General features: G+C 41.1%; 3 protein-coding genes across 4 annotated transcripts; 1 reads left to right on the top strand and 2 right to left on the bottom strand.

Annotated features, from left to right (window-relative positions):
- Window positions 1-13,552: 13,552 nt before the first annotated feature.
- Window positions 13,553-66,171, bottom strand: LOC311519762 (uncharacterized protein). Its single transcript, XM_084626640.1, has 6 exons — window positions 66,080-66,171; window positions 62,592-62,780; window positions 18,736-18,809; window positions 18,576-18,623; window positions 16,990-17,340; window positions 13,553-15,615 (listed from the first exon to the last, which is right to left on the bottom strand). The coding sequence occupies exons 2-6, from the start codon at window positions 62,641-62,643 to the stop codon at window positions 14,155-14,157; spliced, it is 1,986 nt and encodes a 661-aa protein (XP_084482766.1). The 5' UTR covers window positions 62,644-62,780; window positions 66,080-66,171; the 3' UTR covers window positions 13,553-14,154.
- LOC311519767 (uncharacterized protein) lies at window positions 26,093-31,380 on the bottom strand. 2 transcript variants are annotated; one of them, XM_084626665.1, is made up of 4 exons: window positions 30,357-31,380; window positions 29,528-29,605; window positions 28,575-28,662; window positions 26,093-27,522 (listed from the first exon to the last, which is right to left on the bottom strand). In XM_084626665.1, the coding sequence occupies exon 4, from the start codon at window positions 27,365-27,367 to the stop codon at window positions 26,747-26,749; it is 621 nt and encodes a 206-aa protein (XP_084482791.1). In that variant the 5' UTR covers window positions 27,368-27,522; window positions 28,575-28,662; window positions 29,528-29,605; window positions 30,357-31,380; the 3' UTR covers window positions 26,093-26,746. The 2 variants fall into 2 exon arrangements, with proteins under 2 accessions (XP_084482791.1, XP_084482792.1); XM_084626666.1 differs by lacking the exons at window positions 28,575-28,662; window positions 30,357-31,380 and having other exon boundaries at window positions 29,528-29,968.
- Window positions 64,192-71,817, top strand: SPARCL1 (SPARC like 1; the record flags this gene model as incomplete). Its single annotated transcript, XM_084627410.1, has 6 exons — window positions 64,192-64,312; window positions 64,457-64,557; window positions 66,102-66,260; window positions 68,385-68,533; window positions 69,146-69,294; window positions 71,789-71,817. The coding sequence occupies 6 exons, from the start codon at window positions 64,192-64,194 to the stop codon at window positions 71,815-71,817; spliced, it is 708 nt and encodes a 235-aa protein (XP_084483536.1).
- Window positions 71,818-72,089: the final 272 nt, after the last annotated feature.

The raw sequence follows: 72,089 nt of genomic DNA, 5'->3' as shown, positions 1-72,089 counted from the left end.
CAGAGCAAGGCAAAAAAAAAGTCCCTCCTATTCTTAACATCTCTTCTCAACCCCCCCTTCCCCCCAAGCATTTAGCAGAAACAAATACTAGACCACACACATGTCTGGGGGTGCACAGTTTTAGAAAGCAGGAAGACAGCATAGGCAGTGTAATAAAAGATGACAGGGCTCAGTACTGTGTTTTCTGGGCTCTTACAGGATACTTACACACACACACAACTTGGTAGGGGGATTACACTGAGTTACGCAGATAAACATAAATCAATGAAATGCACAGGATAAGCTCTTTGGGTTTGCAACCTCTCATTACTTTTTAGCTTAAAGGCACACTCACAAGTTAAAAATCCTGGAGCCTGATTCTCCTTGCGCTGACTCCATTTTTACACCAGTAGGATTTTGTTGATTTCCGTGGAATAACTCCTGATTTATACCAGTGTAAATGTGCAAAGAATCAGTGGTGATGAGCTCAATAGAGATGCCTAAAATAAATCAGTGGTTGCATGCAGTGTTGTCGTAGCTGTGTTGGTCCCAGGATATGAGAGAGACAAGGTAGGCGAGGTTATCTTTTTTTAGTGGACCAACTTCTGTAAGTGAAAGCTTGTCCCTTCCACCAACAGAAGTTGGTCCAATGCAAGATATTACCTCAGCTACCTTGTCTCTCTAAAATAAATCAGTATTTTTTAAAAAACAAATGCATTTACCTTTGTTATTAATAAAGCAGATAGTGAATTAAAATGACACCTTTCATGCTATTGGGTCTCCCCCCTCAGCTTAGGCAGTGAAAATAAACTGGTCAGTTTCACCTCTATTTCTGGTCAGGTTTCACTTTCTGGCTGTCATAGGTTTGCACAGTGCTGTAAGGATTGAGTTGCAAACATGTCAAAGGAGTGGTTATTTGTTTAAAGTAGCTTTCCCCATTAGAACTGACAAAAAAGTAATGGAACTATTTCTCTTGGTTTCGGCTTTTGTAAACTCTTGATTTTTTAAAACCAACCTCGACCAGCGTCCCTTTAAATTCCCAGATACTATTTCTGGCTAAATCACTGTATTCAGTTATATTTACCAAAATAAAAACCCACATGAAAAGTCAGAAAAATATTGAAAAATATATATGCATCCTGCATTCTGGCCTCAAGCATCAGGTACTATGTTTGCTAGATAAATTAATAACAAAATTAGTCCCGAAAGTTAACGGACAAACACAAACTTTTAACAAAAATAGAGCTGTCTGCAAATATTTCAAGCTGTTTTTCCCATATGTCAAATACTGTGGGCACAGATGTCCCCCCAATATTCGCTCAAGGGTGTGGATGTGGTGGCTTAGAGGAAATAACACCACGAAAACAAATCGATGGCCTCCCTCTAAAATTATTGAAGTGGTTTGTGATGAAGAACTTGATGCTATTGTTGCCTATTTAACATCTTTAAATCTGTTAACATGACACCCTCGTGACATAAGGGAATGGTGAAGAACTGAGTCCTTACTAATATGAGGGTAATGGCTGATGATAGGGTAGGGAAGTTGTCTTTACACCTGCACGTTTACATACCTAACAGCATAGAATACTGTTTAGGAAAGCATTCCTAAAAGCAATACCACTGCACTGAGGTTAAAGGGACAGAAATCCACATTCACCAGTGGACAGCTAGTGACCACTCTCCTATTGTGATGATCGGTGACTCATTAAGCAAAATCTCCGGTAATTTTTAGCCCCAGAAGCCAGACCTTGCAGAGTCCATTCGCAGCAGTTGGCAGCAAATCAGTCCCTGCAGATTCCCAGCCACCACACGCTAGGGATTATGGGGCAGGTTTTCAGGAGTTCAGCACCCAGAGCTCACATTGTGACACGGCCAGATTTACAGAAGAACTCAGTCTCCCAGTGTGCTGAGCTCATTTGGAAAATCTGCCCACTTGCTCCACTTCCTAAGTGGGTGCTGAGCTTTTTTGAAAAATCTAGCCCTGATTGTGAGTGCCAACCCGATGGGGCTTCATTTCCCCAGGACGTGGTACTCCAATCTGCAGTCAGCTCATCTTCCTTTGTCTGTCTCAGAAACTGGACTGAGCTTTATGGAGTGGGTGGGAATAGAGCAGAGCGGATCAAGCTGACCCCCAAGTTTCATACTTTGCAGCTTCTCATCTGACCCCTGTTGAATCAAAAGTTGCAAAGGCACAATCTGCCACTTCCGAACAGGAAAGACGGCCACTGTTTCAACCCCTCCATTTAATTAAAAATGTGCTGCTATCAAAAACAGCAGGCAGAAAAAACCCAACCCACTTAGGCAGTGCAAAGGCACAGAGGCTATGTCTGCGCTGTGATAGAACACCTGTAGCTGGCCTGGGTCAGCTGCCTTGGGCTCGTGAGGCTCAGGCTGAGAGGCTATACAATTGCAGTGTCGGCATTTGAGCTCAGGCTCCGTGTCCCAGAGCCCAGGCTCCAGCCCAAGCTTAAATGTTTACTCTGCAATTTTCTAGCTTTGCAGCCCGAGCCCCGCAAGCCCAAGTCAGCTAACACAGGCCAGCCGCGGGTATCTCATTGCAGGGTAGACATACTCTGAGTGGCCACAGCATGACAGAGCTGCACTACACTCATACAATTGTGTCTTCATTTAGGGCCATTTTCTGCCATTGATTATTCCTTTTTTGCTTAATGCAGAACTCCCACTGACATCAGTGGAAGTTGTTGTCTGCCTGGCCTGAGACAGTCCTGAGAATGAAATAGAAAATACATATTGCGAAGGAAATGCCTGAAATGTGTTATGAATATTATACACTCCATCTGACTGATTGTTATTGTGGTGTTGGCTATAGGGCTCCAAAGGCTTAATTCCAACAGCAGCTAACTGCTTATAGGCAGGAAAGCAGATGGTCACTTTAGATCATTCCATTTACCAATACTTAAAAAAGACAATGCAGGTGTCATTCCCTTTGAAGTTTGCCTCTGACCACACTGAGTTCAGCACCTGGACTTGGGGAGGGTGAAGCTCGGGAAACTAAAACTTTAGGGTGGCCAAGCTGAGCCCCAAAAAGCACTGCGGGGGAGAGAGAGAAGCAAAAACTGCTGCAAAGCAGGCCAAATTCCACTTCCCAGAGGTGGGGGTATCCAACGCCTACCTAAACTTTAGTTAAGACAAATATGCATGTAGACTGTTCATTGTGTTAAAAGCCCTTTTTGTTGTTATACTGGGATTCTGCTATTAAGATTAAATAATACTTTGTTTTGAAAAGGCTGGTTTGAGTTGCTTTATTCACCACTGGTCAAAGCTCCCAAAGAGAAGACTTGCAGATCCCAAAGCCAGTCAGGCCTGCTGAGTAATCACAATTGGTACAGAGGTAGCCCAGGACCCAGTCTAAGAGTGGGAAAATTCCACCTTGAGGGAAGATGCAGGGCCTGTCGCTCTGAAGACCAGAGAGAGAGGTCAAAAGTGCAGCTAGCATATCACTTCAATTATTAGAGAGCTTTATTAGCACTTATTTGTGATTTGTGCTTAAAGGGTCTGATTCAGTAAAGCACTGAAGTCCATGCTTAATGTAACAACAAGTGAGCAGGTGGGCTTCAGCTGCAGTTTTTCTGAGGGGAAGAACAGGGGGCTGCCTATTTTGGGCTTGATCCTGCAAACTTTACTTGGGTGAATAGTCCTACTGGAGACAATGGGGCTTTTTCTGTGGGCAAAGCTTACTCACGTGTTGTGTTGCCAACTCTCTCAACTTTATCATGAGTCTTGCAATGCTGGTGTTTTTCTTGAAGCCCCAACTGCTTGAATCAGGAGATTACATCAATATGAGACTCTCAGCTTTCATTTAAAATGAAAAAAGTATGGTAGTAGTAGTTTCTACTCCCTCATAACTGAGGCGAAAAGCTTGAAAACATGAAGTGAGTTCACCTTAAAAGCTCAGTAACAAGAAAGCAAAGTGAAAGAACCTCAGATTTTCTTTTAAAAATCATGATTTTTAAGCCATTCTTATTTTTGAGTTGCCTAAAGTGTGTGCAAGTCATGGATAGAGAATGAGGCTCTTGGTGAATATCTGTCAAGGGTTAGAGAGATTAGCAGAGCAACGAAGGAGGAAGATCTCTTTGTGTTTCATTTACAGCCTGGTCAGAAGTCTGCTCTTTTAGCAATATTAAAATAGAATTTAATAACACTAAAATAAATAGCAACTTTGGAAGAGCTTATTACACCTTCTTATAGTGGAGAGGAAAGAAGGTAGAGGGTGAAATAGTCTTGAATATTTCCTATATAAATAACTTCATTTTACTTTTTATTTACAGGGTGGGGAAATGGTCCATGGACATAGACTGAGGAGCGTCATGTGACAATAGTAAGAAATCATAAAAAGAGTCACTTTCTTCCAATACTGTACAAGCAGCTTTATTATAATAAGGAGAAGAGTGTTGCTCATGAAGGTCCTGTATCTTTTGCTGCTTCACTGTGGAGCTTCTGCCTAGATCTCTTTTTCAGGCCCTCCTGCCTGACTTCTTGCTGAAGATTTAAAGGCACAGTCAACATAACCTCACAAGGTGTAATAGGGAGAGTTTCTTTAAAAAAATTGAAATAAAGTTCTTTTTTTTTCAACTGCATTCCTGTGGTATTCCAAAAATATAGCTCTGAGTTACAGAAAATAAGAGAAAGTGACCATGTTTTTAAAAATAAAAAAAGTTCAAAAACCCTTTTCCTATTTTTATGATGACCACAAGCCTGTGCTATTATATAAGAAAAAAAACAGAGCCCCCAGTGGGGGAATGGGGCGTATGTGACAGTCTCGGTGTGTGCTAAATCAGTTTGAAAGTTACTCATCCCCATTTAATTTTATCTGGCCACATTCCTGGCTCCTAAAAATACAGTTCCCAGTTATGGTGGGGAGGGAGAAAGGTGACCAAGCGCTCAGTTTGAAAACTGGCATTTTGATTTGACCACAGTATTGTGGTACTTGGACCATATTTAGAACCCAGTGCACCAGAAAGGAGAGGAAAGTTTCCGGAGCTGCTTAGTCCTCTCCATTTCAGATGTAATCTGGAAAAAAAAAGTAAGACTGTCAGATGAGAGGCAAAGACACAGGTGGGAAAGCTGGTTACTGTGCGCCCTGCCATTTTGGTGTGGCTTCGTTACTGTGGTATAGTCACCTCAGACAGTCACTGCATCTCCTGCTCCAGTCCCTGAGATCAATATGCCACAGTAATAATGGTATTTAGCTCTTGGGGGGGAAAGAAAATCTTACATTTTTAAAGAGCAGGGTCCAATCCTGTTCCCATTGGAGTCCATGGAGCTTTTGCTATTGACCCTGTGTTGGTTATCCTGGATGGATTAAATTAATGGGTTCGTGATATCCATTAAAAAAAAAGCTGGTCAAAAAAAATTCAAAATTATTCAGTGGAAAAAAAGTGATCCACTCTTTTTTCGCAAAACCAGCATCCTACCTTCTGACCAGCTGTGGAGCTGATGGAACTTTGTTTCATTTCCACACAAAAAAGACCAAATTTTCTCAAAAAATGTTCTCATTATTCAGCTATCTGAAGTAAAAAATGTATAGTTTAATGGAATCACTGAAGTCTATCAAACTTCTGAAATGCTTTAACTATCTTGCCAAACTTGTTGTTTTCTGTAATTGTAATCATTACACAGTTACTTCCTCTTTGATTGAAACCTGCATCTGAAAATTGGTGCAAACCAAAGGGTTAATCTTTGATTCTTCTTCAGAGAAGAAGAAATGACATAGAATTGTGGTGAGCCATTTGCTTTGAAAGAGGTGGTGGCAGAGCTATTTTAATATTCCCAAATCTGAATACACTGCGGAGCAATTAAGCCCCCAGTCCCACAACGGGATCCAACTGGACGGTTGAGTTTAATTATTCTGCACAGCACAGGTGTTTGCCCAGAGAGGTCTGATTTGATTACGAGAGTGTGGCATATATTTGCTATCTGTAAATAAGGGGCCAAATCCTCGTTCAAGCAAACCATCAACTGCAGGTCCTGGTGGTGGTAAAGGGTGTTACCTGAAGAAAGACTAGTCAGGACTATAGGATTTGACCTACAGGACTTGAGTCTCCTCTCCCACTGGTGCAAATGAGCAGTAACTTTGTGGAAACCAATGGAGTTACACCAGTGTATATGAGAGGAGAACCAGGCCCAAAAGATGGACACTCCTTTAGATTTTGGGAGCAGTAGGAGAGAAATGACCTTTCTATCAAATTGCATGATCTCATTTGTAAAGCACATGGCTGAGCTGTTCTCACCTTTACCTCAGTCCTCCGGGATCGAGGAATCAGGGAGGTGTGAGGGTATAAAGAGTCCAGATTGATGTTTTATCCTTAGTGCCCCACAGTATCCAAATGTGTTTCTGTTCCCAAGATCCCTGGGACAGGTGTCATACAAAGCATACTTCTTATATCCCTTTGTAAACGTTCTTTTTTTTTTTACATTAATAGTTATAACTTGTCACATGACTATTGACACAGAGTGATCTGACTGGCTGCCACAGCCCTTTGCCAATGTCAAAGGATGGAAGTTTTTTTCAAATACAGTGCATGTCTTCACGAAGGACTTTTGTACTGGATTCTGCAAGCACTTACTGCCAGGTATGGACTACTTGGAGTAGTGCTGACTAGTCTGAGTAGTTCCCCTGAAGTCAAAAGTAGCTTTTAAGTAAGGAAATAAAAAGTAAACTGCAGTGGGACACTCCTAGCAATTAGTGCTATGCTAAGTAGTAATAAGGCTGGTAATAATAATAGCTTTTAAATATAATTTTTCATCAGTATATCTCAAAGTGCTTTCCTAAGAAGGTGAGTATCATTATCCCTACGTTACAGATGCAGCATTGTCCCCTTGGTTATCAAAAAAGAACAGTAGCACGGTGAGGTGTGTATTTTGCTACCATCCTGTAATCTTCTTGACAAAATCTTTAACAAATCTTTCCAACAATCATGGTAGGGTTCTTTTCAGCATTCCTTCAGTAGGTTTGCAAAAATGGCTATTCTCCTTCTTCTTCTCATTCTTCTGGATGAAATCATGTTGGTTTCATGAAATTGCTCACAAATTCATGAAGTGTGAAGGTTTCAAAAAGACAGCAGCACTTCAGTGGTTTTATTGAACTGTCTTTTTATGTCATGCATGAAACAGATAACGTTATTCTCAGAATTTAGGTGGATATGGATGAAAAAGAAGCATGACTTTAGCACAGTTCTCATTGTTAGGTATTCAGCATAGGCTCTGCTATCTTCAGTTGAAGGCTGCAGATCCTCAAAGCTGTATACTCGTGTATAAAAACAGATTGCAAGACATTGTGGAAATCCAAATAAAGCAGCAGTTCAGAGTTACATTAATGCTCTTTCAACAGTGTCTTGAAATAATTTATGGTGTACTTACCACTTTTCTTATTCAAAGCAATGTGCAAACAATCTATTTCCCATTGTACCCTGGAGAGGCAAATATTATCCCTGTTTTAGAGATGGGGAGGTTTGCCATTATTATCCCCATTTTAGATGGGAGACTGAGATTTAGGGCTTGATTCTGTTGTCACACTGATATAACTCCACTCACTTCAGTGGGAATTATTCCCTATCTACAAGTGTATAAATGAGAACAGAGTCAACTCCGGAGATTTTGTTTGATTTGCTTGGAGACACTATGCCCTAAAGGCAAAGGACTGGGAGTCAAGAGACTTGGGGTGAAACTCCCACTGAATTGAACAGAACCAGGATTCCACCCCAGGTTCTAGTCATGGTTCTGTTCTGAAACTAAATTGCTATGTGACTGTAGGCACGACACTTAGCCTCTCTGGTTCTCATTTTCTCCATGTATAAAATGAAGAAATTCTGTTTATCTATTTCCAAGGGCCATTGTAAGTCCTAGATAAATGATATTTGTAAGTGTTCTGTCCACTAAATCTCATTCTACCTTAGAGTTTTATACTGTCACCCATTACTGTATTATCTGGGCTCCTTGGAGGAATAGAGGGAAAAGATGAGGCAGAGGACAGAAACTTACTACTTTTTCTCAAACATCCAAGAATCCAGATACTTTGGGCCGGATTTTGGGTCCAGTTCATGAGTGCTGAGTGGTAGTTATGTATGTGTGTGTGTATGAAACAGTAGTTTTAAGCAACTTTCGCAATCCCCCAGTCGTATGGTTGCTTTGTGTCAGGTTGGGCATTTTAATTAGGAAACTGAATAGGTCCTGCATACCCTGTTGCTGATTTAGAATTCCTAGGAAGTTAGAATCATTTCTTTATTAAAGAAATTATTACATACATTTGGGAGGAATTCAGAATCTGATTCCTATGCCATTCCTTTCATTGTATTATTTTGCCCAGGCTTGTTGGAGGTGTTTACACAGTAGGCCTATAAACTCAATTCAGTGTGCTAGCAGGGGTTGCATCATTTGATCTGAACAGCAGTGCCACTTGCTGGGTAGCTGAGAAATCACAATGCAACTTCCTACACTGACATATTTCTAAACAACAATGCTAAAAAATGGGCTGCATTAAATGGTTTCACCAAATCAGTATTTTTTCACTTTTCAAGGTTTCGAAACGTTTTGTGGCTTTTAATACAGTTACGCAGCCTGTATCGTGAGCTAGATGCTTAATTACTTTCCACCACTTATCTATGAGTCTCTTTTGATTAGTTCGTAAATAAAAAGGCAGATCCTCTAAAACCAGAAGGTCAATTAAGAGCTTTTTCAGTTCTCGAGAGAGTATTTGAGTTCACATATTAAGTATCGGTTTTTTTGCTATAAATAGTTAAAATTTAATTAACTTCCTTTCTGGGTCTTTAATTTGTCGATCTATTCCAACTCCCCGCAGACATATCACTGGCTCCAGAGGAATTTAAATGCAATTGCATCAGCAGGCATCTGTGTAAGTACATCTATCCACTAATAATTCCACTTGCCAAAACATGAGTAAGTCAGGGTCTGTCTACTGTGCATCTAATACAAACTGCTAATGTTATGTATTTTGTTATAAAAAGAAGAACAAACAAACAGTCTGTATGCTAGGTAAAACAGCTAGGGCTAGAGTCACGAAGAAAGTTAGGCATGGTGACGTTCAATATCCCCATGATGCCTAACTTTTAGGCGCCTGGAAAATCATTGTGACTCACAGAGCCTAGGCTCCCTACACAATGAACAGGAAGAGATTGGTGCCTCAGAATGGGATACACAAAAGCCAGCACACTAAGCAGCTCCTATCCTAAGGTAGCCAATGGGATGTGTGCTAAGGCCCACCTCTCTTTTGGAGATCGGCACCTAAGGCCATAGAGGCACCTTCCTGTGCTTGGCCATCTCAGCTGCAATCCTTCCCTTTTGTGGGGCAGGGAAAGAGGACCACCTCCCTTGTAACTTTTACTAGTGGTTAGGCTACTCACATCAGATGGGTTCAAGTGCCTGAGGGGAGAAGGGTTTGAACAGGGAACTAGCCCCCCTCAGGTGAGTGCTCTAACCACTGGGCTATGGGATGTTCTGAGGGGAGGTGGCCCTCAGTCTCTCCTGGGGAAACTGTTCCACTGTGAATCACTAAGGAAAAAAATCATTGGCCCATAGAGAAAGCAGCCATGGGAATGTCTGTGTATAGCCTGGTGCTTAGAGCACTCACTTGGGAGGTAGGAGACCGAGCAGCCAGTCCCCCTGCACCAATGTATTTTTAAAATGATATATCCACAGTGGAACAGCTTTAACAGGAGAGACTGAGGGAACACCATTGCAGAATATCCCAGCACCCAGGGATTACAGTGCTCACCCAGATCCTAATTCAAATCCCTTTCCCCCTCAGGCAGAGGAGAATCTGAATGAGAGGGAGGGCCCCTCCTATCCCCGGTGAGCACCCTCACCTCTGGACTAAAAGTTATGAGGGAGGTCCACTGCCTCCCTTCCTCCTCTTCTCCTGGCTGTTTTGTGTAAGATCGCCTATAGGGGCCCAATCTGGTAGGTGAGCTTTGAGCACACTTACTAGACTCGGCCTGCAGGCAAGTTAGGCAGAGGAACATGCATCTTCCCCTAGTTCGTGCATCATTCTGGGGCTTAGGCATCTGGTGTGGGGCTGTAGTTCATTTACTCAGAGGCAGAAACTCAGGTTCCTAGGGAACATTTATTGACAAATTTTTGGGGTTCGGTGGCAGGTAAGTGGGGGTTTTGTTCATCCTCGTGGGGCCTGATTCTGGGATTTAAACACCTAAAGTAGCGGGTAGGTGCCTAAGTCCATTTGTGAATGTAGCCCACATGGTCTTACTTGCTGGTAGAAAAAAATAATTTATAAGGTAAAAGGCCTTAGCCATTGAGCTGATTAATCTCTTGTTGAAAGTCCTTATTCGTTGCTATGTTGCCATTTGGGGCTTCTTACATTAAGTTGTTCTAAGAAATTCATAAAGCCTAGGTATCACTTTAATGTTAGAACGCTGCGCTCCCCCTAGAAATCTTTCCAGCATGTTAGGGCCTGAACCAAAGTCAAAGGAAAGACTCCCATTAACTTCAGCAGGCCCCAGGTACATAGTCTACTGCATGAATTCCAACATTTACCAGGCATATGTTTGATTTGTGTATACCTAATCATTCCCCCGACTATTTTACATCACTTCCCCCTAGACATGGGACTTCCACTGACTTCAATAGAGCCAGGATTACACTTTCTATCTCTTTCTTTAAACAAACAAACAAACAAACAAAACCACATCTCAGTTTTTCAAACCTCCTCTGGATTAAATTGAAGACCTGAGAAGGAAAGACCAACATCCACACACAATGTGGAGATAAACAAAACACTCTTAGTATCAGAGGGGTAGCCGTGTTCGTCTGTATTGGTTAGTGTTCTCCATACACAGGCCCAAATACTCAGGGGATTCTGAAGCAAAGAATGTGCTTTCAATGATTCAAAGGCTATAGAACTTAGGGTTGTATCAAAACTACTCTTAAAATGTATTTTGCATTTATCAAATCACTAGATTCATAGAATCGATTTTTGAGCCATCCTACAGAATTCTATAATAGGGATATAATTCTCTATTACATTTTATGGGTGAAATCCTGCCTCCCGTGAAGTCAATAGCAAAACACCCATTGACTGAAGTGGAGCGTGAATTTCACACGGTATGGTGGTTTAAAAAGGTTATGCAAATTTTTTAACATTTGGTTAAATTCCATGGGACTTGTTCACAAAAGACTACATGGGGAAACCATTGATCTTTATACAGCACAAATCAGATCTCGCTGAGCTCTACACACAGTCCTGCACAGAGAAATGTTGGCACACGAGGGGCATGGCCAGTGGTTCTGTTGTTCAGTGGAGCTCCAATATTTCACACTTCCAAACTTTCCCCCATACATTCCGGTGACGTTTCTGTGAATTTTCAGTCTTTTCCAGAATTTGGCCCTTGTTGCTTAATCATTTTACATCAGGAGACAAAAGTAGTGGGAGAGGCATCCATAAAACTCTGTTTGTAGGCCAGTAACCCAGATTTCATACCCCAATTCAGCAAAGCACATCAGCACATGCTTGGTTTTAAGTATATGTATAGTCCCACTGATTTTAATGGGACTTCGCATGAGCTTAAAGTAAATTACATAGCAAAAATGCTCTGCTGAATCAGCAAATACTGATCCCATATCAAGGGGTCAGTACTCCACCAGTAATGTGAGGTCATTGTTAACAAAATAAGAGCTATTTTATTTGACATTGCCTTTTCATAATTCAAACTGCATTTGCAAATTGATTTGCGTTACTGGTCTGTAATTTTACAGCTTCTGACCTTAGATAATGTTTCACCGAGAGGTAAAATTCATGCAGTTTCATCTACTCGTATTTTACATAGATTCCTGGTTCCAGATCTCAAGCAGGATTGACTCAGGATTTCTCAGAACTGGAGCAATTACTGAATTTGAATTTCATGTAAGCACAATACATCATCTGCTCTGTGATCAACTCAGAGTCTTAAGTCTAATTACAAAAATTAACCCAGTTGATGTGCTTTCGTTTAGGAAATTTGTCCATCCTGCAGGTCCTTGTATTTAATTGCTTGCTGTGGATCAGCGTCATCAAGGCTGCTTAACGTTCCATGTTCTTTGGTACCACAACAAGTATTTGCAGGGGACCCCCCTCCCACAAACACTTGAACATGATGCTGGGATTGAACAAGAGCATTCCTTGCCCTTCATGAAGAATTTGATGTTGGGAGTACAGCTATGCCAACATAGGTTTAAAGCAAGTAGGGAGGGACTGCCCGAACCTGCCCTCAGCCAGGATGCTGCAGCTGGGGAGCAGCTCTAGAGTTAAGTTCCCAACATATTGGAGGTGGAAAAACTTCTCAGCCTCCTTGCCCTACTCCCTTCCACCATCACCAGCTCCAAGTCCAGCTCAGCCCACAATCCTCCTCCCATGCTACTCCCTGCAACCCCAGTACCAGCACCTAGATAGACTCCCATTCCAACTCCCCTCCAGCTTCAGCACCCTTGTTTGTTCTCCCTTCCCACCTCCTGCACCATCACTACAACCCAGGCGCATTCTCAACTCTCCTTTGTCTTGCTCATTAACCTCCCTTTCCCTTATCTCTCTCCGTTTTCTTCTTCCATCACCAATGTGTGGCCACGCTTCTGATTGCGCCCTTCCTCCCAGCTTCCCCATACCACCTTCCCTCCACTGCCCCAGCCTTCCGAACGCTCCTGTCGTCATCCTCTTCCTAACCACCACCAGAGGATTGGAGCAGGATCCAGAAGGGCTGTCACCTTCTGTGCACAGGTTCATCTTGTTACTAGCACGGCCATGTAGGTGCATGCCGAGAAAACTCCACATCCTCAGTCATGTTCAGAGTTCTGTCATGTTCAGAGTCCTCTGCGTCTTTCTACCGTCCAGTACTGGCAATAGGAGATTTCAGCCCTATGTGATTGCTAAGCTTTTAAATGATAATGATTGCATTCTGAACAGAGGGGGGTCAGTCAGGGTCAATGGTATGTGTATGTTTGTGCACCTCTGAACACGGGACTGTCCTTGGTTTGGTCTAGCATAGAGACAGCTTCACTCCCAGTGCATTTAGTGGAGGCTGCACTTCTGGGAATGGTAATAGAGCATCAGAGAAAGAGGATTAGCTGATGTTGCAATAATATTCCACCTAGGATCTCTTTTTGAAAGCGGCATTTTGAAGAGGGATGCTTCAAAATGCTGGCCTCCTGCTGCAAAATCAGCACAAGTACAGGGTTTGCATCTGATCTCATTGGTGTGAGAGCAAGTCAAAAATGACTCCACTGTCTTACACTGGTATAAAAACAGTGTGAGATCAGAATTAGGCACTATTTTTCCTTAAGTGGTTCATCCATCTGAGTTGGCCATGCTGCATATGTTAAAGTTACCAGTTAAGAAAACTCTTTGTTTCTGCTCACAGCAGTTAGACTCCAAATAATGTTTCATTTTAATATAACCTAATAGCGAAAACTCAAACCATGTGACTATTTAGTCTGGTGTTTTTAATATTAATTAGGGGAGTCAAATAGGATTATTGTTAACACTGAAATAGTGATGCCATCAATGCAAAAGGATACAACTACGTTTTCTGTGCATTTATTACAAAATATTACGTACGTCCCATACTGAAGTGATACTTCATACACTGTACGTGCAGTGACTAGCCGCTCTCCTTGTTATGTGCAGTAGTGGCAATTAATTTAAAGTGCATTTGGACTGTAGACAAATGAATTTAAAGAAGTTGTAGATGCAAATATTTGTGTAATAAATCTAAGCATCCATTCTCTCCTTAATGCTCAACCATCGCTCCTAACAATGTTCATGGACATAATGCAATGAATTATAGGAGAACATAAAGCTAGCACAGTGGTGGGTCTATCTTCCCTGAAAAATACATTTATTTTATTTGCAAACACTTCTCCTAACTAATATTTAGCTTTTCCCTTTTTTTTACTAATTCAGTTCTAGGATCATAAATCAGCTTCTCACTTAGATTTATCCTTTTCATATTTAAAGCATCATTTTTCATTTAATTTCACATTGGGCAAACACCAGCTGAAATAGTGAAATCCTACAAAATCATCATGCCCTTATTGTTCACAGAATATTTCTCAGAAGGAACTGCTGACCTTAATACTGTTTATAGGGTAAATAAATTAAAAGATTTTCCCCTCCCCCCCACAAGTCATATATAGTTTGGATTTTTAATGTATATTTTAATACCCATCCTGGCAGTCATTGTCATCATAATCACCAATGGGTTTGTTGTGATAAACATCAAGTACTAACTTTCTGCTTTCAATGTCCATGCTCCTTGATACACTATCATCTTCCTGGCTGCTTGATTGACTTGCAGTGTGCTCTCTGGATTCACTATCTTCCTCTTCATTCGATTCACTTTCACTGGTTTCTGCAGACTTGCTGTCTTGGCCTTGCTGCTCTTCAGAACTGATGTCCTCTTCATTCGAATCACTGGCATTGCTCTCTTCACTGCTACTGCTCTCTTCTGAAGCACTTCTGCTCTCAACCGATTTACTGTGAGATGGTCCATCCTTATCTTCTTCTGATTCCAAGTTGTCCTCTGATTTGCTATGGTCCCTCGTGTCTTCTGTGGATTCACTGTCACTTTCTGATGTATTGCTGTCATCCTCAGAGGAGTCTCTGTCTTCCTGACCTTCTTTAGATTTGCTACCGCTGTGTTCATCTGATTTGCTATCCACGTCTGTGGAGTTTTCCTCATTTTCTTCCTGGGATTCACTACTCTCTTCACTTGATTGACTGGAGACATCCTCCCTGGAGTGGCTGGTGACATTTTCCTTTGACTGGCTGGTGACATCCTCTCTGGAGTGGCTGGCAACGTGTTCTTCAGAACAACTGTTGTCTTCTGTGGACTTGCTGTCCTCTTTGGATTTACTGTCATTGTGCTCTGCGCTATCATCCTCTTCTGAAGTATCATCACCATTTCGGAACACATGGCTCTGGGAAGGTTTCTGTGATTTATTGGTGCTTTTCCGCTTGCCGTAGCGGTGCTCCCTACTGGTTTCTTGGCTGCTCTCTTTGGAATGAATGGCACCGTGAACCATGTTGGAATTGCCAGCTTCACTCTCAAAGAAGGATGGGTCATCGCCTTGCATTCCTTCATCATCAGAATCATCCCTCTCCTCTTGGCTACTGCAGGCACTGTCACTGTTGCCTCGATTTCCTTTGCTGGGGACATGCCTGCCACGACTGGCATCCTCCCCATGACCAAAGCCTCTGCTCTCGCTGCTGCTGCTGCTCTCGCTGTTGCTGCTGCTCTCGCTGCTGCTCTCGCTGCTGCTGCTGCTGCTGCTGCTGCTATCTTTTTTCCCCATAGCGGTAGCTCTATGGTCACCATCTAGATCTCCATCAGCAACTGCACTGTGCTCATCTGTTCCAGCAGGACGAACAGGGTATCGAGGGTCTGCCCCCTTAATTTCTTCCTCGTTATTTTCATCAAAGGTATCATCTCCGCTCTCATCTTCCTCATCTGTCAGATAATTTCTTTCCTCGTCCCCCTTGCTAGAGTCGAAGCCGTTGGATAGGTAAAGAAATCCATCATTTTCAATGTCACCATTGTCTTCTGATTCTCTGCTGTCCCTGGCGTGGTGATCTCCATGGTCACTGCGGTCAATAGCAAGAATCTCGTTTACATCCTCCTAGAGATGTGGCAAAGAGAAATCATTGTAAACACTTCCTTCCTGTATTTTACAAATGCGACTTGTTTACTAAATTGTGTAGGCCAAATACTACTATAATTTATACTCGTGCTACTGCATCAAAATTCGTAATGCTACATGGGTGTAACTGAGAGCAGAATTTGGCCCAGTATGCCTTAAAATGTATATCTAACAAATTAGATTTCAAACCACCAAATAAAATAATAATGTTACTTCAGTTAACATTTTAGGAGTCTTAAAAATAAGTCCCCCTAGAAATTGCTGCTCTACTAGGATTCAATTTAGATACTGTAAACAAGTAATCCACTCGTTTAAAATGTGTGTCCTCAATGGATTTATGGCAGGAGAGGGGTGAATTTTAGTTTATGGCATTACTTGGTTTGGGATGACATGGCTTCATCACACTCACTATAAATAGAGCATGATGTGATATAACATGGCTCAAGCCACAAAATTCTGATCCACCTTTTGAAGTTCTGGGTGTTTGGATACAGGGATTTGGTTTGTTCCATTTCTACATGTAATTGTATATGCCTTAATATAACTCCTAAAATATTCTACAGTAATGGTCCACAACACTAAAAGCAGTGATCTGGCCCATTGCACCATTCTGAAAAAAGCCAGAACTTCCACATGGACTCCATGGTGCTGTGCTCTTTGGAAAATCTTGACCAGTGTTGTTTTCAAATTTATAGTAATTGATTTCAGGCCCATTTGTGCAATAAAAAATGGGAGCTGCTGATATTGAGCTCTTTTGAAAATCTGACCCATGGATGAATATTGAGTTTTTGTGCTTTGGACCATAAAGATGTAAGAAAATAATGCTTCCCATATGTCCACAGGTCTGTTAGGTATCTGAACAACGTTTTTCATGTGAAGGACTATAATCTAGTGGTGAAAAAAAACGGGGGATAGGGCTTCATTTCAGATATAATTTTACACAATTGTATATTTTTGGTTATGTTTTTCCATGTAGTCAAATTTTGTCCTATAACAATTTTGCATATATGTGAATTTCAAATACATCCAATTTGTTTGTCTTTAATTGACACACTGCTCCCATTACAAAGCCAGAGGAGTGATACTCTATTTCCCATGCACTTACCCAAATCCAAATTTGTTCTCCAAAACTCAGCTCAGTTAGCACAATCCTCTGTCTCTTGAAAACAGAGCCTGATCTGATTACAGTGCTAATTTACAGTAAATTATCTGGGATGTGTTATGTTGTAGCCCTATGTTTACGGCAGATTGAATTAAGACTGCTAACCACTTTTTCTACTCAGTCAACTGGCAGAAGAAGAATGTTATCTGCTAGGAAACTGAGCCTTATACAGGAGAGCTATGTACACTTACCAGAGAGTTTTTCTCAGTTGATTGATCACCATGACTGTTTTCATCTACTTCTTCCACATCATCAAGGTCACCAGAATCCTCATGATCAGCCCAATTTTTACGATGAGCCTGCTGAATTCGGAAACTGTCATCCTCTTCATAGTCTTGAGTGCTCCTTGCATCGACATCATCTGGATGACTTTCAGAGCTCCTGCTAGAAACCACGGATGGGTCGTGGTTTTCTTCATCAGTGCCATCATGCTCATCAGCATTGGAGTCCTCTCCTCCAGTTTCTGCACTGCTTTTAGGACTGCTGTAAGCATCGCCAGCCCAATCTGCTTCCTCATTCAGACTTTCTTCGCTTGCTGTGTCCTGTACAAAAAGGCGAAATTAAGGTACTTTGATTAAGCAAATGTTATTGCGGTTTTACTGATGCCATGGTAAGGGCCACATTGTGTCCATTGGTGTAAAGTAAACTGCTTATTACCGTTTGGCTTTGGGTCAGGCAAGCAGTGTGAAGACTCTTAATTACCAGTTCCTCTGCACGGGTTTTATTTGTTTCTAATGAGAACCACAGCTTGCCTTATGCAAGAAACCCCAAACATTTGTTTATGCTTCATCTTGCGGTTTTTATTGAGTAAAAGAGATGGGTATATATATATGATGGCTCTGTCTTAGTAACAGCTCATGCATTTTGAAGTGCTCTGAATCTTTTTATACTCAAGTAATCTCAGTTTGAGTAAAATAAAAGGAGTGTTTTTATTATAGTTGCCATGGATGCAGCTGGCGTTTCAAATGAACTAATTGGGTTTTTTGTAAAGGGATCATTCAAAATTATATCCAGAAATTATTTGGTGTTGTCACTTAAATTTCATTGATAGAGATTTGCGAAACCCTGGGAGGCTTTTGGGCTCAGGGAAACCAAAACCACAAGTGGTTTGGAGTCTACCAGTTCCATTTTTTTAGAACCAACAAAGTATAAGCTTTCAGAGTCAGGAACAAATTATTTGTCCCCCACTGGGAAGATGGGACTTTCTTCTTTCCAGTGGTATAAAGTTCCCATTTCTAGCATTATGGGTTTGGGAGATACCAAACTTGAAAGCTGTGATACTATTACATTTAAAGAGTAGCTATTGGTCCATGGCTGAACCATGCCTGTCTCGTGCCTCGCGCCTCGCATTGTGGGAAGGTCAGGAAGAAATTCCATATTTGGTGGTGAAGGGCGAAACATTGCTCTGGCAGCATTCCTATTTTAAATGGCAGCTCTCTGAAGCTGTTCAGATCTTTGGATTGTTACAGTAAGTCTTGTGGGGATAGATTAGTGGGCAGCACGTAGTTGAGGTGGCCGAAAGCATGTAATGCAATTTATCACCTAGTTATCATCTCCACATATGGGGGTTTGGGGGATGTAGAAATGGCTGAAACCATTATGAATTAAAATGACCTTGAAAAATGGATATAACTCAAAGCCTAGAGGTGTAGCAGCTATTTTAATCTAGTAGTGTTTCGAGCGCTATTAACCAGAGACCAGTTCCGCTTTACAATACTGTTTCATAAGCTATTTGCTGAAATAGAGTCTTCTGAAAAACTCTTGATGGTCAACTTACCCCCCATTCTTCAGAGCTCTCAGAATGGGCATTTTGATGGCTGGGCACCTAAACACATTGAAAAGACAACTTATGAATGAACAGAAGTGGTACAGAAGGTCTTGGGTATGCTTAAAATGCTGAAACTAGGGATTTTAATGATTTTATAATAAGTACTTACAGGATGAGCACAGGATAAAGCCCAGAGAGAGATTACCAGGAGTACTGTCTTCATATTGATTATAGTGTCTGTAGCTGCAATGAAGTAGGAGTGTTACAAAAGAGTATTTTCACATGCTCTTAATTGAAATTCAGCATAATTGATTATAACGGCATATAAGATTTTCAAAAGCACCTAGTGATTTTGGATGCCTCGGGTTTTGGTGCCCAACCTGAGACACCTTAAAAGATCCTGATTTGGAAAGAGTGCTGAGCACATGCTCTTGTCTAGCGCCCAAAATCTCTAGTGGCTTTTGAAGCTGGGCCATGAAGATTAAGTTAAATTTCATGTTTTGGTTTGGAATAGGGGATACCTGGAGAAATGCAGATTTTTCTTGATTAAACTGTAATGACAGGGTGCAAAACAGTTTATGATTCGCTAGTTCCTTAATAAGAAAAGGAGTACTTGTGGCACCTTAGAGACTAACCAATTTATTTGAGCATAAGCTTTCGTGAGCTAGCTGTAGCTCAAATAAATTGGTTAGTCTCTACGGTGCCACAAGTACTCCTTTTCTTTTTGCGAATACAGACTAACACGGCTGTTACTCTGAAATCTAGTTCCTTAATGACTGTGTCACCCAGGGCTGCTTATCAACCTGTTAAAAAGTTTAGTACCACAGATCACGGTCACAGTACCGAATGTTGTCTATTGCTATTGGTACTTTGTTTTAATATTTACATTTTCATCCTAAATTAGTAGTGGAGAAAAATCACATGGAGCCTTGCACACAATCTGTCCATCCCAAACAAAATTCTGGAATAGGCTAACTGTGTACTGGGGGGCAAATTCAGTCTCACTGAATCAGTCTAATGCTTCACAAAGAACAGATTTTAGGAGTGGGTTTAAGTAATCTTTTTCTTTGAGAATTAAACCCTTTTGTGTAACATCAACCATAAACATTGCAATGGGTAAGTCAACACATTTTCGCTCTTTCAGACTAACAGGGGGCCTGATTCTGCCACCCCGACTCACACGAAGTAGCATCTAACTACACAATAATTGTGGAGCAAGGCGCGCTGCAACAAGGGTAAAGGTGGCAGAATCTGTTCCACAGTGTCTTTGTGCAAAAAGATATATCTGAGACTGAGTCTATTGCACGGGATACTCTAACACCATAGCCGTCTGTCACAAATTTGCTGCATTTCCGCCCCCCCCAGGCAAAGAAAATCAGAATTATAAGGCCTCACATATAAACATCTTTACTCACAGATTTATACACTGGGTAAATCAGATAAACATGTGACACAGAAACAAAAGATAAATGTGCTCTAGGAAGGAAACACTACATTATTTTACTTGCTTAAATAAGCGCACACAGATCTCAAAATGAGAGATGAGCTTTTGCTTTTTCCTTAGAAAACAATCTGCCCCCTACCCCTCCTCTCTCTCTTTCCCAGAGATGTTCTGTTGTGCTTTTCTATAAATCACAGCTCAAGAACTGTTAACATGTACATGCTGTTTCATTTTTCAGAATAAACCAAAGAAATTAAAATAGTTACTTCTGTATGCACGTCACACAGGCTTTCTTCAGGACTTCTTAGCTTTGGCAAGTCAGATGTCACAAAGGCATAGGACCAGTTAAATACCTGTATCGCCCTGTTGCTTTGGTAGCTGGAGCCTCCTCCACTAGTGCATGAATTTAAACTCTGCTGCAGATATGATGGCCAATCTGCACTCTCACAGGGTGAATGATGTCATAAGGTGTCACTGGGAATCCAGCACCCCCACACTTCCTTCAGCCTCCAGAGAGAGATTTTCCCTAAAAAAAGCTTTTTGCGGTTTCAAAATGACTAGCCTAGTTTTCATATAATGAAAGATCTTGCTAAGGCTTTATTTTCATTTCTAAATTTATGCCATTCACATACATACAGGGTTACGAGCACAAACAATTAGAGTGTCACCCACACACATGGCCAGATCCCGGTCATACTCAGGCAGGGGTTGTTTCCTGTTAATGTATATTTTCAGGTCATACAAGCAGACAGTTTGTACACTTATGCTCCAGGAATTGTATGTTTTTAACCACCTTGTGAGAACACGCTGAAAAGGATCAGGATGAAATCTCCTTGTTCCACAGGTGCTATCTTCACACAGTAAATCTGGAAATGGAGAGCCTGGTCCCACTTTTCTCAAACTCAGTGGGCATTCTCCCATCAGCCTCTGTTGATCAGGCCCTAGCTCTGTTTATGGAAAGGAAAAGCTAAATAGGACTTGAGCCAAATAGATGCATGTGCTAGAGGAAGCCATACAGCAGTTCGGGTGGTGAGGTTTTTCTTGCCTTCTTTTATCATCCTCTAGAGGTCTGAATTTGGGCTGGGAGCCAGGAATTCCTGAGTTCTAATCCTGGGTTGGACATAGACTTCATATATGACTTTTGTCAAGTCACCTAACCCTCTCTGTTTCAATTTCCCCATCATTAAAATGAGGATAATAATACCTATCTGCATTGCTGTGTTGTCATGAGGATTAAATACTTTGAAAAGCACTATGTATGTGTTACACATAATTAGTACTGTTATTTTATTAGTTTCTCATATATATGTAAATAATATATATAAATAGAGAGAGAAAATTTTAGGCAATGTTAGTAAATACCAAACACACATTCCCTTTGGTTCTTTACCCCGGTTTATTCCAAGGAAGTGGATTTAAGGTCTAACGGGAAAAGTAGTGATGTGTTGCGAGGGAGTCTCTTCAAATGCTGCCACCAAACTGAAGGGAAGGTTGGAATAGTTTCCATGTCCTCATTTGGACATTCCTAAGTCATCCCTGCTGGAGGTGACTTAGTTCTTCAGCTCATAAAAATATGCCTGAAGTGCAAATATTTTGCCTTTGAAATGGACCAGCTTCCACTAAATTGCAAGGGTTTTCTTAAGTGATGTCCTAATGAAGGGTAACTCCAGACTTCCCTAAAGAGTTCTTACCTTTCTCCCCAACTTCAGACTACACAACGCTGTGTTATGCTCTCACTGTACTCAGTAGACTAAATTCAACTCTCAGGTTTAACATCAATAGTCCAAAGTATCTCTGCTGACTTCAGCAGCTTTACTCTGGAGTTACACTGATGTAACCGAGAATGGAATTTGGCTTGGTTTCTTTTTCAGTAAAAAGTATAAACAATTCCAGCGAAGGGCACTTTACGAGTTTTCTTTGCCAAGTGGTGTCACTTCCCTCCTAAGTTATGAGAAGGCATTTTTGTTCAACTGGGTAAAGGAATGAGTAGATTTCTCCCATCCCTCAGTCCCTCTCTCTGTAACGCATTTCCCCAGGAGATGTCGTGTTTAGTACAGGCCATGCGGAAAGAAATGGTGGGAGTCCTTTGTTAAGACATTGGCCGCACATCACTGAGGGAAAGCACTTGAAATAATTTTTCCAGTCATTTAGCTGCATGTCTCTCAGAAGCTGCGTATCGTGAGGTAAGACCACAAAAAGTGTGGCAAATAAAAACAAACTGCAATTAGCACAATATCCTGCTCCTGTGGAAGTCAGTGGGAACAGGGTCAGAACCAAAGTAAATTTTGAGATTTATTTTCCTTGCTTTTCTGTTGTGTGTGGGCACACAAAACTCCACAGTTCAGTCATCTGCAATGAGTTTTCCAGTCTTGAATGGAAACTACTCTTTATAAAATATTACTATGGGGTGGAATTGTTCTTGCTAGGGAAAAAAGCATGGAAGGGGGCATTTACAATCCTCTTTGAACTGCCCTTCCATTTGTGCAATAATCCGTTTTTGGGAGGAACAGAGAATTGAGCCCTTAGTTTCCACAAAATTATAGTACAATGACAACACTACTGAAACAAGGAGACTGCAGAGTTCATGCCGTTTTTTTTAAAAAAAAGTGTATTCCTAATGCAGTAAAAGACACAGTTTTCAAAGCAGAAATATGGGGAAACTCACACTATCAGTAATTTGCCAAAAATGTAATGTAGTTGTAAATGTAATGTAGTTGTAAACAGTTGTAAATGTAATGTAGTTGTAAACAGAGAATTGAGCCCTTAGTTTCCACAAAATTATAGTACAATGACAACACTACTGAAACAAGGAGACTGCAGAGTTCATGCCGTTTTTTTTAAAAAAAGTGTATTCCTAATGCAGTAAAGACACAGTTTTCGAAGCAGAAATATGGGGAAACTCACACTGTCAGTAATTTGCCAAAAATGTAATGTAGTTGTAAATTGCATTGACTTTTGTGCAGCTTCCCCTCAGTGCTATGGAAACCCTGCTTTGGGTGCAGGAGTCTCTCTGAGTAAGCTGTCATACAACAGCTTTGGAGGGAGGGGATTTCTTCCAGTGTTTTACTCTTAGCTGGCCTAAGGCTGGACTTCAGAAATTCCTTATTTCTGGATTTTAATCCCACCTTTGGTACCATCATCCTTTGTCAAGTGGATGAGTCATTAAGGGTAACATTTTTAAATGGGGCTTTCAGTGACGCTTGGGCTCCTAAATGCATAAGGCCTGAAGCCACAAAGACCCAGATTTCAATGGCAGCTAGGAGCCTAAATACCTTTGAGCATCTGGGCCACAGTTACTTTAAAAAATGAGACTTGGGCGCTTTTGAAAATTTTATCCTAAATTGTGTCTGCTTCAATTTCCCCATCGCTAAAAGGAGTATATTTACCTACATCATGAAGTTTTCATGAGGATTAATAAATTAATGAATGTCAGATGTTTTGAACATAGGTGCTGAATAACTGTTAATTATGTGATTAGTCATTTATTATTCTCTGTTCATAGTCTTTAATTGTTGACACAAACATAGATATATTTGTGAATTTTAAAATAATGTTGTAAAACAAATCTTGTTTTCCCCTATAGTCTGGATCAAGACGCCTTCCCTTGTGGGCTCCCACTGCAGAGATACCCTACTTTCTTCTCAGTATGGGTACTGGGTCTTTGAATTAAGCAAAAAAATGTGTGTGTGTGTGTGTGTGTGTGTGTGTGTGTGTGTGTGTGTGTGTGTGTGTGTGTGTGTGTGTGTGTGTGTGTGTGTGTGTGTGTGTGTGTGTGTGTGTGAGAGAGAAATGGTGCATAATGAATTAGATACGTCTCAACACTGGGGTAAATTTACAATCATGATGTTTATACTCCAGTAGCACCTAAAGCCCTCACTCAAGATTGGGACTCAGGTACGTTAGGCACTGTACAAACACATAGCAAAAAACAGTACCTGTCCCCAAAACCTTGCAATCTAATAAGACAAGACAGACAAAGACTAGAAGAAACAGAGTCTCAAGCTCATACAGCTGGTCAGTGGCAGTACCAGGAATAAACCCTAGGTCTCCAGTAGCCTGTTGCCTAGACCAGTTTCTCTGGCTCCCTTTTCTCAAGTGTTAATTTTCGCCCCCATCATTTTCAGTTTTTATAACTCTCTCCATTGAATCTGCCCACAGCAGCCATTTAGCTTCATGGTCTCTTCTATTTCCTTGTGCTTTCTTTGATTCTCATCCCTTTTTTTACAGTGTGCCTTTAGTTTAATTCTCTTTGTACATTCCTTTTATAACTATCCTCTTCCCTTCATTTCTATTGCAGTTGTAATTCTCTTTCCTCTTTCCCTTTATTTCTCTCCTTTTTCGATTGTACATTCGGCTTTCCATTCTGTTAGCTCCATCTGGGTCTGATCCAAAGCCCAGTGAAGTCAATGGAAAGACTGGTGTTGACTTCCATAGGCACTGGGTCAAATCTTTTGTGTTTTTACTCCCTTCTTCCATAAATGGCTTTCTTCCTTTCTCGTTGATTTTTGTTTGTTTGTTTGTGGTTTCATTGTCTGTCACATCAATAACCTGGGATGTGCTTTCCTCTGAACTTCAAACAAAATTACACTCCTAGGCTTCACATCACAAAGGAATTGTGCCTTAAACAATTATAGTGTTGGTTTTTTAGGTTGAACCTGCATTTAACTCAAGCTCCAAACACCTGACGTTGTCTTCTGTCAAAATGTCACTGTCTGGGTAAGTGATAAACATGAGCATTGCACATCCTGATAATACTCCTTGCAGCCTTCCTTTTTATTCCGACAAACCCTGGATATCTTTATACCATGATTAGCTATAGGTATTATGGGCTCACATCAGCCATTGCCTACAGTTTGGCCTTGTGACTCATTCAGCACCATCAACTTCCACTGAGAGCAACAAGAGTTGAGTGTGGTTAGCACCTCATAGAATGGCCTGTAACTTTCATGTGAATGGGCTGCAGAGTAAATCATATATTAAAGATCCTCTTCTGGTCCCATTTAAGTCAATAACTACATTTTAATAGGAGCAGTAACAAACCCTAAATGCAGGACTCGTCAAAGGATGAGATGATCTTTCAAATAAATTTGGTCTGGATATTCCAAACCCCTCTAGTGTTGCATGAGGGTGCAGCAGGTGCTTTTGGGGAAGGCAGCCAAAATCCTGTCCACTGTATTCTCTGAATTAGTGTGGGACAGTAATAGCATTGAACTTAAGGGGACTACTTATGTTAAGGGCAGGGATAGTCTCTTCTGTGTTTGTACAGTGCCCAGCAGAATGGGGCAAAGGCAACCACTAGGTGAACTAGGCGGTCACCTAGGGCGCCAAGTGGTTGGAGGCGGCCAAAAGTGCACTCTGGGGAGGCAGTGGAGCGGTGGTGAGCTGGGGCAGGTGGGTGTGGGGAGGGCCGCCTGCAGCAAGTAATGGGGGGAGGCGGTGCACAGGAGAACCGCTCCTCGCCCCAGCTCACCTCTGCTCCGCCTCCTCCCCTAAACATGCCGCCCCACTCTGCTTCTCTCCCTCCCAGGCTTGCGCGCCGAACAGCTGATTGGCGCTGTAAGCCTGGGAGGCGGGAGAAGCGGCGGTGCGCTCGGGGAGGAGGCGGAGCAGAGGTGAGTTGGGGCGGGGAGTTGCCACACGCGGCTCCCCGGGCCGAGGGAGGGGGAGCGGGGAGCTGCCGCACGGCTCCCCAGGCCGAGGGGAGGGAGGGAGAGAGGGGGCGGTGGGGAGCTGCTGCAGGGGGTCACCTCAGGGCGGGGGGGGTGGGGGTGCAAGGTGGAAGTTTCGACTAGGGCGCAAAACATCCTTGCAGCAGCCCTGTATCTGGGCTCTGTAAATACATAGATCTTTACGTTTTAAGCTGGGCCTATGTGTTCTTAACTGCATTCTGAGGTGCCTAGTGCACTTTCAGGTGTTGTAAAATGATTCATATTAACAAGAAGAATTTTTGATTTTACTACAAACTTTCTATGCCATTCTTTTAACACTGCCAGTAAAACCAAGACTCCTTCCCAATAAGAAGGCAAATAGACTACATTTTAAAAAAATCTTTATTTTACAGATTACCTATTTCATCTTCTAAAAATACGATTTTGAAATGATTGGATTAAAAGAGAGGGAAAGTTACATACAACTGTCATTAAATGGAGAATGTGGGTTTACCAGCAGCATACAGGAATATCACATGGAAAGAGGGTGCGTGTGTGTGTGTGTGAGATCTATATATTAGCAATACACATGTTTAATAATAATGTTACCCACAATTTGTGGTTTGTCCTAGATTGAGGGACAACTTATAAATCTTCAAGTATTATAATTTACTGATACATTCTGATGCTAAATCATCCCACAGTTTCAAACACTCACTAGTTTTCATTTGAATGTGATGTACAATTTAATAAAATTATAGCAACTGAAAATGTTACTTTAACATATGCATTCAGTATTTATTTTCATTTATTGACTGGAATTGGACGGCACTGCGGGAATACATTTTTCCTCTAGCCTTGCTCTAAGGTTGCTTAGTATCTTTGATTACAGTTCAGATAATGTCTAGGTACTACTGGTGTTTTTGTTTAAGTCCTTTTTCCCTTCCCACCTACACAAATTCCATTTGCTCTAAATTAGTGTCAATGTCACTACGGATTTTCATTTCCCCAGTTCTAATCATCACTCGCTGAGTCCTTGCTATTACTGCCTTCACTTTGTGATTGGCTTTCGCTCTTACCGTCTTTGTCTTCTAACTTTGCGCTACCATCACTGTCATTTTCCTCAGATTGGCGGTCTGTTGGGAGTTCTGTATGGGGTGAATTGCCACTGTTGTCACCACTACTGTCATTACTATTAGGTGCACGCTCACTCCTATCGGACTTGCTGTCACCTTCACTGCCACCTGATTCACTGTCACTAGTGCTATCAGTGCTGTCTGATTTGCCATCACTGTCACTAGTGCGATCACAGTTGCTGCCTTCTGATTTGTTGTCACTACAGGTATCGCTCTCGTGTCACTACTGTCTGATTTGGGGTCATCGTCACTGCTGCTCTCGCTGTCACTCTCGCTGCGGTCATTGTCCCTGTCTGAATCCTCGGTATCGCTGAATGATGTGCTTTCATGGTCCTCGCCGCCTGATTCCTTGGACTCGCTGGTATCCTCTTGCTGGCCGCTGCACTTGATCTCACTGTCAGGGTTTGAATCATCATCCTTTCTCAGGACTGACAGAGCCATCAGATTCATTGCTGTCAGTGGGGCCATCCCCTTGTATGAGTTCGTTAGAATCATGCATTTCATCACGGTCTTCACTGCTGATGTTGCCAGACTTCTCATCGGTACCTCTGGGTTCACTCTGCTGGCTGTTTGCATTTGGATTGCCAGTCACATGATTAATTCCACCTTTAGCGCTGCCATTTCCACTTCCAGTGTCACCACCTTCACTTTACCATTCCATCACCAGTGTTGCCTCCATCCACAGTAACTTCATTCCTGTTGCTGTCATTGGTGCTTTCATTATCGGGCTCCTATATGATTGGAAATGAAAGAAAGGATAGATCGATCCCAGGAAATAATTATTTGTAAACACCTGTCAAAGAAATGCATTCTTCAAGGTAAAGGCTTAAATATGGTGAACAAGAAAATGAAAAATAGGCCTATCCCCTAAGCTCTATCAACAAGTCCAAGTCTAGCAAGCTGCCGCTGCCTCTTCATAGAGTGAATTTCCTCCAGGTCAGCTTTTCCATTTCCTTTTTAAGCATCATATTTTCAAACCTATATATTCAAATGGCGCCCTCAAACTTTCCACATCCATTTGTGGATCACAAACAGTCCTGTGGGCAGTAGCAGAAATGTTGCATATATTTACTCATTTGCCTACACATTGCAATTAGAGATCAACCCAAGCCAAAGACCCAGATCTGGCTGAGATTTTCAATGGGAAATTCAATAGGAGCTGTGCACCTGATTCCCTTAAGATCCTTTGAAAATCCCAGACTATGCTTAGGAAGTCTGATGGTAAATACCATTTTTTAATCTCTTGATCATAGCGACTAAAACACCTGTTATGTTACAGTGTAGACCCAAGATCTGGAGAAATGCAGAGACGACTTAAAGCCATCTATGCAAACCCCTCCTCAGCCATTGCTCCCAACTCTGGCACCATATTACAAAACGTAATCCAAAGCCCAGAAATCAGATATTAATTCGTTGTTATTTATTTATGTAGACTATGGGCATACCCAAAATGTGCTGGATGCTTTTGAAACAAAGAGAAAGATACAGTTCCTGCCCCAAAGAGCACATAGTCTAAATATGAATGGTGGGGGAAAGTCTTACAAGACTGAAGCAAAGTGATGAGTTTGTTGTTAGGCTCACCCATGCCTATTTAGGTGTTTGCTTTTTTAAAAGTTAAAGACACTAAATTCCTCTCTCCTGCCCTCCCACCATAATTCAGCCCTCTTGCCAGTCTCACACATCAGTTTTTCATTGCCAGTGTCCTTGCACTCCTCCCTCCATGAAAAGAAGTTCACGCCTGAGATTAGACAAATACAGCATCAATTTTTTTCCAAAAACACACCCTGTTGTGTCACTTCTAGCTTTTCTGGAGAATGCAAATACCCATGTATGTCAACAGCATCTCCGCCCTGGGTGTGGAGTTAAGCCACCTGTCAGATGAGAGACGAACAATTAACTACCGAAAATACCCATGACCACTGTTCCCTCTAAGCTGGGCGTGTGCGCGCACACACACAGATCCTAAACCCTGTGCACACGGCGAAACCGCACAACAATTTGCACAGCAGCACAATAATTGGCACACGGCCTGTCAAAAATTTGCACAGAAGACATTTTTGGGCACACGGCCTGTCAAAAATTAGAGGGAACGTTGCCCATGACTGGTATAGTCAGTCCTCCAAATTTCATCTGTAAAACAAGCAGTAGCAAATCACACTTCCGGGATTAAGGGCCAGGCCATCCTCTGTGTAGTCTTTTTCTACAGAGTGAAGCAGGAAACAATGTGGGGAACTTGTATAGTTTCCTTGGTCCACATTGCTCACCTACAATGCCACTTTTTAAAGTTATCTTTAGAGATGAGGTGAATCAAAACCTCAGATGCAGTCATCAAACCCATGGAAATTCAGAGAAGCATGGATGAGAGACCAAACACAAACCCAAAGTCTCAGCTCATGTCCTAGCTACTCTCCTCACAATCTACTTATTTGTGTGAGAGCACAAGGACTGCAAGTATGTCTGGCCCACGCACAGCCTGCAGTAGTGGCGGGGGTGGCTTTTGTACACTCCCCAAGAACTGAGCACTCACGTAACAGCCAAGCAGAATCTGGCTGTGATTGCAGGACGGAGCCCTGTGCTATATTTGGCTGCAGTGACCTTTCTAAAACTGTACAGGGGCTTTATTTCTTTCTTTGGCTTTCATCCGGTAGATCACTTTATAAAAATGGTGAGACGACATAAAGACTGGGTGGCATTTTCAAAGTGGGGAAGGAGGTAGGTAGGAGAATTGAAGCTTACGGGGAAGGCGGGGGGAATCGCATGGCTCGCTTGGTGTTCTCCAGCAATGCTGTCATTCTCCTTTTCACCTAGATGTATCTTTTAAAAAGAAGACAAAGGTTCTTATGTGAATCAAAGGGAATAAAAATAAAAGTGATCAATAAGAGGTAAAGAGGTAGTTTGTTTGATTTTCCAACTTTTGGGGCCAGATATAGAACCCTTACCTACAACAGCAACCAGTTACTTACTCAGACAGTCCCCTGTGGCTTCAGTGGGACTATTCATGGGAGTAATTGCTCACCAGTATGGGTAAGGGATTGATTATGTAGTCCCCACTAAGGAAGATTTTTAAGACTTAAGACTTAATGGAGTAGCCCAGGCTACTGCCAGACTGCAAAGAAGTATAATGATATTCTTCACCTTCTTTAGTGTTCTCAGTCTGGAACAATATAAATGGACTGGGAAGAAACAGATTATAAAATGAATCAGAAATCTGAACACATGTATCAAATGTAAATGCTATAAAATTAGTATACAATCAGAGGATGTATACACGCTTAAGACATGTACATCATATTATTGTATAAAGTATCTCTGGTCCTTAGTACAAATATGTGAATGCTCTTAAAGCAAATACCACACTAATCACTTTATTTTACAAGTTTTATAAGTAGATGCAAACAAACTGCACATTTTGTGGACCAGGTCCTCAATCAGCAACGCTCTGCTGGTGACAACAGACAACACTGATTTACATCAGCTGATGATCTGGCTGCTGTCTCTTTCACTTTCTCAATCACAGTCATTTCAGCCACCTATTTGCAAAACTCTGCAGTGATGGGCAGGAGACCTGGGTTTGATTTCTGGTGCAGATCCAATCCCAAAACCAGCATGGGCTGTTGATGCATAGCCTCTAATCTCTGAAATAATACAAAAATACAGGGTTCTTTCCTGAATAAACCTGTGTAGTCTTTATTCATGCAAGTACCCCTATGCAAGTTAATGGGAATGTTCACTGGAGAAAGGATTACCTACCTGTTGACTTCAATGAAACTATTCATCTTGCATGGTGCACAGGTCTTTGCAGGATGAGGTCCTAGATCCTTGTAACATAGTTATTGCATCCTCTCACTATAATGTTGTATAATCCCATCGCACACATGGGAGTCTGTTGTAAATTTAATCTGTTCAAAAGATGTGCAAAAAAATAACTCCATTCCACTCCTCTGTTATCAAATGCTTGACCATTTAATAAATGTGCCCAAACTCAGACGGGTTGGTTGGTATTCTACCTGATGGATTTTTGTTTTATGCTTTATGTTTATGGGAGCTGCGTAATTTATTTCATGAAGCCATAAACTACAATATTATCTGGAGAAGCTTAATTAAAAAAAGCAATGTGGCTGAACCTCAGGTATAAAACATGTGTTTGTTGACCAGTCTAGGGACTCAGCTGACTTGGGGTGGTATGTGTACCAACAATTACTGGACTACACAATGCTTGTGCTGGAAATTGTACTGTAGAGCATAAGCAAAGCATCTAAGACAAACAGCCTCCTTGCTTTTCTCTTGTTACTGTTTCATTTCTTCCAGACGAATATTTTCGCATTATCGGCCTTTTTCTTAACATGATCGGAACATTCCTGTCGACACTGGGGGACAATTACAACATCAGCCTGGCATTATTTCAATGCAAATTTGTAAATAGTCCTGTGCTGGCTCAAAACTGGGCCCAGATTTCACCATGGAGGTACATGCAACTTAGTTACTATTTTGATTAACCTAGTCTGAGTTTCAAGTTTGAAATAAAGCCAAGTGAGTTTTTCCTGGGTTTAAGTTTTCTCATGAAGATTTCACACCACTCTGGTTTGTAAAGCTCAGAAAAGTAGAGTGAGACAGAAGTCCAACTATTTAAACTGTAAAAGAACAGTAAGAAATGGAAAAGACATGGGCAAAATTAAGTGAGATCAATGCCTATTAGATTAGGGTTGCTAGTAAAGATAGAAATTTGGTTGTCTAGTGGAGGAGAGGGAAAGTCTATATGGGACATATGAATACTCTGTCATAAACAGAAATCTATATCCTTTTTGGTTTGTATATTATTATAATTAAGTTTTCATTTTGTTTAACTTTATGACTGCTGTGTGTAACTGGGAAGGAAGCAATACCACAACCTTCTTGAAAGCTTGAAAACCCCCCCACAAGATTATAGGATCTTAGAAAAATGTTTGGTACAAGCAGGGCTTAAGTTCTCACAGAGTATTTCATGGAGCCCCAGGCCTCTGCCCTGTGGGTTTGAAAATACTGTCTGGTGCTCCACTCCACACAGCTCCAGCTGAATTTAAGCCTGGGCTGCAAATATTCATTTAGGACGAAGTCCCGTATTAGATGTGTAGCTCAGCTGTTCTTTCAGCTGAGGCAAAGCTGTAATTCTTTTAGAAAAATATTTGTCATGTAAGGAGGGAGGAGAAAAGGTTGGGGTTGGTTTACAAAATTACCTTTCTGACATCTTCTCCCCACCAGGGGCAAAGAGGGAGTCTAGTCCAAAGGATAATGCAAAACTGATCATTATCTGTCTGGGAAAACAGTAGACTTCTGGGATGAGTTCACAAGTGAATCTATCTTTAAATATATAAACTAGAGTGTATTAAACATGAGAGAAAACTTTGTCCTGCAGGCCATTTGGGATTTTAGATATGACATAGCTCAACCACAATGAATCAAAGCTTTTGAGACTTTTTAATTCTTATTTTAGTCCTTTTTCTTTTTAAGAAATTGCTTATATAGAATGTCTGCTGTAGTTTTTCTCCAAGCTGCATTCTGTGATCCCAGTCCTGAGAAGAGATATGCACATGCTTAACTTTATCCACTGTGAGTAGTCCTGTTGACTTCAGTGAAACTATTCATCTTGCATGGTGCACAGGTCTTTGCAGGGTGAGGTCCTAGATCCTTGTAACATAGTTATTGCATCCTCTCACTATAATGTTGTGTAATCCCACCACACACATGGGAGTCTGTTGTAAATTTAATCTGTTCAAAAGATGTGCAAAAAAATAATTCCATTCCACTCCTCTGTTATCAAACACTTGACCATTTAATAAATGTGCCCAAACTCAGACAGGGTAGCTGGTATTCTACCTGATGGATTTTTGTTTTATGTTACATCTTGCTTTGTCACGTTGTTACCTTGCATGATAACCGCGGATTGCAATGTTGTCCTGCATAAAGCAATACAGTGGAACAAATCTTGCCTGCTGTTTTAATATGAGCAGCCTACCACTGAGTTTGAGGGATCATTCCTGTGAATAAAGTGAGCAGAATGAGACATAGGCTATCAGAAAACTACTCAAAGCCTAGTTTTATATTTAATATTTTATTTATGGGTTGATTTATAGAATTGGATACAAGTGTGTGTTTATGTCTGTTGTAAATGTCTCCTTAAGATGTTTCAACAATAGAGAGAGACTCCCATTGATTTCACTGGGCTTTAGATCAGCTGATTGTGGCTATGTTTCCATTCAGAGCTAGAGGTGTGAGTCCCAGCCCCCACAGACATCCTGGCACTCGCTCTCATCAAGCTAGAGGGCTAAAAATAGCAGCGCAGCTGGGGTATCGCGGCAGCACAGGCTAGCTGCCCCAGGTACAAACCCTCCCAGACCCCCTGCGGGTGGCTATCCCGTGCTGCTGCGCACTACTCCCCGGGCCACTGCAGCTACACTGCTGCTTTTAGTGCACTAGTGCAAAGACAGCTAGCAGGAATCGGTCTGCTCCCGCTGGGAATCACTCCCCTCGCTCCAAGCGGAGACGTAGCCTCAGAGGCAGTGGGTTTGTGTTAACTGAAATGCAGAATAAATGGTTGTAAGTTTCCCACTTCCTGAGCACCTGTATATTTTTCTCACTTAGCCACTGACCATATCTGCCAATTATTACCCACAATATTCTGGCCAGCTCTGAAGCCCATAACCTAAACAAAGTGGGGGAGTTCGATACTGGGAGACTTTTCTGTTGTTTCTTTACTCTCGCTCAGGACTAGAGCTAGTTAAAGTGTTAATTAAGAATAAGATGCATTATAGACCCATCCCACAAACACTTACATTTGTTTCCACGAGGAGACTCACTGAACAAAATGGGACTCCCCACCGACATAAAGTTAAGCACCTGTGTAAATGTTTGCAGAATCAGTCACAAACTGCTGACTTCAATTATTTGCTAATTACTTTTCATAGGTATGATGGGACATCACCAACTATTATTTCTGCATGGCTGAAACTCTTTGAACAAAAGCGAGACAAATAATGAGTGAATACCAGCTAATCTTATTAATGCACTAGTTCCCTCTTCTTACGTAGGGTAGCCATTTGCCAAGAAATTGTGCATTTGTGAATAGCAAGCAACAAGAGGCACCAACATGAAGAGCTCTTCTGTATTCAAATGATTGTTTGTGACCACTGTTTTGCAGTTTTCCAGCAGCTCTTTTAAAGTGTAATTCCCTTTTGAGTGTATCAGCCTTGTACAAGAATCTCTTCTGCTTCAGCTTTTACAATAACTTGGGAACCCAAACCATTGTAGGAAACTTTCCTAAGGGTCTCCACCACATGCACCTTTCAAACATTCCTAGGCCACTGAAAATACATTTTTTGCAGCCTTCCTCCTCCCTGTAGCAAATACCTCACACCTTTTCAAGCCAGGCACATTTATACTAAAGTCTGTGAATTACTGGAGCTGTCTTTGCTGTTCCTGCAAGTAATTATACAGTATGCTTTGTGGTCGTCTTTAAGGAAATTGCGCAAACACCACTTTCTGAAGCAAGACATCACTCAAGAGACAACAACGGGAAATTCCATATAAGGACTTCCTTCTCTAACCTGAAGTCCCCTGAAAAAGAACCCCAAAAATCAGAGAGCCAGAAAAACTTTGGAAGCTCTTAACAATATTGACCACTCTAAGATGTGCCTTTGCCCTAGCTACTTTGAACATATATCAAAGCCCAAATAGATTCAAGCACATCTATTGGGTTCCCTTTCAGGGAGGAAGGTGCAAGGCCTAATAGTTAGAGCATAAGGACTGAGTTGGGACTCTTGGGATCTACATTTGGCTCTGCTCAGTCACGGTGTGATCTTCATCATTCTGTCCCTCAGGTTTCTCCATCTGTAAGATAGGTTTAATAGCAATACCTGTCTCACAAGGGTGTTTCAGGCATAGTTAACATTTGTAAAATGCTTTGAGATCCTGAGATGAAAGGTGCTACACAAAAGGTAAATTATTATTATTACACTTGTATCTGACACTGTCAATTTTCATATCAAGATAATACACAGGGATGGAGGGAAAAAACTGTGTACAGGGAATTGTCAGGTACACTTTGCATAACTGAATCTCTTGGAAACCTCCATGTATAGCATCCAGATTTTGTTCTTTGAATGCAAATGTGAAAAGCTACATGCTTCCTGGGATCCTGGAAATACATGTGGTGCTTTTAGAACTGGTTGCATAAATAGAGTCACAGGGATCCAGGCATGGTTGCAAAATTAGGGCTGGGAGAGGAGCGCACAGTGTATCTATGCTACTTGGCCATAAGGAGTTATGTGAGAACATACACAGTGTTATAAAATGTATGCTGTGGGTTAGGCTGGAATGTACACAGCCAGCAACTAAAGCTGTGTGAAACTCGGTGGTTTGGATTCACAGGAATCATTTACCTCATTTTCATGGTTATGAATCTCCCCAGTTTTACAATGAGATTGGTCAGATTCAGTTTGTTAGTTTGGAACTGGGGGTCTGAGGCCAAGTCTCATCTGAAATATAAGATTAGGTTTGGGTTAACTGGTGCTGGAATCTCACAAGCTGTTCTTAAAGAGTTAGAACCAAAACACAAAAAGAAAAGGAGTACTTGTGGCACCTTAGAGACTAACCAATTTATTTGAGCATGAGCTTTCGTGAGCTACAGCTCACTTCATCGGATGCATGTATTCTTTTTGCGAATACAGACTAACACGGCTGTTACTCTGAAACCAAAACACAGAATCTCATCTGGGCTCCTGAGATTCCCACTTTCGTGAATGATGGAAATCTTGTGAAATGAGTTTTTCCCTCAAGAGATTTCCACCAGGAGAATACTCAGGAGAGCAGCCATTCTCTCCATATTTCAGTCATATCAAACTCATTACCTGAAAATAGACCCCTTCCAATTTTGGACTCAACCCACAATCAAAGCTCTCATATCTATATATGTGTTCCAATCCTAGAATTTAAATTCAGACCCTATCATCCTGCCCAACCCCTCATCCTATACACACAAAACTGAATAATTTGTGATTTTGGCCTGTCTGTATTTTCAGATTAGAATGAAGCCAAGAACTCAAAGCAAAACTCAGTTGAATCTGTCGAGTTTCACCTCTTAACACATTCAAACCACAGAGCCCTCATTGTGCATAATTTTAATCCAAATCATAAATTAGCCCAGGTGTCCTCAAAAAATGTGCAAGCATTCATGGAGTTTTCGACAAACCTCATCTCTAAATTTAGATCTGTTAGCAAAACCAAATAACAAGTGGGTGAGTTTTGTATGGCTTCTTATTTGGTTGCAGTTGTTGCACAGATCTACTGCTAACATGAAGGATTTAGCGAGATCCTGACTGTAAATGCACGTTTTGATGATAGGTTGGCTTTTCTAGGCAGCAGACCCTAAATATCTAATTTCCAGGAAAAGGAAGGTAGCAGTCATACCTTCCTGCAACGTGATGTCTTTATACTTTATTCTTTTTTGGCTCTTACTTCCTTCTAAAGTACACAGAAGCATAAAACTTTGCTTGCACAGGGAAAAGCTGTGTTTCCATCATATGGTTCTTTTTCCCACCACCACATTCCATAGTAAAACTATAATTTGACCCAAGTTCTTTCCTCTCCCTACAGCTATATTTGGGTTTTCAGCACTGAAAGAAAATCTGAAGTTACTACAAGTCATTTGGCACAGGACTAATAGGGATTTTTTAAAACAAATATTATTCTTTCATAACAACTTAGTAAAAGCCTATTAAAAAGACACAAGGTTTGTTTGAAGCAGGAAGGCCAAAGCAGCGGACTGAATTTCAGATAGCCCAGAAGATGACAGTGTTTTGAGGCCAAGTCCAGGGTACTCAACAATCCCAGGGATTTTGCTTACCCAACAATTTCCAAATTGGTGGGCGCTTCTATGGTGGTTGTTTGTTCTTGTTAGTTTCGGATGTATCCATCCAAGATATAATTTAATTTCCAAAATTATAAGCCACATGAACTTTTTATGGTTAAAATGTCTTAGGATGAAAATGGATTGGTGGCAGGGTGCGGGGGATGAAGGAACACGGACATCCAAATTTTTCCCTATTAAGTGGAAATGGCTCTCTTATTTTTAATTTCATAGGACTGTTTACCGATAATCTTCAAAATGTTGTGGGGTCTGTATAAAACTAATAGGTTTCAAAGCCCTTTTTTCTCCATTCATCTTTAAAATATAGTTTACCTCACAAGTACAATTCTCAGCATTAGCTCTGATGAGCATTTGAAGCAGAAAATCTCCAGGAAAAAAGTTGAAAAGCATAACAGAAATCAGTCTGCGTATGTGAAATAGGATGAAGGAAAAGCAGAGTAGAATAATGGAAAAGGCTAAAATACTCCAGAATTTATCAAAAAGCTCCTGTAATGAAGCTAAAATAGTGAAATGATCCGAATACAGAAAAAAATGTTAATGACTGCAAATCCTGTGCCTCAAAAACAAACACAAAACAAAACTTCAAATTTAGAGCCCTTTTATATCTGCATACTAAGGACATGAGAAGGTTACTCACCTTGTGCAGTAACTGAGGTTCTTCGAGATGGTTGTCCCTGGGGGTGCTCCACGGTAGGTGTCTTGGCGCCCTGCACTTCTAATTGGAGATGTGTAGTAGCAGTGCCCCGGTTGGCCGGGTACTAGCTGGGAAAGAACTAAAGCAATGAGGGCTCTGCTGTCGTTCCGACCGAAGCCAAAGGCGGTAGAGAAGGAACTGGGGGACGGTTGGCTGCGCACGTGGTGTAACCGCTCGGAGCGGTGCGAGATGGCTGCAGTGTATGCGTGGCCAACCGAGGCACTGCTACTACAAATCTCTGATTAGAAGCTCAGGGCGCCAAGACACCTGAAGTGGAGCACCCCCGGGGACACTCCTCAAAGAACAAAAAGCTACAGTCTGAAGCAGTCTTTACATTCTGTTGTCAATAATATCCTACCTACTGTACAAAAAAAGAGCTAAGAATAATTTAATTAAAGCTTCCTTCGCTTCCTAAAGGCCATGACTTTACTCATGTCTACACATCCTACATGATGATACTACATGATTGAAACATGCTAGATGGATGCAAATCCATGATGGTATTCTCAGTCATTATACATGTGTTAAAGGAGGTATTTTTGTGTGTCATTGTAATACTGTGTGAAATAGTTTTCTTAAATACATCTCTGTATGTTAGAGCATGACAACTCAAAAAAGTGAAATTCACCCCAGTGCACTGGGGTATAATGCTCTGTGAGCAATTTAAGCCTTTAATATGATGCTTGAAATGTGGCTCTGCTTTGAAAAGTGGCTCTGCAAAGATGGCATCATGTTGCTCCATATTCATTCTCTCCCCCATATTCAAATGGGCTCACTACATGTTTTTTAAACTGACAGCCCTTCATACTCTGTCTGCAATCTGAGTGTCACGCTGGATTCTTTCCTTCTCCTTCCCTCACCATTAATAAAGATTCTGCTAGCCAAATTAGGCCTTCAGCAAAGCCTCTACTACCCCATGGTCTTCAAAAAGTGCAGCCCTCCATGATCGTGTTCTTCTGCTCTGATCATTGCCTTAGTCATTTCTTTCTCCTTTCACCTTTCCTGTATCTCTCTCTCTCTCTGCTGTGTTCAGTTCTTTTCTCTTTCGCTCCCCTCTGAAATCAGTGTTCTGTTGCTAATCCAGACCCATCACTTTCCATCCCTTCCTATGAACTGTCTGTTGCTCTCATATGACTGTTCCAATAAAGTATCGTCGGCACACACTGCTGAGATACTGCCACGCTCTCCAGCCCCTGACCCCAGGCTCTTTACATCTTCACCATGCTCCATCCTTCCCTTAACAACAGGTTAGCCAGTTAGTTAAAGTGGAGGGAGGGAGGAATTGTCAGACTTGCTGTCAAATCTTAAATTTAAATTAGGAGATCTTGACTGATTCCTAGAACAGAGAAACATTGTGACAGTCTAAGGGGCAAGCTTAGGGCAGTCCAGACAGAGGAAGCCTTAGCTTAGCTAAACAACCCAAATCTTTGACTACATCTTAGTTTGGACCCAATCAGACACCGTCTGAGGTTTCAAAAAAAAACAAAACGCATCACCTCTTCTCCCACTTTGACATGCTTCTGCATTTCTGGAGGAGTTGGAAGGGGTAAGAGGCTTGGGAGAAGGACTCTAGCCACCCCATACCTTTCCGTGGGCAAGATCTTGTGACAGGGAGAGTGAGAAAACTACTGTGACGCTTTCTCCATCCTGTCTCTGTTGTTTCTGTGCCCGTCCACCCTGGGCCAGGAACATTCCTCAGTGGTTATTGGGCAGCTAACGGAGTTCGAGCTCATGCTGCTATACAACTCCTCTGCTCCAGGAGTCAGCAAGAGCCAAGAGGTCTATTCTGTGCCACCCCCACACAGCCCTTGTCAATGGAGCCAATGATAGAGGAAAACAGTTGAGTGAATATGAGCCCCTGCTTCTAGTTTTGCTAAGGGAGCAGAGGAGCTTCTGCTGCGATTCCTTTCCAGGCCATGAGAGAAGATGAAGGGTTATTGCCATGGGGGATGATGGCAATGATTGTACGGAAAGAATCCACTGCCACAACCACACACCCAAGTTCACAGGAGAGAAAGAATAGGATTTACTGCCCATGGTGTTGGCTGAAGGGTCTTGCACTGACGTCACAATGTGGAAGGCCTTGGGAGGAAAGCTTTGAGGAGAAGGAAGCAGGAACTGCTAGGAGTGAGCCCAGTCTAAAATATCAAGGCCACATAATATTTCAACTTATTTCTGCCCTTTGATTCAATTTAGGACTGGGAACAGAAATGCTAATACACTGCAATAAAGACTGATCAGACACAGAGCTGATCAGAACATTTTTGACTAAACATTTTTCCATTGAAAAATGCTCTTTCGTCAACACTACAATGTTTTGCAGAGACATATCGATTTCTGTGAAGTTTTTGACGAGACAATTTCTCCAGTCCTGGGTGGACTTTTTTTCTCTCAATGACCAGAAAGAGACATGGAAAAAAATAGACATTTCGATACAATTCCACTTGATAAACATGTTCACAAGGTTTGGTTTGGTTCCCTTGTGAACCAAAAACAAAACTTCAAAACTTCAAAAGTTACTGCAAAGCGGAATTATCAAGCTCCAGACAGCTCTAACCAGAAGCATGGGACTGGAAATCTGAGAAAAAAGCCTGTACTGGTAAGTTTTCAGTCTTGATTTGGTAGAAAAAGGAGTTTGGAAGATCTCTGGATAAGCAGCAACTGTTTTCTGAATCAGACTTCTGAACCTTTCAAATTCGGCCCATCAGTACCCCTAACTGGCTTGCAAGGAACCACCAGAGCTGTCATGCAAGGCAAAAGTCAGGATAACAGATGAAATTCAGACATCGCTGGACATAGCATTATGTTTGTCATGTCTCAGTGTGCTCCAACTCCTTCCTGTTTGTGTTTACTTGATTGTGTTTTTAAATAGAAATTTCATCCAAATTATTTTTGTTCTCCTAAGAAATTGAAATACTTTGGGCGTAAAATGCCTTCTAAAACTGTTCTCATTAGGTATTTCATAAGTCATATTTTTAAACCCACAGATTCATGAATGACAAGTATCATACCTCCCACACGAGTGCTCCCTCTCTGTCTTGAGAGAGAAGGTCATAAAAAGTCATATGAAACATGCTTCATAGAGGCAAAAAAATTAACAGGAGCTTGATGTTCAGGAGGCCTATTGTCTGCAACAACCCAAACAAACAAGATCCACATGCGGTATTCACTAATCTGTGGGAAAAGAAACAACTGTCCAAGCTCCAAGCACATGTGGCAGAGAAAAGAATGAGATGAAGAAAGAACATTAATATGTGTCCTGTAGAAGATAATCTGCAGCCTTCTAGGCCCTGCAAACCCCAAGTGGCCGACTTATCCAGGGAATGGTTGACTTCTGCAGAAAAGCAAAAAAGTCCCAAATGCTTCAGCTCCATTCCAGGGAGTTGTGGAGCTACTTGTGGGAGACAAGCACTCCTATAGATGCTTCTTCTGAGTCAGCACTGAAGTGATACAGAAACAGAGAGTTAGGGAGCACTGTACTGCTTGAAATACTTTAGGGTGAGATGGATAACAGAGGCCTCAACCACTTGCGATCATTGTGCTGTATGCAGTTATGGAATTGTAATAACCTGCTCCTGTGTATGGCACCTTCCAGATTCTAAGGAGTCTGCCTACTTGTAGCTATGAGGCACTCATTTATAGAGTGTAGTTTAAAGTTCAAGATGCAGCGTGTGATAGAAGAGACACATTTGCACAGTGCTCTCTCTCTCATGGAGACTTCAGTTCTCTCTCCTTTTTTGTCTCTCAATCTAAAATAAAAATCAATGAGACTGAAAATAGAGGGTTGCTGCTCTCAGGCATGAAAGAACAAACAATCGTTAAAACTTCAGTCAGCCTTTTCATATGAATCGGAATATTATAACGAGGGGCCTGGGGTAAAATTTTCAAAAGCTTGTAAATGGGACTTAGGCGCCTAAGTCCCAATGATTTTACCCCTGATAAATTCAAACCCAGTTCATTACATTCTACGCCCTGAGTACCCACTGCAGTTTCAGCTGGATGTGGTGTATTGAAAGCAGAATGCCAAGGCATATTGTGAAGGCCAAAAGTATAACTGGGTTCCAAAAAGAATTAGATACATTCACGAAGGATAGGTCCATCAGTGGCTCTTCGCCAAGATGGTCAGGGATGCAACCCCATGCTCTGGGTGTCCCTAAACTTCTGACTGCCAGAAAGTAGGCCTGGATAACAGAGGATGGATCACTTGTTAATTGCCCAGTTCTGTTCATTCCCTCTGAAGCATTTGGTACTGGGCACTGTCAAGACAGGATACTGGGCTAGAAGGACCACAGGTCTAACCTAGTATGGTTGTTCTTAATTTGGGCTTTAGTTCATTCATCAATTTGTTACCCTTATGAAGCATTTTGGGATCATTCAGGCCAAAAGTCCCTGGATAAAATGTTTGCTATTTTTGTATTAAAATTTAAAGAGTTAGTACAGGATTTTGCTTTCCCATCGCAGCTTACTACAAAATCCTTTTGTTTGGAATCCTGAGCAATGTGCTTTCATGAGCTGGCGCAACCCTGGGAAGGCTGACTGACACAGGTGTCTGTGGAGATGGAGGCATGTTATGTCTCATGAATCATCTTGTATCCTGTGCCTATTAAAGCTGAAGTTGTTTTGTCTCGTGGCAGACATGAGAGGTATTTAAAGTTTTATTCAAAGGGGTCTTGGTGAGTTTGTGGTTATATGAGATAAAAAAAAACAGCATCCTGTATGTTTGCAGCAAAAGAAGAAAAACAATTGATCCAACTGTTGAAAGATACTATAGTTAGAGCGTACAAAGCCTCCTTTTTATGCCATCATTGTGTATAGTTCTATAGTAATTACCAAATATTCCAAAGCTTTCAGTGGAACTTCTCCGAAACCATCATCCTGAGATCTGTGAAACACATTTTAGTACTGAGCGTTTATGAGTTATGGATCAACACTGGTTTCCTGTTTCTCTAGTTTCCAGGATCCATAACTATGTGATTATAAAGACTGTTATCCGTTGTATTCATCAAGTAGAGGTTTACTGGGGAAGATGTTTTCCAGTTACAATCACCTGTTTATAATATAATTTATAAAAATACTATGCCCTATAACATGACTTATACAAGGATGTCAGATCACTTTATGAACATTGAATTCAGCCTCACAATACCTTCTATAAGGTATGTAAAGATTATTATCCCCAATTTACTGATGGAGTAACAAAGGTACAGAGAGAAATTAAGTGACTTGACAAAAGTTACTTGAAGGATGTCTGTTGCAGAGCAACCCATCTATTTCAACTCCCAGTCCTGTGCTTTAATCTCCATGCCATCCACCCACTCATAATATGCCCTTTGCATATTGGATTGCATAATATCAATCAACAATAAATAATGATATGATGCCTGTGATGAAGTGTACTTTCACTTTAAGGGACTACCAGGTGCTCACAACCAGAACAATCTGGATGTAATCAAAGAGGCTCCCTGCTCTGTCTCGGGGCTGGCTTGTTGAAACAGAAACAGAAGCTGAGTCAGGCAGAGGCGGGTAAGAAGTTACCAAGGCTGCTGTGAGTGTGGGACACTTTCTCTCAGGCCCCAGGGGACTAGCCTGACTTGGCCCACAGAATTTATTAGACTTTAAGGGTTTGTCTATGTAAGGAAGTTAGTGAGCAGCAAGCTAGGGTGTGAATTTACCACACACAAGCTACTCCACACAAACTCCCAGCATGAACACACTTCCTGTGCACTTCAGCTTAGTTAACTTTCAAGCATACTAAACTAAACCACCTGAGGGCATTCTTAGGGCGGAGTAGTGTGTCCACACAGGGAGTTAGTGTGGAGTAGCTAGTGAGCTGAAAATTCACACCCTAGCTTGCTGCTCACTAATTCCCTCATGTAGACAAGCCCTTAGCTGGGACGCTCTAAACCAGCATCAACTATTCCTTCTCTGAGACTTTATTAAAGGGCATGTACTTATGTTAGTTTGTTTTTGACTTCCCTTTACTTGGATTATTTACTTTGCACTTTCTGAAAATGCTGCGTTTGGAAGGGGCAGGTCAGAGGATGGTTTAATTCCAAAGGCTAGCTACTATCTGTTTGGAATCAATCAGAATGACTTAAAACGACTTCCTACTTTGGCAAAACTCCTTCATAAACCCCAAAAAGACAGCATGCAGACCTTAATTTTTCCTACCAGGTGTGGCCCACCACTGTTACATAGAGAATATAGAGACTAAGGCACAGCTGATAAACAATACAAAACCTAGAATAAAACCTGCCCTAGATCAAGCTGTCTAACTCCCACTGACATCAATGGGAAATGCACAAACAAATCTGCGGCAGCGAGTGACTCTTACACTATGGTAGGGGTTTTCAAAAGCCCTCAGGATTGGCTTAACTCTGTTCCTATTGAAGTATAAGGCCAGAGCTGGGCCAGCACGGAGTGCCTAACTGTCATTCGTACCTTTCAAAGTCTTCCCCTATATCATCGGTGGGAGTGGTCTGATTTATGACAATAGATGGCCCGAAATAAATTCATCATTTATGTGGAATTATTGTTCTTTTTCTCAGAGGAGAGACTCATGATTGCAGAAGATGATGAAGATGGACCACATGGATTATCTTACATACATGCTGGTAACAGAATAAATTCAGCCAGTATCTGACTCTGTGATCCTTACTCTATGAAGCAGCGTATAGATTTAATGGAACTACATGAGAAATAACTAGTTGGTAAAATGTCATGTACTACTCAGGATGATTAAGGGTGACAGAATCTGGCCCTTAGTTTAGTCACTAGACAATAAAGATGTTTATTCTAGGTTATTAGTATGTATTATTTGTGTCACAGTAGTGCTTGGAGGCCCCAACTTAGACTCTGAGCCCTTTATTCTATATAGTCTATGCTCTGAAGAACTTGCAGTCTAAATACATAAGACAAGCAAAGGGCTTGTCTACACACAGTTTTTGCACTGATTTAACTAATACTGATCTTGTTAAATCAGTACAATTCCCTTGCTGTGGGTGCACTCATGTCAATTTTAAGTTGTTTATATCAGTTCAGTTTAAATTGATGTTTGCGTCCAGGATGGGGAGTTCCACCAATTTAACTGACCTGGTTTTAGAACCAGTTTAGCTATGTCAGTACTGTGTGGAGATCAGCTCAAGGGCAAGAAGGGAAACAGAGGCACAAAGAAATGAAGTGACTTGTCTGAGGTCACAGAGCAGGTCAGCAACAGATCCAGAAATCAAACTCAGATCTCTTGACTCCCAGTCCAGAGCCCTATAGACTAGACTGTGGTGCCCCCCAATGAATGAAAAATGAATAGATTAAGCTAAAGTGAAATATTTTTCTTTCTTTATGCCTGATTTTGCAATTAGACAAGCAGTAAGATTGACGGCTTGTAATCATTAAAGATACCAGGACACTTTTCACAAAAGTTGAGCTATTAACCAGTGTCTTGGCCAAATTCCCATTTGAGTATTGACATGCTTTTTACAGAAATCACCACTGTAGCTTCAATTAGATCTAGTATTTTTCTTTCCTTCCTGTCCTAAACTTTTTGTAAGTATCACTATTCATTGCTAACAGTGGTTGCAATTTCACCCTGCATGAAGCTGAATTTCCATGTTGGATGAAATGATTCCCATATGTAAATTGCAAAGTCCCCTTATGACCCATCAGGATGAAAAACACTGTATATGTTAAGCCTTACATTCACAAATATTGAAATGGAGCATCCGTATATAGTATACTTTCGACCCAATACTTTTAAACATCTACCACCACACACATGGGGACTGCTGCTGGATAACTTTCTGCTGTGGATCTTTTTTTCATTTGCCTGTCAGAAAACTGCTGACTTCCTGTCAGATGGGTGTGTTTGATAATTCTAAAGCCAGTGGGCCAAATTGAGAGATAGTGTAAATAATGCAACTCCACTAATGTTAATGACGTTGCTCATATTGCTTCTCTGAATTTGCCCCACTATTTACTCCTATTCATTAAAACAGATCAGTATATTAATTTTTCCATATTTTCAAGTTAGCTAGGGGTGGATACTGGGGGATTTTTATGAAATGAACCCAAACTAAAACCTGCACATTCCAGTACTTTGGAAAAATTTCAGATCTGGATCTGAATTTGTAGCTGGCTCCCATATCTATAATAATGTGACAAAGCGCTTTATCTTGGCACCTCTGAAACCTGGAAAGATTCAGATACAGATAAGAACTTTGCAGCTCTGATGTACCTCGATTCCCTCTTTTTTTGCTTTCTAAAGATCTGGTCAACAAAACAATAGCTACAGTCTATTAGTTAAGTCTGTCTGGCTGAAGTGCAAAAATAGCCATTCCTGAGTCTGAACTTTAAAATAGTTTCTCCCTAACAAGAGCAAAATGTTTCCAAGCTGTGAACAATGTTTATTTCTCTCTTTCGTTTTTTAATGTTTAATTTTGGCTTGAGTAGGCGACGTGGTCAAAAGCAACCCAGGCAAGTGAAGGAGCTCAGCTCATATAGCTGTACTTGGAAAGGTTACAAATGCATATAGAAGTTGTAGTTATATTCTGTATATCCATTAACTGTGTGATTCCTCATTCTAATCAGCAGAAATATACAAGCAGATTAATAAGACTTCTACCACTTTGTCAGTCTTTTCCTTCTAGTGGCCTGGCAGTGCATTGGTGCAAGTCTTATCTAGTTTTATTAGAAATGAGCCAAAGCCTGAACTCCAAAATTTTTATTTCTAGCCATGTCTGAAAACTGGAAATGAAAAAACCCCCACTTATTCAAGCATTTAATAAAGCATGATTAGTAAACAATCAAAGAAAAATAACATAGTTAATGCGAGTCAACATGGGATTATGGAAAATAAATCTTGTCAAACTAACAATGTCTTTTTTTCATGCAATTGCAGATTTGGTTGATAAAGGTAAAGGTGTTGATGTCTAGACTTCCATAAAGTATTTTAGCTGATGCTGCATGATGTTTTGATCAAAGAAACTAAAACAATACAAAGTCAACATGGCCCACATTAAGTAGATGAAAAACTGGCTCACTGATAGGTCTGAAAATGTGGTTATAAACACCGAGTGGGTGTGTTTCTAGTGATGTCTTCACCCTATGCTATTTAACACTTTTATCAATTACCTGAGTTATAGGGTGACTTGCCCCACTGGCTACAGAGTATTGGGGCTAAGCCAACTCTGATTACAAAATACACCCCACCAGAGAGGAATCAGGTAATTCCAGTACAAAAAAAAAAAAAAGCAGGAAGTTGCAGTGAAGGGGGGGAAGATTAGGAAACTGCTGTTATGCCTGTAGATAGTAGTAAGAAGGGTCCTCCAGGGCCCTAAGTCAACAGGGGAAAGGCAGCTGCTGAGAAAGCCTGAGGAGGGCAAACTCCAAGCAGGAAATGCTGAGAAACAGAAAGACAGTCCCTCAGGGAGGAGTGAATGTGCCCAGCTCAAACTGGGATGAGGACTGTGAGAGTTTGTGTTTTATATGAAAGACTTATTTTGAACTATGATGAGAGAGATTGAACTAGGCTTGGGATCGAGAGGGTCAGTATGTACAAGAGGACCCAATAAATTGGACCCCCAAGAGGGATGGTTTGAACTACCTTTGAACTGAATGAATGCCTGAAAAGTGACTGCTGGCCATGAGGAGGTGCTCAGTAAATGGCCACCCTGCTACAACTTGGAAGAAAACATAAAATCATTACTAATAAAGATGGCGGATGACCCAAAAAGATTGGGGGAGAGATCAATAATGAAGAGAACATGTCAATGGATCTGGATTGCTTGGTAAACTGGGCACAAGCCAATAATATGCATTCTAATATGCTCCTAAAGGTATACATCTAGGAACAAAGAAGGCAGGCCATATGTACAGGATGGTGATTATCATGAGAAGCAGTGGCTCTGAAAAAGATTGGAGATCATGGCGGATACTCATCTGAACATGAGTTCCCAGTGTGATGCTGTAGCCAAAAGGGTGGATGTAAAAACATGAGAATATCAAATAGGAGTGGAGAGGCTATATTACCTCGATTGGACACCAGAGCAACCATTACTGGGAAACGTGTGTCAATTGCTGGAGTTAGACAGTATCCAGATAAGACCCATCCAAATGACTAAAGGATTGGAGAATGTGCCTTATAGCGAAGGGCTCAAGGAGCTCAATTATTTAGTTTAACAAAGAGAAGTTTAAGGGATGACTTAAAAATCTACATGGGAAACAGAAAACTGATAATAGAGGGCTCTTCAATCTAGCAGACAGAGGTACAACAAGATTGGTTGGATGCTGAAACTAGACAAATTTAGACTAGACATTTTTATCAGTGAGGACAGTTAACTATTGGAACCACCTACTAAGGGCTGCAGTGGATTCTGCATCACTGGAAGTTTTTAAATCAAAATTGGATGTTTTTCCTGAATGATGCTCTGGTTCAAACAGGAATTAATCCGGGGGTGGAGGGAGGGGTGTTATGGCTTGGGGGATGCAGGAGGTCAGACTACATGATTGCAATGGTCCCGTCTGGCCCTATAATCTATGTATTTATGGAAATGAATTTCAGAACCATGAAAAAGTTTAGCTCCAAGTCACAGTAGAGTTGGGCTGAACTAAACCCTCGCATCTGAACACCTGCATCATACTAAAATTTGCATGTGATTAGTCTATATTTGCTGTAATTTATCTCAGATGCCAAGTTCTAAACAGCTGAATGAATAATTTGTAGCAAATAGTTTATATGAGTTCTCTTTCTCGGTTTGTAAAATTTTTTTAAGGAAATATCACTTTTTTCATTATTTGAAATTATTCACAGATTAACTTCTGCAAATAACTCGACTGGTCAATTATTCACACTGAGTTCATTGCCAGTATCTGAAATTTGGATTCAAGTGCTCTTTAATTTTAATTGGACACAGATCAAATTGTACATTTTGGTTCCCTAGTTTGGTAAATATAATTCTTAGAAACGGGATCCTTGTGCGAAAACTCACATTTATAAATTCAAATTCATTTCTGGTAATTTTCCCCAACACTTACTTAAAGGTCCACTGCTTCTGTGAAAGATCACAGGATCAAACCGCACGTTTTCCAGCTAGAATATATACTTCCTAATCTGCCTGCCCAAAACCTAGTGTTTCGTGTATTTCTCTCTTTTTGATTTGTGTTCTGTTGAAATTCATTTTGAGCAAGCTGTGTGAGACACCAGCTAGAGATGAGGTGGTGTCCAGGAGCAGTAGCTGATGGTGTAGCTTATTCGTATGTTGCCAATAAAGGCTAACCAGTTGGTTTACGTCTGCGCGCGTACACAATGTGACTCAGACATAATTCGCAGAGTGATCTGGGGGCGGGTTATATTAACATCCTATACTATTTATGCGGGTGTCTCCTCCAACCGACTGTGCACCTGCTATTTATTAAATACAGTTCCCTCTAAAAGAGTAAGTTCATCTAAAAGAATTAAGGCGCACTTGCTGAGTGAAGTACCTTGGCAATCAAATGCATTCTAGCTAGGTTTCAGACAAAGCACTTTTCCCAACAAGTTTTCCCTCTACCACAACCCCAGTTGTTTAAACACTTCGTTATTCCTTCAACATAATTAGTGCCAAGTGGTGGGAGTCAGCCATTGTGTATAATAAACCCAAATCACTGTCAGCTAAGAGCCCAGGGGGAGGTTTCTAAATGCATAAATAGGAGTTAGGGACCTAAATCTCATTGACTTTCAATGGGAGTTGGACTCTTAACAATGCTTTGACTATGAAAGTCTCCCCCTCAGCATTTTCTCCACAATACAATGTGTTTGTGAGTAGTATTTGTAGTATTTTAAAAAGCTCCCAAATCACTTAGGTGCTTTTGAAAATCCAACGCATCTTTATTAGATTATCCAAACATGTACACTGTATTATGGAGGTGTCCATTCCAATCAATGGTTAAGACTGGAGTGAGTGTTTGCAATTAAAGCCACATTAAAACATCTCTCTCATACTTTAATGATTAATGCCTATTTACCACACTAACTCTTCAGAGGACAATGGAGTTTTCCATTTATTTATTTTTGGTAAAGTATTTACTAATGTTTGCAAAGGAAGCTTTTGGAGAATTTCCTCTTGAAAGTCTCTCTCATTAATTCAGGTCCAAGTGGCTAAAGAACCACAAACGTCAAACTGCACACATAAGACATTCTCATAACTCCTCTGGGATAAGGTACATAAGTACACAACCACTCTTACTCCTTTCATGCCTCATAATGTAACTGAACTTTCCAAAGAGAAACTGACACAACTGGCCGGATGCACCAACTACTTCTGTTCTCCAGTGCTACCTCCCTGCCCACAATACATAGCCCATTACCTTAGACTGCATCCTTCTCTGACCCTCCCTCATCCTGGCCTACTCAAGCTAGGCAATTGTTTCTAAATAGGGAGGAGAGGGCAGGATTCTCCACTGCTGTCAGTAGGACCTGCTGAATGCTGAGCTCTTTTGAAAATCTTGCCCCAACTGTGGGTGCCGAGCAGTTGAAAATTTGGCCTCACCTTCATCCTCCACTCCTCAAGCTATCAGTAACTGGGACAGTTAACGAAGCTCTTACGGCGTACATTTACCTACACCTGTATATATACACTTCTACAGAAGCCTGATGGGCAAAGTCTGAAATAACGTCTACATACTCTTCCAGAATAATAATGACAGGGGTACCATGAGGGACTGAATGAGCATGAACACTGCCATCGCCATTAATGAACTAAGATTCACAAAGCCCCTGTGCTGTGAGGTAGATAACTACTAGCATCCTGATAGGGAAATAAGACACAGGAAGTTTATTAACACCTATGAAAAATTCCTATATAGGATTAATAGAAAAATATTAACTTTCCATAAGTTTTGAAGCATCATATAGAAATATATTTTATACTGTAGTATGAATTCAGAATTTATTTATTTATTTCAATTCAGTCTGGATTTAGCTGTTTTAAAAAAATTGTAAACTCTGTGTCGGACTCTGAGTCATAATCAAATGTGAGTAGGAGCGGGGTTGCAACAAACGTTGCAAGTTTCATTCATAAAACTGGAAGTGAATTTCTGGGGTGTGGCTGTCCGAGTGAACTGGCTCACTACCACCCCTTGTGTGTGCATGATCTGAATGAACATAGCAGTTCTATAAGTGCAAATGTACAGCTAACAATGGGGAAATGAATTTTTTTCTTCCATCTCAATTCTTCATCCCCCTCACAAATATCCCCTCATACTTTTCTGCCACAGACCACAATGAAATGAAAACACAATCTATTTAATCAACATTTCTGTTCCTTTTCTTGTTTTTCCTCTATTCTCAGTGCCTATATACTACTGTGAGATGTGTTTTAGCAATGCTTATGGACAGATTGGATTTTTCATTCCTCTGTTCCCTTCTTTTTCTTTCCTACCATCTACTATTTTGATTCGGTCCTATAATTTCCATACTGTTTCCTTTATTTTCTCTGTCCCACCTGTCTAGTTTCCTTGCTTCCTCCCATCTGCCCCCATCTCTCTTCTCTCACTGCAGCCTAACTGTCAGAATATGGTATTTATCAGCCAGCACTGAACTCCTCCACCCATTTTCCAAGACATGGCCAACTCTAAAGTCCAGTACCTTCAGGCTTCTTTCTGTCTTGGTGGACAGTCGCTGAGACAGTATGCATCTTCCTGTGTTGAACACAGACCTGCTACCACACCAAACATAATGTCATGTTGTCCTGGATCACTGCCATGCCCTGGGATTAGGGGATTGTTTAATTGTTAACATATTAAAGGAAAACAATAGTTTTGATGGGCATAGGATTAAGGACTTTGGATGAATTTCACCCCTGTGCACAGGGTTGGCACAAGACACATGCGCCATATAAGTCCCATTTCAGCCCCATTTTGAAAACTCATGCAAGACCCAAACACCACAAATCCTCGAAATAGAGCTGAAATGGGACTTATTTGGTGCACGGGCCCTGTGCACAGGGATGAATTTCACTCTTTGTGATTAATGTAGAACCTCAAAGTAATTCCAGGGTAAATTCTGACAGTTAAATGGGACACCAGTGCAGACAAAGGCGCTTTCGTTGTCCTGAGTTCATTAAAGACAGTTCACTCTAAACTGATTAAAATGCTATTATTTTCTCACAAACATGCATGTCAGCTCTATCCTCACTGGTCTCTGCTACCACCCTTTTCCCCAAAGAACCCAATTCATGATTTACCTCTTTGTATTCAAATCCCTGTGTAACATCACCCCTCGCTTTCAACAAGTGATCTCTGTTCTTCTGACAGGCACAAATGCCAGGGCACTAATCAGATGGGAGGAGCTGCTGAAGAAGAGCAGTGTGATTGTTACTCCTTTCATCCTCCACTCTTCCTCTACATGTGTGTCAAATGACCCATGTTCATACTGACATATGCATTATATATATGCCAACATGGTTCATTTAACATAATGTTTTGTTTTAAACCTGTTCTCCTCCTTCACAACAGCCCCTGAGAATGCGGCAGTCTGTGTTACCATTCCGAGCTCAAATCTGCTGAATTGGACCATTCACTTTTTCTTTTAAAATAGCGACATGGTACACCCTGGAGACTGACAGCCCATAGCCAAAGAATCTTTGTCCTTTTTTCAAAGGACCAGTTTTGGCCAAATGTGTCAGGGTTACCTCACCATGGAAACAAACTTCCCTCCAGCAACAAGAGATACGCAGAAAGCATGACTTCCATTCCATCCAAGTGCATTTCAGAAGCATGGAGCAGTAAACTAAGCTGTGCTCAAACTGCTTCTGCTGCAGGACTCACAGACAAGCTGTGGATATGCCAAAGACTTTGGCCAGCGTTTTTGTCACACTCTGAATTGTCCTGAATGACAACAGAGAGAATCCTTGGATGGATATCAATAAGTGCAGGAGGAGTTAGGAATTTATTGCTGAATGAGTAACACAATGATCCTGGTAAATGGGGGGTGAATTTCTTTAAAGAATTACTCTTCAAAACAACTGTAGGCACTGGATCTCTTCACTAGGATAAGAAAAAAGAAGATCTTGTCTCACCCTGTGAAGACCGCCCTAGCTGTCAGGCCAGGAGGAAAGGGCTTTGTGTATTAAGAGGCAAGCAGAAAAAGTGCATGTCAGATGAGGGAAGCTGCATTTGAAGCTCATGGAGTACAAGGAGTTGCACACCATGCCGATCGGAGAGGACTCTGAACTTGCTACGCTGAAGCTAAGGGATGGTCTTTTCTTACCTTGCTTCTGCTACCTTGCTGAAAAGGGAATATTTTTCAACAGAGCTGGTCAAATACTTCTGTAAATATTCATTAGACTTTTTAAATGAATTTGTTTTGACTGGTAATAGCTTACCTTAACTGATCACTCTCGTTATAGTGTGTATGGTAACACCCATTGTTTCATGTTCTGTGTATATAAAATCTCCCCACTGTATTTTCCACTGTATGCATCCCATGAAGTGCTTATGCTCAAATACATTTGTTAGTCTCTAAGGTGCCACAAGTACTCCTGTTGGTGGATACAGACTAACATGGCTGCTACTCTGAAACCTGTTTTGACTATGTTCACACCCTTTTTGTGTTTGCTTTCCCCAAGTATTCTAGCAATGAGTTTACTAACAGAACATTCACAGCAACAGTGGATTTTAAGAGAATATCAGAAACAAGACATAACCACAGGTATTTGCTCCGAAAACCTGATCCTCAGAGTTATGTACGTCCAATCATGGAACACAAATGCATCCTATGTTCTTGAATTTAAATTGATTCAGTCACCAATTCTATGGACGATACTGGAAATGAAGAACTTGGGCTTGATCCAAAACCCACTGAAGTCAATGGAAAGACTTTAATAAAGATGAAAGGCTGCATGCACCATTACCAACGCTTTGGCCAATCCAATCAACCTAAAAAAATCTGTTTAGAGACACACTCATGCCATGGTGCATCTAAAATCACCAAGTCTTATTTTCCTACATTCTGATAACAGATATTTCTACAGATTTCAACTTTCACATTTTTATAAACTAAAGAAATAAAAGTCCTTTTTATGAAAATTTGAACCGTACTCGGTTTCAGTGTAGTTCCATCAGCCGCAGCAGTATTACTGAACAGTGCCACTGATATAACTGAGTCTCGCATCTGGCCTTTTGTTAGTCAAGTGTCAGTCCAGGGTTACAGTCGAGATCCAAACAAAGTCAACAGAGTCAGACTGAAAATAAGACTTTTTTTTTTTTTAAAACGAGGGAGGGTAATTAAGTATTGGAACAGCTTGCCAGGGGTTGTGGTGGGTTGTTCATCACTGGCAATTTTAAAATCAAGATTGGATGTTTTACTAAAAGGTATTCTCTAATTAAACAGAAAAATGTTTCAGGGAAGTCCTATGGTCTGTGTTATACAGGTGGTCAGACTAGATGATCACAGTGGTTCCTTTTGGCCTTAGAATCTACAAACTGAGAGTTAATTGGCCAGATTCTTAGCTAGTGTACATGGGCATAGCTGGGTTAACTTCAATGGAATGACACCAATTCAACTGGGGATCTGGCCCAATACTGGAAAAATTGACATGATCATATCCATAGGAGTACATATGAGGGGAGTCTTGCCTTGTTCTATTGAAACTAATTGCACATGAGGATGAGTGTCCCCTGAGTACTGCAAAAATTTGTAACAAAAACTATTATGGTTCATTGCTGAAAAAAAAAATTCATGTAATTCACTGAATTCTCATCTCACACTTCAGACACTGACTGGTTGACATAGTGGCAGAATTTCAACTCCAATAGGCTTGAATTAGTTTCCAGGCAAAGAGGCAGAAATCAAAGGGGAAGGGATTTATAGAGTTTCTCTGGGTTTTTGTCAAAGTTTTTTCTCCTGACTGGTCCAGAGAGAAAGGGCTTAGCTGCACTTTCAACCTCGGTTATTTTCTAACTTGTTACTGAATAAATTCTGGACTTGGCTACATAAGTCAAGGTAAATTTTACTACATTTACGATTTAGATCTTCTCTGAGTGTGTGTATTGGTCTGTAGCCTTTGGGTATACTCAGGGCAGATGCGTGTGGGATAGCTGCTTTGTCAAAACCAATGCTAAATACATTTCTTTTCAGAATTTGCACAGGGGAACACACTGGTAATGCAACTTTTTTTTTTCCTTCATCTTTCTTCCACTTCTGTCAGCACAATGTCCAAAATGCCCTGTCTAGTAAGAAGATTATTTTGGAAGAAGGTTAAATATACCAGGCCTGATTCTGATCCAAATTACTTTGGGTTTTGACAGTGGTATGATTTCACTGGAGTTGCTCCCAGTTATATTGGTGCATGTGAGATCAGAATCAAGCTCAATAATTAGTTATGTTCTGAACGGAGAACTTTTGCAGGAGGCTTGAAATATATGATGTGTGTTTCATGGAACAGAAATAAAAAGGGATTAACAAATTACAGCTGAATCATTACAGGACCCAAACAGTTACAGAGGATGACCCATGTAGATCTTGTCTGTAAAGTTTTCCATGCATTAGCAACTTGTTCTGTTCTACAGTCCTATAACAGAGTCAATGCAGCCATGGCAACGACTTAGAAACTAGCAAACACTCTTTGCTCCTCCAGATTTATATAAGACTCTCCAATTGATTTTTTTTCATCTTTTTTATATAGATCCAAACTCTGTCTCTCTCTCTCTCCCTCTCCTTCCCTTTCTTTCCACTTTCCTACCTATTCATAGACACACATACCCTATTCCCACTGCACTCACAGAACACTGAGAAAGTTAGGAAGGGAAGACAGAGAGGTCAAGATTTAACCTTTATTGCTTTTCATACAACTATCAACCCTTGTTTGATGTGCTGGCATCAAAACTCCCCCACATTTTATTTCTTCTAAAGACAAAGACCAACTGCACTGAGATATCACCAGTGATAATTTCTTAGGACAGCTTTTCTGCAGTCAATTAGCAAGGGGTGTTGCAGAAAACATTGCATCCTTGCTACTCCCTTAGGAAGAGGCTAAATATGTCAGTGCTGTATCATGGCTGAGTTCCACTGGCCCAAAGCCCATGAACTCTGAATAGTCATAGTGATTCAGTGCAACTTAACAGAATTAAACTAATTCTCTTCCCCCCTCCTATGGGTCTCTATTTATAGGAATTTCCTTTAGTTGTCCTTAGATAATTAGGGCTTGATTCCACTCCCATGGAAGGCAATGGCAAAACACCCAGTCATGCAAAGTTGAGCTGTATTTTATATTATATTATATAAAAAATGGAAGCATCTTTCTGCATGTATCAAGAGTTTCCAGTTCATCAGTGATTAACCTAGCAGGAGGATCCATTCCACTGCTGGTATAGTTACTTTGTTTAATTTACATATTTCTTGATATCTCTTGCATCTGATTCTTTGGACATTTCATTACATGTCTTGGGAAATGCTTGGAATCTTTATGACTGTTCAAATGATAAATGAAAATGTTCTGGAATCTTAACATTTGTGGCTGATACAGATATTTATAACTGTGTTCCACTGAATAAAGATCTTTATACCTTGAGATGATCCTCCAATTTACTATTAGAGCCCTGAGATTCCCACTTATGATCTTCTAACCTTGGGGCCCCATGTCATTTCTACTACATCAAGCAAATTTCATGCCTCCTATAAATGCTATGGGGATTCATGAGACATAGCATTACAGGAGACTTCACCTCTCACATCTCCCTCTGGTAGCCCACTCCCAGCGGGTCTCTTCCCCAGACTCCCTTGCTGGGTCTTCTTTAGCTCAGCTCTTAAGCCAACTCACACAACAGTCCAGTCCCTTTGTGGGCTTCAGCTGTAAGCTAATACAGGGTCCTTCACCCCACCTAGAGCTTGATGAAACAAAAAGATCCTTCACCCCACTGAGATCAACTGCAATTCTTCCCCCTTATTAGGGTGCTAATTCCCCCAGGCTCTGTCTTGCTCAGAGTCCAAGTATTACTTAAGTTGGCCTTACACATCTCTTTTTTTTTTTTTTTTGCTCATCACAGACCCTAGCTCAGAGATCCTCTCCACTCTAAGCCCCCCAGTTTTAACCCTGCTCCTGGAGCTTTGTTTTCTTGACCACAGCTAATTCCAAACTACTTCCTCTAAGCCCTTCTCAGAGAGTAGAAATTCTGCTTCTCCCTCTTCTGAGGGCCCAGCTCTATTTAAGCAGTGCTCACCTTCCTCCACCACCACAGCTGGGGGTCAGTCTTTCCAATTAAGCCCAATTACACTCAGCTGGGGTCACTCATTAGCCTCATGTTGCTAGCTCATCAGTTAGGCTGAGCGAGACCTGCTATAGTCTCTTGGGCAAGGCTGTACCCAGGTTGTTTCAAAGGGCCAGCCAGTCAATGACAGTGCCCTGCAGCAGAGGGCAGATGGAATGAAGTTGCTATGTATTTCTCCTTCCCTTGCTTCTGTAAACTATGCTGAATAACAACAGCATTCCAGGGGCCCTACTGCAGATTCAGTTTTGATGATAGATAAGAAGTCTGTGTGATGATATTTCAGCTTGATCTCCCAAGCTGCACTACCTCCCTCAAGGTAGGACCATGAGTGGAGAAATATATTGCTTTCCTTTACTGATTTTGGAGGACACTAACCTGAAGAATCTACCATGTTTGCCAGACTCAAACTTCAGATACTTTATCAGCTGGGGGGAAAAGGCAGTTTTTTGGGTTCTGCCACAGCAAAAAGTTTGAGGCTTGAAACACCACCAGAAATATCAAGTACAAACTGAGTGTTACCTTATTATTATTTATTGTCATGTTTATTTGCCAGAGTGTTCTGGGCACTTTACAGAGATATTAAATGACAAGGATACTGCCCAAAGACAATAGGCCAAAATCCTCAAAGGTATTTAGGTGGCTAACTCCCATTGAAATTGATGGTAGTTTGGTACCTAAATACCTGAGAGGATCTGGGCCTTACAGTTTAATGTGCTGATCCTACAAAGGCTTATGCTTAACTTTATATGCATTAACTTGCTTAACTTTATATGCATTACTAGGCCCAATTAGATTTGCAGTACGTAAAATTAAGCACCTGCATAAGACTTTATAGCATTAAGGTTTAAAGACCCAGTCCCAAAAACACTTACATACATGAATATACTCATGTGGCTAATCCCATTGGCCACTCACATGTGTAAAGTCACTAGTGTGCATAATAGTTTGCAGGATCAGGCCCTAATTTTTAGCTACGGTGGAATGATCAGGTGACAGATGGTAATTGCGGAAGAGGTGAGGTCAAACAAGGATTCAGATAATAAGGTCATGCTGTGAGTCAGTTTGGTAGGCAGGTGAGGGGTTGTTTTTACATACATATTTATATGAACTCATGCTCACAGGCCCTGCTTTCACTTTGCTGGCGATGTTCCTGTTAACACAGCATTATGATTGTCTGTATTGTTGTAGCACCCGAAGGCCCCAGTCAGGATCAGAACCACATTTTTCTAGGCCATGGACACACATATATATATAATGGAAACGTTGTCCCTACCCCTAAAAAACTTCCTAAGACCCCAGTCCTGCAATGTCATCTGTGCTGGCAGACTACTGCACCCACTGACTTTAATGCAGGTGTGGGACTAAGTGTCTGATGAGAGAAACAACAGACAGATACAGTCAACAGACAGGGGAGCACAAGGCAAAAGTGCAGTCATAACTATTACTGTAATCAGCACTGGTCACAGCACACCAGCTGTCTAGTCATTTGTGTGTATTTTGTAGATATCACGGCTAAGGTGAGAGTTACATTTTACATATACATTGTTTGTCCACATTAGAAAGGAGCTCAAGCTACAGAGTTTAGATATGAACTTTCCCAAAGTTTAGAGCAGCTCTGAGCTGCACTTTTGGTTCAGCCCATTTTAGGGATAGGGAACAAATGCAGAATTTGAAGTGTAGGGTGTGTGAGCATGCATATGTATGTGTATAAATTCAGGGTTTGGGCCTATCTTGAGTATCTATCAAACTCTCGAGCAGAGATTGTATCATTTATGCCACAGCCCTCCGTGGGGGATAGTCTGGCTCTATATCACCCAGGAACAAAGAAGAACCACTTAGATTGGGCCTCAAGCAGGCAGATGGTGCCCCAAGCAAATAGAAAGTATAGGGGCAGATTCTGTGCTGTGTGTCCACCCCCAGCGTAATGTAGAGCAGCCCCCCTAGCTGCTCTAACCTATAGCAGTCTTATCTGGGCTGCCTAATGGCTGCTTTGTAGCCCAGAATCCTGTGTAATGGAAAGTGGTGCATATATGCCCCATCTTGCCCCGATCTGTCCCCTCCAACCCTGCCTAGGCATACCTCCTACACTGAAGATTGCAAGAAGAAATAACTGAGTTGCTTACATCAGCAGTACCTAGCCTGTTCTGTGCCAGGGTAATTTTCTCACAGCCCTTAGCAGCACCTTTACAGCCTTTATATGCAACAGGAATGATCCACAGGCGCTGTCACAAGGCCAGAATCAGCTCCACAGTATCTGCTATTGTTGGAACCTCTTGCACAGCTGCGCAAGAGTGGAGAGGAGTCTTCTTGTCGGCCTCTGCCCTGTGAGGCCAAGGAAAAGTCATTCACAGTCAGGCCACTGGCTGGCAATCCAGTTAGCTAATCCTCATCACAGGATAGAAAATGTTATTGTTTGCACATTGAGCAACCAAAGTGGGCTGTAAACAGCCAACCAACGAGTGGTTTAAAAACTATTGATCAGTCAGTGATTTCACACATTCTTTCACCCACTTTCTCCACATAAAGACAAATGGCTGATTACAGGCCAGGGTGGACACTAACTCAGAGTTCAGTATCACGTCCTCTCCCATCTTATGCTGCATCCCTCACTCACACCGGCCATCTTTATTCATGTCAGCAGTCCCACTGACGTCACTGTGAGTATTCATGTGAGTCAGGCCGACTCAGGTATGGAAGGGTTGCAGGATCCAGCCTTGGCATAGTTTCATGTTGCCCAGTGTACCTGGTTCTGACTGGATGAAGTGCATGAAAGCATCATTGGCTTCATCTCAGCTCTTTATCTCCTCCATGTGGAGGATTTTACTGAGAAATGGCCATTACGGATTGATTGATCGATCGATTAATTAGCAGCACCATCATAGCAATGTCAAAAGAAGCCAAAAAGTATTTTTCCATTTTAAACTGAGCTGTATGATTACCACAAGAGCCCAGTGTTATATAATCCAGTCAAGCAGTGCCTGCTTTAGATTTAAGGAGAAAAACCCAAAATGTCTTCCCTTTTCAGAAACAAGGAAAAGATTTTTTATTGGTGTTTCTTTCTCTACCCCACAAGCAGAGATATTGTTACTATTTCATTTTGCTAGTCCAAAAATTTTAGCTGTTTATTCTGCTGTGCATAGCAGGGGCTCACTGTAGTCATAGCAATGGAAGAGTAGAGAGAGAGAGAGTTCCACTGGGTACTCAGAAGAGCTGGACTAACAATACAGCCCATGAGCCCCCCCCAGGCCCAACCCTGTATTCCTTCACACACCGTATTGTAAAAGAACTGGGCCAAAGTGGCTACTGGCATAAGCAGGCACAACTCCATTAAAATCACACACTACTGGACTTTGTGGCTTTTGATTTGTGTTCCCCACACCCAACTGCCCTCCACCTACCCAAATGTCCACTAAACTTTTTGCATCAGACAGCTTCAAATAGTTATAACCAAACCTTGACACACTTTTTCTGAAAGAAAACCTCCAAATTCCACCATTCTCGAGTTTATATTTGTCCTTTTAGAGACCTGGAAAACATGAAGACTGTGACTTTCTTCATTTGCCTTGTGGGATCAGCTTTTGCTATTCCGGTAAGTTCTCTTCAATCAATCACTTACCATGCATTTGAATTTTCATGTATGGAGATCATTGTGCTCTAGTGTCTCCCAGTGACTTGTTAAGGATTTTGTTTATATGCAGGTTTTAATCCCATTTTCTAATATAGACCTATCCCTTAATGTACAAACTTGGAATCCGTGGGCAGAAAAATTCAGAAAAGGTATTTGTTTCTTCTTCTTTAAGTACCAGACTACAACATAATACTGAGTTCCAATACATGAAACACATTTCTGTATATGTATTTGTTTGCAGGTTCGTTTAGGTCAAGTAGTTCCCTCACGTGAATTACTATGAAACTCCTCACCCTTCACATGTCAGTTAGCCAATGGCAGAAAAGCATGCTCAAAGATCCTGATAAGATCTCTTATGCATCCTAAAAGCTGTTTTCATAGCATTTGAGAAATTCCCACAACTCATTAATAAATTTAAACATTATATCTGTGTATTTATTGTAGAAAATAGTGGGTCAAACTAAGGGTCAAATCCTGGTTGCCTTACCCACACACCCCGGTAAAGCTAGCAGGATTTCGGCCCAACTGAGAAACTATTATATGAACAATCATATAGGGGAGACTCTGAAAGGTATCGTAACAGTTACTGTACATGAAAATGTCATTTTGATCTAACGTAGCTTTTACTGCTCATTGTTCATACTTGAAACAGGTGAGTCTAATCAAAGACGGGCAGAATGCTGCTGTTGAGCTAGCCCCTCCTCTGGTGTCAGTGGACACCGATTGAAGCTCAGTCTCATGTTTTCATATTTAGAGAGGGGCCCAAACCAGACCTCTGTCTCTTACTCCCCTACCCTCTGAACTTCGGTGGTTCAGAAAGAAATGGAGCCTGGAGCCTGTGATGTTTTGTAAAAAAAAAAAAAAAACCACAAATTTTTCTAGAACCAAATGCAAAATCCAGCCTCCCTCTGCCTACCTTTTGTTATAATGAGTTACGTCCTGCTCCTAACAGGTTTCCAGGTAAGTTACCTACCATTACACATGGTGCTCTGGATTGTTTTACAGGTTATAAAGGCGGGTGGGGGGTGAGAAATGACTTTTACTATTTCATAATGTATCCATCAGAACAATTTACAGTATAACTAATTTTTTTCAGATAAATTTCAGGTTCATGCCAGACAATTCCCAGGCTGTAACGGTCTCTGAGAAACAACATATAGAGAAGACATTGACAGCAGGACAAAATATTGCAGTACCAATACTGGGTGATTCACTAGTTGCAAGCAAATACGCAACATTTATAGAAGGCCAGTTGCCCTCTGCTAATAGTTAATTGCAGGTACATTTCCTAAATCAGCTATTTGTTTTCACATAACCCAAAAGTTCCCATATGGTTCCTTTAGAAATTGTTAAGCTAAAAACATATACAGAGAGTGTTGTAACTAATGTTGTACAAAAAGGTGAAAAGATGTTAATGACATTCATGAAACATTGCCCTAATTTTGTCTTGACCATTTTGCAACATAGATATTTTGCTTTTTATTCAACTTTTGCAAGATAACCAGTTTACAGTCAAAATATGCAAAAATGCATGTGCAAATTTTTACAGTTTAATACCAAAAGATTTTGACTCAAAAACAGTATGTTTGAGGAAAGATGTACTTATTCCCCACTTAAAAATAGAATTGTGAATTTCATTTTGAATATTTCATACAAAAATATTGTATATCAGAAGGTGCATTGGGTTAGAGGGAAATGCTAATGAAATATTTTTTATACCAGCTTGGCTTTACAAAATAGAATGCAGTTGACTCACACACAGTCCTATAGCATTAAGTGTTCATTATAAAATGGTCCCAATCCTGTACCCACAGAAGTCAATGGGAGTGTTTTGCCAGTAGCTTAGGCATTTGTAAATACAGTAATCCCATGCACATGAGTAATCCATTGAGGGCAATGAAGTCCGGGCTTTAAATAGGATCAGGGTCAAGCTCTATGGTTTTGATCAGCAAACCTCTGAAGGTCTGGAGACTTGGTTCACAAAAACATAAAGAGTTCTACATGTTAATGTGAATGTTCTGCAACCTCCTTTACTTGTAATTCTTTAGCAGTCACTGACTCTGACCCCTGCCAACAGAAGAAAGTTCCCTATTGCAAGGCTGTAGGGAAGATAATTGGGAGTGACCAACATCTTAAATTTCCCTCAGGGCCTTCTCTCAGCTCCTTACTTTCCCTGTCTGGTAGGTAGATGGAAGGAGATGGGTGGGATCCTTAAACCATACTTTTTTCAACTTAAAAAGGTCCAATGTTGGTTCAGTTCAATGTAGAGTAAAAAACTTTAGGTCAGTTCTGATATTCAACCATTCCTCCCACTCCCATTCTTGGGTCCCACACTTACATGAGGCTTGATCCTCCAATTTTGCCATTGTCTTCATTGGTTGTAGGATCATCCCCTCAGTGCACACCTTGATGCTCACAGCTGGTTTTGGTAAGGTATTGCTGGTGCCATCAAATCAAATGGGACTCCTGCTTAAGTCAGCAAGGAAGCAGAGCTGTATCGCCGTCATATAGGATAGATATGGTGATCCTGAAATGATAAGGCACAGTTACTGTCCAGGAACTACACAGGAAGATACCTAGTCAAGTATTTTAATCTCCTCTCTTCCCATTATCCTCTCTTCCCAACCTGCCTGTTGAACATTTCTTCCAATGCTATTATTGCTAGCACAATATTTATCTTCTAGGATAACTGATCATTACAGCTGACAATGTTTGCAAATACAGGTGCCTAATGTTAGTCAATATTTAGGCACCTAAGCTGAGATTTCCAAAGGAGCCTAAATGAGTCAGAAATCTAACACCTCTATCAAGTCTCAGTAGGATTTAGGTGTCTAACTCCATTGGAAATCCCAGCCCCAAATAAAAATGGGTTGATTGTCAAACTTACTGAGCACCCACAAATCCACTGATGTCACAGGATGTTCCACTAATTTATGCACTGATACATTTCATCCTGTATATTAATCGAGTGAAAATAGCATATTAAATATTGACTTGGAAATACAGTTATAAAATGAAATCTTTATTATACCGTTCAATAAACATGCATTTTTCTTTGGAAGGTTCGAGATACTTCTGAATCTTCAAAGAAGAAAAACACAGAGTCTGAGCAGTATATGAACAGCAATGATGATTTATTCTCAATTCAGGGCAGCAGTGACAGGGAGGAGCACACATTGATGATGGATGATGAAGACAAGGATGAGTGTAGGACAGCTATCAATCAGGACAGAAACAGTAGTGAGCATCAAGTGAAAGTAGTCTAGGGTGTATTCACTTCCTTGCTCAGAACATGGGTGTAATGCTGGCTTCTGACAGTCAGGAGAATGTCTTTGAGAGAAGCAGCAGCCATCAATCTAACCGTGAGCATTATCAGTTCAAGAATGATGTTCAGAAAAGCAATACGGCTAGCGATGATCAGGAAAACCCAGGGCAGGGTCTCACAGTTGGTCAGGAACAAGACACATGGAAATATAATAAAAATCCCATTGGACTATTTGAAAACAACAGTGAAGGTGGTGAAGAAATGGAGGAGGACAAGGAGGAGGAGACAGAGAAATGGGCTGAAACTGGCTACCAAGACAGGAGGCAAAAAGCCCACGTGAAAATTCAAGAGGATCTCTACAGGAGTGAGCAGAATAAAGATAGCAGCCAATCTGATGCAATGCTGAGAGATGCCAGTCAGCCTCTCCAGATAATTAAGAGGCAGGATGAGGAATTTGAAGAGGCTGACCAAAAAGAAGAAGAGGAGGGATAATACCCCAGCACAGTCCCATAAATGAGAAGAGGTGACTATCTCACCAAAAAGTACTGAACAAGATCAGAATGCTGAATGGCAAAGCCAGGAGGATGAAGATAGGTTCCAAGATAGTACCCAGAGCATTAGTGACCACGAGGAAGTGGTGAAAAGACTGAATCCACAAAAAGCTGCTGCATGTATGGAGGCCAGCAATGTTGAGGACAACAGTGATGATAACAATGATGATGATTCTAATAACGATGCTGACAGTGATGAAGATGATTTCAACAAAAGCCAGAAGAAAGCAGCCTACCACAAGGGTGAATGAATTCAGAGTACTGATCACAGAAGCATCAGTTCTGAGGAGCTGGGGGAAGGAAAGGATGAAGATGAAAGTGTGGTGACGAATGAGACAGAGGATGACCAAAATGTCAACATTAAACACCTCATTCGCTTTGAACAAGATTATTATAGTCATGAGCCAGCCATTTCTGACAGTGAGGAACATGAGAAAATAACCAGCCTTGTGCAAAGGAGGGTGAACACAATGGAACCCGAAGATAATGTAAGTGTCTTTAAAAAGATGGGTGATAAAAAAGTAAAGCTGTAGCCCAACTTAAGTCCAAGAGAGTTCATAAATTACATAAACAGGGTTCTTTATCCAAATCTTCCTTTTCACATCAATGGGATATATTTCACCCTAGTTTACACAAGCAATCTTCAATTTGAACATTTACTTTAATGCTCTGATTGGACTAGTGGTACCAGAACCCTATACATTTGTGTATTTCCAGTGGTTTTTGAGAGTCAGGTCTTCATTGTGAACATATATAGTGAATTTCAACCAGGATACCAATCTAACACCCGTCTGTAAAACGTCTGCTCTGTGCATCAGGCTTAAATCAATGTCCTAAAAAATAAGCCACTGCTGTTTACTAGATGTAAACATGTGGCTCAGAGAGAGAGAATGATTCGAAAAGGCATCTGCTGTCCCTCTCTTATTGCTCTGTGAATGCTTTGCAGTTTTTGTTGTTTACAATTTATTTTAAGATTAGACTGTCCTCATATTATATGTAACAATCCTTTATTTTCCCTGGTGTCTGTAGCATAAGAACATAGCTGATCCATTACAAGTTTTTATTATTGGTTAACTCTTGATACATTTGTATTCATCTATAAAGGAAGATATAGTCTAAGCACAAACAAATATTATACAGCTCCTGACAAGTGGTATGAGGACACTTGGTGTCACAAAGGTTGGGCACCTCTGATATAGACTCTTAGAGCCCCCCTCTTAACTTGTAGCCCAGTGGTTAGGATATTCACTAAGAGGTGGGTGACCACTGGTTTATGATCCCCATCCATCAGAGCGGGAGAAGGAATTTTATCTGGAATCTGCCACCACTCAGGTGACACTGGGCTCTGAGATACTTTGATGTGGGGCACCCTCCATCTCTCCTGTGGAAGCTGTTCCCACTTTGGAGCAGGGGGACTGGATCCTGGATCTCCCATGTGAGGGCTCTAACCACCAGGCTACACAGTTATTCCCATTGCTATTTTTTGCCATGCCAGCTAGATTAAAGCTAGTGCAGGTATGTCTACCCAAGCTGAAATCACACCTTCAACTGCAGTGTAGAAATACCCTATGACCCCGATCGCGTAAACACTATGTATATGCTCAACTTTAGACATAGGAGTCATCCTCTGAATAGGTCCTATGAAGTCAATGGGACTTCTCATATGCTTAAAATTAAGCATAGGTTTAAGCATTTGCAGAATTAAGCCAAAGACAGAAGGGGCAAATTTTTCAGGCAAAAATACTTATTGGTGCAATTCTGTGCTCATAATTATATTTGATGGTAGTTTAATTCACACAGACACCTAAGCAACTGTCTTACATAGATAATCAGGGAACTGGGCATCCAAGTAACCTAAAGTGTGATTGTAAATAGCTGCAAGCACAAAATTACAGTGGCATTCCCAATTTTACATCACAAAAATAGATGCCAATTTAAGGTTGAGCTGAAAATTTGCTTGTAAGACTCAGACTTTGCTTGGAGATGCTTGAATCTGGGGACTTAATGCACCTCTTGAATCCTTTGTGACTAGAATCCTTTGTGGTTTGTAACAGACATTCCTCCTTGCACGGACTATGAAGTGGACCAGTTCCCTCTCCGGATGAGAGACTGGCTCAAGAACATCCTCATGCAGCTCTATGAGCGTGATCTGGACAGGTCTGGATTTCTATCTGACAAACAGAGGAGTAAAGTGAGTAATTAGTATCAAATAAAACACAGCTGCAGTCATGTCACTTGAGCTGGGCAAATCATGTGTGACACATAATTGACTTAATAAACATTGCCCCTTTTTTCTGTTAGCGAAATGTCTCCAGACAGTTTGGGATTTTTTGGGAATAATTCTTAGTCTGTGGATTGGTTGTGTGAAGTTCTTTGTGACTATTCAGTACATGAAATTCAGAATGTGAGCTGTATGTTTTCATTAGATACCCAGGTTACATGATACATTTCTCTTCCCCAGCTAAATAACTGTAACTCTTCCAAGTTTTTGGTGCAAAGTTCTTGATTTTTGGTGCAAATTCTCACTTTTACAAGTTCAAAATCTGCTTTCCATGAATAATCCCCAATATTTGCATCAATTTGTTCTTTCCAAAGAAATTCCTGCCATGATACTCAGAGCACATGACACAAAAGACTGGGCAAACACACTCAGTGCAAAAGTTAATTTAAAATTGGATTGAATAATCATGGGAAATTGTTTGTGGAACTCATCCAGATCTATACAGTAATAATTTACAATTAAACAAAACCAGTATTCATTAATGATACGTTTGAGAGCTATGAAATTGCAAGGTGCTGTTGACATTCATCGTTCGTTAGAGATGGAGAGAGGTATTTCAACTATCCTGTATAATTGCATTGCTCTACCACTGGAGGTTACAGAGGATTAGTATGGGGTAAGGATGTTATTCCAGTGGGTCTATTCCAGTTCTATTAATGATATCATTGCACCATCTTCTGGCCGGTTAATGATTTATGCGACAAGAGTTGGTGGCCACCGTCTAGTTCCTAGTGGATAGGGGTCGTCATCACTAGAAGTGCCACCATAATTGGCAACCTTGCTGGCAGGCTCAACAGAGAAGCCAAGGATTAAACTGGTGCAAACACTGAGTTACTTTCTAGGTGTTTGCTCCTGCAAGATGCTGAACATCTCTTTCAAGGTGCTGCTGAGCACCTACAATTCTGAGTGAAAACTGGAGATACTCCACACCTTGTAGGATTCAGCTCTAAAACCATGGAGACTGTGGCCAGATTCTCAAACGCACTACTGCCACTTTGTGTTGCTCAGAAGGTGCAAAGTGGAGAGACGCTGGCCTTAGCTAGCCAATGGATGATTCCTGTTGCATAGGGGATACAACTTCATTGGCATACAACTGACAAGACTGGCAGAGCCATCTCCTGTGCCAGCTGCCCCCTTCCCCAACATATGACAGGTTTCAGAGTAACAGCCGTGTTAGTCTGTATTCGCAAAAAGGAGTACTTGTGGCACCTTAGAGAAAAAAAGAAAAGGAGGACTTGTGGCACCTTAGAGACTAACCAATTTATTTGAGCATGAGCTTTCGTGAGCTACAGCTCACTTCATCGGATGCATCCGATGAAGTGAGCTGTAGCTCACGAAAGCTCATGCTCAAATAAATTGGTTAGTCTCTAAGGTGCCACAAGTCCTCCTCTTCTTTTTTCCCCAACATAGTGGACGTGTCATGAGAGGAAAGTGAGTAGCCAGGGTTTAGCATTGCAGAACGCTGCTGTGCCTATTCACCACTAAGTTGCAAATCTTATACAGGTGAGATAAGTTAGATCAAGCTCCCAGTTGGGGCAGACTAGTGCAGGATTGAGGAGGCACCACCTGGTCCTTTCACTCTCTTCCCCCTCCACCCACTCAGCACGTATATACAGACTCTGTAAAGCTGCCATAAACGAGCAGTCAAAGATTCTCTGGTACAGGGGAATCTGATGCTGGTGGCTGAACTAGTACCCAGACGACAGTACTGCGACATACAGCCACTTTATTTCCCAGCAACCCCTGTATCCTACACTGAGCGCCTGGACCTGAAGATCAGGTGCTAGGATTTCAGGTTCAGCTCAGATAAGTATCCAAAGCTTATCGGAAATACCCATCTTGCTTAGGTCTGAAGAAATGTGCTGGTAAACATGTAACGACAGGTTCTTTAGTGCAATTTCCAGCCACAAATACTGCAAAAGCACCTCTCTCGTGATATTTCAAAGATACGGGGGTGGAGAATGAGGATATGTGAATGTTATTCAGACTAGTTCTTCTGTCAGAAAACAACAATCAACTCCTTTATTGGTGTAGGTCAAGAAAATTTATCCGAATGAAAAACATCTGATGGCTGGAGATCATCCAGTTGAGCTTCTGTTACATGACTTTGAGAAAAACTATCATATGTACGTGTACCCAGTGCACTGGCAGTTTAGCCAGCTTGATCGGCACCCTGGTGACAGGTAGAAACTGTTTCTGTGCTCAGTTCTGATTCATTTTTTAAGTCATGATTGTTCTACTTTACTATGTATTTCAAAAAGTGCAACTATTCTCAATGGTATACATACTGGGCCAGATCCTCAGCTGGTGTAAATTGGCCTCTCTATCGTAACTTCTGTGGTGCATGTAAATGGGATCCTTCACCTCACAGACTTCCTCTGTATGATACTTGTCTGGTTTTACAAGGACACGGGATTTAGTCGCAAATACCCGCTACCCTCCCTAATTTCATAATAAATATATATATAGCACAATTATTGGATTACACAGAAAATATTAAGGGCCTAATCCTGGAACAAAAGCACCAAACTCACCTGGGTTGGATGTTAGTGAAGCTGTGAAAACAAGGGAGTAATCCACAGTGGTTTAGGCACCACTGACATATTATTGGCTTATTTGTAGTTTCAAAGCTTATATGAACAGAATTATCGCAATATTAAAGATATACCAGTTTGTTAAGATAGCTAATATTGGATATGCTTTTTATTATCTCCTTGTAACCTTGACATTCTTCACTGACCCTGATTTCTTACCTCCAGAAACAGAGATCATATGCTACCTTTACTTCCTGTCAGGTTATTGACGCACACAGAGCTTGCTCCTTTGCGAGCTTCTCTAGCTCCCATGGAACACTGCATCACTCGTTTTTTCCAGGAGCGAGATGCTGACAAGAATAAGCATGTCTCTTTGAAGGAGTGGTGCCATTGCTTTGGAATTAAAGAAGGTAAAGCCATAAGGCTGAAAGACAGATGGGTAGGGAGAACTGCTCCCTTCACTCTGGCCAGAACATCACGTTAGCTGTGTTCTGAAGTGAATGAAATGGCGTACAGGGATGATAGAACCTCACAAGATACAGCATTCTGTGTTGGTTCCAAAATCATGCAAAAGTTTTACATTAGGAGTAATTTCCAACTTATTTTCCAGTGGGTGAAATATCTAATCACATACACAGTGACCTAGCTTGTGCCATGCATGCAAGATCAGAGCAGCTCTATAGGTCTATATATAGACTATAGGTCAGAATCTTATTGATTTCCAATTTGTACCTATATAAACAAGAGAATTTGGCCTTTAAAGGCTTTTTAATGGTTGACTGTTCAACCCCATGCCCCACTCTTTAGATTCCAGTCCAGTAGCAGATGCCTGCAGAGGCACTCTTGCTTTGGTATCTGTATTTTGGGTATCTGCAGTTGGTCGCAGTCAGGCTAAATATTGGATGCTCACAGCCTGATTCTCCACTCACAATTCCTCTCCTGTTTTACACTGGTCCATTAACTTCCTGATTCACACTGATTTAAGTGAAAGAAGAATCAGGCCTAGAATCAGAATCTGGTGCTCCATAACACACACATTTACAGCATGGCTCACTTTGCATATAATGTCTTGTTGGTGTCTTCTTCATCTCCATACACCTCTCTAGGAAATCTATCAGTGTTCAGTCAAAAAAACCTGCTTATTTTGGACCCTGCCTATTTCCTACTGAAATGGAACTGCACTCCATTCTTCTGAAACCATTGACAGTATGGTTACTTTTTCATGTCCCTTACCTACAGTTTGGTCTCACCCATCTTTTTTATAGAAGAGTTTTCCAAAACACTATGTGTTGTTTCTTTCTAAATAAGAATAAGGGATTCATCTGAGTTATGAATAAATGTTTTCCATTTAGAAATGTTCAGAGACTGAGCCACCTGAGCTTCAGTATTAAAATACTGACAGGATATGAAACTCAAAGATCTTTTTGGCCAGATTCCACATTAGACAAAGATGGGCAGCAGGATGCAAAGATCAGAAATGAAAAGAAACTGGATACGTTGCCGCCTCCTGCCTCCCCCTCAAAATACGGAGAGTAATTTTTTAAAAAAAATACTAAAAGTAGCAGTGAGATGTACATGTAAAAAAAAACCCCAAACCTCTTTTCAGCAATAGCACTTGATTTTCCATAGGAGAAGCATAGTCATCTTTTAAAACTTGTCACAAACAGGTCCACAAACTCTTTGGGCCAGGTTCTCAGTTCCTGTTCCATGTGCTGCTCCAGAAAGCTGAAGGTTCCTCTGACATAGGGGACTCCCCATGTGAAATAAAGCCGAAGTAGATGGTTCTATACTATCCCCCTTTCTATGAAGGGGACATTCCCGTCCATGTCCTGAAATGGTGAGGGGAATGACTGGGGTCCCTTGTACTCTGGCAGTCTCCAAGTGGTGGAATGGTCTCAGTCCTACAGGTGTAATTTACAGTAGCCCTGAGACTGCTGTAAGTAATGCAGTGGGCCATTTCAGTCCCACATCAGCCTGAGGAAAAGAAAGCCAAGCCAACTTCCCCCCTTTCCTTGGTCCTGTATCAAGTGCAACTCGGCAAGACTCAGGGTCTTTTCTTCAGCACCTTCTAGACATGATCAGTGCAGGTTGATTGTTTTGGTCAAGTCTCAGAAAAAGCCTTGTGTAGTATTAATGTCATATCTATATGACTTCATGTCCTTGCAGGGAGAGGGATCCATATAACAAGTCTTTTCTGCTGCTAACTACTATGATCACATTATACTAAGAAGCCACTTCTATCTGGAACAGTAACCAGTTAAGCAGGAATAGCAATGTTACAGACTATTCCCTCATTTACAATATGATAGTAGGATTTCTGCTACAAAGAAGAAAATACCTGGGATTGAACGAATTTTGTTCATACCCCTTTTAGCACCTCCCTGTTTTAGAAAGACTTATTGAGAGCTGGTTTTGAACAGAGCTTTACTTATCAATACACAGAGCTTTTTCTGTTCCTAAACTATTAGCAGCTGTTCCAATGACACCATCTACCAACCACAGTTCTGAGCAACAGGGGTGGGGATGAAGGTACTAAAGGAGTAATAGTCAATGGCATGTGCTGTTCCTAATGGTTCTGTTTGTCCTTTGTGGGTTGGGGTGTCCTTAGTGATTTTGAAAAGGCAAGAGATGATTACTGAACAACAAACACATTGGGAATATATTGCATAATGAGAAAGCAGCTTGATTAGAGAAGATATACGATGGATGACACCTCAATTTGATATGAGCATCTGTGTTTGTATAGAGGTGTGAATAAAATAGCCCAGCATCTGAGCCCTGTGAAACTTTAGAAAGAAAGTGCTGACTAGCTAATGATAACCCATTCATGATACAATCATGGGTCTTTCATATTAAAGGTTCAATCATGATGGCAACTTTTTTTCCTTCTTCTCTATTTCACAGAAGACGTGGATGAAAACCTCCTGTTTTGAACCTAGCAAGACAGAGTTCCAACACCCTGTCCTCGTACCAGTCAAATCTGTGAAGCCATTATATTTCCATGATACTGATAGATTAACATTTTTGAACAGAGAGCTTACATAAAGATTTTTGTAGATTGACAGGGTTACTCCCAAAGAAAAACAAACAAATAAAAATTCTAAATCAATGAACAGTAGCAGAATTAAAGAACTTCTTGCGTGACATGTCTAAACATTTGTTTCCTGCCTGGAGTTTAACAATCCATAATATCTCTCTGTACACA

The sequence above is a fragment of the Lepidochelys olivacea genome (assembly GCF_965140295.1).
Source record: "Lepidochelys olivacea isolate rLepOli2 genome assembly, chromosome: 4".
NCBI classification, from domain to species: Eukaryota; Metazoa; Chordata; order Testudines; family Cheloniidae; genus Lepidochelys; species Lepidochelys olivacea.
Note: the sequence above shows the minus strand (reverse complement) of the source record. Positions and strands in the feature narration are given on the sequence as shown.

What these genes read in the sequence shown, in the direction of transcription:
- LOC311519767 (XM_084626665.1), bottom strand. Translation starts at nt 27,367, where the DNA reads ATGCAAACAGCCAGCAGAGTGAACCCAGAGGTACCGATGAGAAGTCTG.
- LOC311519762 (XM_084626640.1), bottom strand. Translation starts at nt 62,643, where the DNA reads ATGATCCTACAACCAATGAAGACAATGGCAAAATTGGAGGATCAAGCC. An exon ending in AGAGCTCTGAAGAATGGGGG is followed by an intron (nt 17,341 to 18,575) that starts GTAAGTTGACCA and finishes CTTTTTGTACAG; the next exon opens with GACACAGCAAGCGAAGAAAG. An exon ending in CAACTGAGAAAAACTCTCTG is followed by an intron (nt 15,616 to 16,989) that starts GTAAGTGTACAT and finishes CCACATCTCTAG; the next exon opens with GAGGATGTAAACGAGATTCT.